At 42.5% G+C, this 70200-nt stretch overlaps 9 protein-coding genes across 12 annotated transcripts; 5 read left to right on the forward strand and 4 right to left on the reverse strand.

The window, feature by feature from the left end:
• Positions 1-1626: 1626 nt before the first annotated feature.
• On the forward strand, positions 1627-4863 carry LOC102711996 (UDP-glycosyltransferase 76C2-like). 2 transcript variants are annotated; one of them, XM_040526220.1, is made up of 3 exons: positions 1627-2226; positions 3518-4408; positions 4673-4863. In XM_040526220.1, the coding sequence occupies exons 1-2, from the start codon at positions 1716-1718 to the stop codon at positions 4405-4407; spliced, it is 1401 nt and encodes a 466-aa protein (XP_040382154.1). In that variant the 5' UTR covers positions 1627-1715; the 3' UTR covers position 4408; positions 4673-4863. The 2 variants fall into 2 exon arrangements, with proteins under 2 accessions (XP_040382154.1, XP_006658427.2); XM_006658364.3 differs by lacking the exon at positions 4673-4863 and having other exon boundaries at positions 3518-4648.
• Positions 4864-7684: 2821 nt separating this feature from the next.
• On the forward strand, positions 7685-9359 carry LOC121054959 (DIMBOA UDP-glucosyltransferase BX8-like). The gene is made up of 2 exons (XM_040526178.1): positions 7685-8235; positions 8326-9359. The coding sequence occupies exons 1-2, from the start codon at positions 7686-7688 to the stop codon at positions 9210-9212; spliced, it is 1437 nt and encodes a 478-aa protein (XP_040382112.1). The 5' UTR covers position 7685; the 3' UTR covers positions 9213-9359.
• A 3040-nt stretch (positions 9360-12399) lies between these two features.
• On the forward strand, positions 12400-14202 carry LOC102712555 (DIMBOA UDP-glucosyltransferase BX8-like). Its single transcript, XM_040526185.1, has 2 exons — positions 12400-12968; positions 13056-14202. The coding sequence occupies exons 1-2, from the start codon at positions 12491-12493 to the stop codon at positions 13919-13921; spliced, it is 1344 nt and encodes a 447-aa protein (XP_040382119.1). The 5' UTR covers positions 12400-12490; the 3' UTR covers positions 13922-14202.
• A 5755-nt stretch (positions 14203-19957) lies between these two features.
• On the forward strand, positions 19958-21612 carry LOC102712832. Its single transcript, XM_015839095.2, has one exon. It carries the CDS (start codon positions 19969-19971, stop codon positions 21427-21429), a length of 1461 nt encoding a protein of 486 aa, XP_015694581.2. The 5' UTR covers positions 19958-19968; the 3' UTR covers positions 21430-21612.
• A 926-nt stretch (positions 21613-22538) lies between these two features.
• LOC102722310 (F-box/LRR-repeat protein At2g43260-like) lies at positions 22539-24856 on the reverse strand. Its single transcript, XM_006657519.3, has 3 exons — positions 24751-24856; positions 23466-24666; positions 22539-22566 (listed from the first exon to the last, which is right to left on the reverse strand). The coding sequence occupies exon 2, from the start codon at positions 24655-24657 to the stop codon at positions 23470-23472; it is 1188 nt and encodes a 395-aa protein (XP_006657582.1). The 5' UTR covers positions 24658-24666; positions 24751-24856; the 3' UTR covers positions 22539-22566; positions 23466-23469.
• Positions 24857-42675: 17819 nt separating this feature from the next.
• On the reverse strand, positions 42676-44250 carry LOC102713382 (DIMBOA UDP-glucosyltransferase BX8-like). Its single transcript, XM_040525877.1, has 2 exons — positions 43757-44250; positions 42676-43659 (listed from the first exon to the last, which is right to left on the reverse strand). Exons 1-2 carry the CDS (start codon positions 44248-44250, stop codon positions 42771-42773), a joined length of 1383 nt encoding a protein of 460 aa, XP_040381811.1. The 3' UTR covers positions 42676-42770.
• A 5878-nt stretch (positions 44251-50128) lies between these two features.
• On the reverse strand, positions 50129-53486 carry LOC102722591 (mitochondrial import inner membrane translocase subunit TIM10-like). Its single transcript, XM_006657520.3, has 6 exons — positions 53318-53486; positions 53125-53184; positions 51832-51884; positions 51510-51548; positions 51124-51193; positions 50129-50603 (listed from the first exon to the last, which is right to left on the reverse strand). Exons 2-6 carry the CDS (start codon positions 53164-53166, stop codon positions 50556-50558), a joined length of 252 nt encoding a protein of 83 aa, XP_006657583.1. The 5' UTR covers positions 53167-53184; positions 53318-53486; the 3' UTR covers positions 50129-50555.
• A 1060-nt stretch (positions 53487-54546) lies between these two features.
• LOC102713652 lies at positions 54547-55155 on the forward strand. The gene has a single exon (XM_006658366.3). It carries the CDS (start codon positions 54631-54633, stop codon positions 54991-54993), a length of 363 nt encoding a protein of 120 aa, XP_006658429.2. The 5' UTR covers positions 54547-54630; the 3' UTR covers positions 54994-55155.
• A 163-nt stretch (positions 55156-55318) lies between these two features.
• On the reverse strand, positions 55319-61992 carry LOC102713926 (glucose-1-phosphate adenylyltransferase large subunit 4, chloroplastic/amyloplastic). 3 transcript variants are annotated; one of them, XM_040526256.1, is made up of 16 exons: positions 61770-61992; positions 61513-61662; positions 61135-61308; positions 60917-61009; positions 60744-60827; positions 60593-60648; positions 60229-60322; positions 59872-59984; positions 59494-59566; positions 59252-59332; positions 59079-59165; positions 58895-58999; positions 58168-58274; positions 58034-58094; positions 57129-57254; positions 55319-55832 (listed from the first exon to the last, which is right to left on the reverse strand). In XM_040526256.1, the coding sequence occupies exons 1-15, from the start codon at positions 61932-61934 to the stop codon at positions 57153-57155; spliced, it is 1545 nt and encodes a 514-aa protein (XP_040382190.1). In that variant the 5' UTR covers positions 61935-61992; the 3' UTR covers positions 55319-55832; positions 57129-57152. The 3 variants fall into 3 exon arrangements, with proteins under 3 accessions (XP_040382190.1, XP_040382191.1, XP_040382192.1); XM_040526257.1 differs by having other exon boundaries at positions 55319-55848; XM_040526258.1 differs by having other exon boundaries at positions 59094-59165; positions 61770-61840.
• Positions 61993-70200: the final 8208 nt, after the last annotated feature.

Genomic DNA, 70200 nt, shown 5'->3' on the forward strand with positions numbered 1-70200 from the left:
CATATGTTAATAATTTTTTTAAAAAAATAGTTGATTACTTAACTATTAGTCATATTTTGTTATTTCATAAAATCATGTTTGTAAATTGACAGCTTTACGTTATATTTTTATTCTGATATATTACTTATATTTAGGCTGGCTGAGGGCCTAGGCGGGAGGGGCGGTCACCTAGGGCCTAGCTGGAAGGGGGGGGGGCCAACCAAATGATCACTTGGTTTGATGTTTATATTATTAATCAACTTACCAAACTATGGATGACTATATCTACTAGTTAAGATTAGTAGCTCTATGATTTACTTGTTAGCTTTTTTATCATAACCAAAATTTGAATTTTGAAACTTATAATATTATATTTTATTTTAAGGTGTTCTTATTGTAGCTTTTTTCCTAGCATTGTCTTTTAATCGCTAAGGACACAAATAAAAATGTTTTAGTTATAAATTATTTTTTGGTTCACATCATTTTTTCATTCATTTTCTTTATTTTAGTTTTTAATTTAATCTCAACATCATTTACCAAAATTTAGACTGAGACTATATGAGTTAATACTTGATTTATCATGTTAGTGATGTTTATTTATATCACTTTAGAAGTTAAATAATTATAAAATATATATTACAAGTAAAAAATATTTAGCCTAAGGGGCTTATGGCACCGAGTTCTCTTGGGGCTCTCGAAACTATAGAATTGACCATGCTTATATTATTGCAAAGATTATTTCTTCATTTTCAAAGGAGATTTTTTGTTTGATTTTAGTGACTATGTTTTGTTTTTATTATGCCATTGTAATATAAGAGCAAGATCAATAGAAGAGCTAATTACTAACTCTAAAATCTTTCTATGTCATTGAGAACTAATATAGAGCCAATTTGTACAATAGTCACGTATAAACATCTAAATCATTAATGTATAATTCACCAATTATACAGATATAGATTATCTTGAAGTCTATGTTATAGCAAACTGAAAATGTGCAGCCCATTTATCTTTTATCTTTTTTCCTATGTTCTTCACATAAGTATAAATATGACCTAATAATTTTTAGAGTCCGCTTATGTCACTCATCGTACTCATTCTAAATATGATACGATTTCGGTTGTATTTTGTTGTGTTTATTAAATATTTCGGTCCTATCTTCATTTCTATTTTCTAATGGTGCGTCGGTCACTGACTTCAACTACGATCTCACAGTCGCCGATGGATTGCTACTAAGGGTCTGATTGATGAAGATTTAGATTCTAAAAAGCAACTACTTAGTAACTAGCTTCTGAGAATCTGGAAAAGTTCCTAAACACAGCTTATCCAACTTTTGGATTCTTAGTTTATTTTTTAGAATCTGTAACTATAGATTCTCACAAATTATGGACTGTTTCGGACAGTTTCTGACAGAAACAGTTTTTGAAAAAAACTGTAACTACGAAAAACTCACCGAACAGACCCTAAGCCAGTCCCGATATCAATGTTGTGGCAGAAAATCCCCTCGAAGCTTGAAGAACCAATGGCCAACCATCTAGGCGTCATTAGTAGCGAAATAGTCATTAATTCTTGGCCGCCACGGAGTTATAGCTAATGATTTCTACTCCCTTTTCTTTTGGCTTCTTTGCTTGTTGACCAAATCTCGATGCAGCAGCATAAATAGCACCCCATCTTTGCACCGAGCAATCAAAAACTCGCACACTTGTAGTAGGAAGTTTTCCCCGCCGCCGCCGGCGACGATGGCCGGAGCCGGAGACGGCGACGGGCGAGCCGTCCCCGTCCGCGGGCGCGTGGTGCTGTTCCCGCTGCCGTTCCAGGGCCACCTGAGCCCGATGCTGCAGCTCGCCGGGGCGCTCCACGCGCGCGGGGTCGCCGCCACCGTGCTGCACACCGACTACAACGCGCCCGACCCGGCGGCGCACCCGGAGTTCGCGTTCGTCGCCGTGCCGTCCGGGGCCGTCTCGGCGGCGCTCGCCGCGGCGCCCGGGGACGGGATCGCCAAGATCATGGCGCTCAACGCCGCCATCGAGGCGTCCGGGTGCGCCCGCGACGCGCTCGCGTCGGTGATCTCGGGGTCGGCGCCGCCGCGGCCGGCGTGCCTGGTCATCGACGCCGCCCTCCCCGGCGCGCAGAAGGCCGCGGCGGAGCTCGGCCTGCCGACGATCGTGCTGCACACCGGCAGCGCGGCTGCGTTCCGCCTGTTCAGGTCGTACGCCATGCTCCGCGAGAAGGGCTACTTGCCAGCGAAAGGTGAACTGAAATTCATTTGATTCTATACATAAATTAAATGATTGCGCGCCACAAATTCGTATTTTAGAAGGTTGTATGTCATGTTGGATAAATTATTTCGATTGAAATTTCAAATACATTACAGGTGGTCACTGTATTTATTTTGATTTGGATACAACTGTCGTCGTTGATCTTTTTTAGTTAATTTAATCATTCATCTTATTAAATACTACCTCCGTTTCATAATATGAGATGTTTGATTTTTTTTTCGAAACGTTTAACCATTCGTCTTATTCAAAAATTTAGTATAAATATAAAAAATAATAAGTCGTGCTTAAAGTTCATTCGATAATAAAGTATGTCACAAGTAAAACAAATGATATTTTCATAATTTATAGAATAAGACAAATGATCAAAGAAAAAAAATCAAACATCTTGCATTATGAAACTAAGGGAGTATGTAAATATTAGTATAAATATGTAAAAAAAGTTATAAGTAAAATATATTTGATAATAAATCCAATCACAATAAAATAAATAATAGCTATATAAGTTTTTTGAATAAGAGAAACGGTAAAACATATGTTAAAAGTTAACTACGTCACCTTACTAAGGTGGTACAAATAATTTTACAGATGGTTTAATTTCATTTCACCGGTATCCACTTCATACCGGTAATAACACGGATGCATTTGTTCAATTTAATTTCAGTCCGGCTAAATCCCTTCAAATGATTTTTCACTCTTATAGGTCAATGGTTTGTTTCGCATATGTAATACACTCTGTTTCACCCCTCTCTAAAAAAAAATCATGTTTTCAAATGCAAGCATGTCTGCACTAGTATTTAACCACACATCTTCACTAGTATTTAATTAAGAGCATGCTACACAAACTTTAAAAATTGTCAATAGTTTGATTCAGAAAGATGGGAGTTAAAGATTCTGGCAAGGAATACGTTATACGAGATTTTACCATTATTTAATTCAGAAAGTTTTATTGCATTTCAACAGTATCCAATATTTCAAAATAGTAGGGGTGATTGTTTGGGTTTTTCATCAGAAAAAAAACAAAGGACGGCATATTCAAAAATGAAAATATTTTGTAAATAAAACTTTTATGTACATATTCTCAGCGATCTAAAAGTTAATGCTAGAAATAGACTCCGATAAAAAAACCCTAGAATTAACTCTAAATTTAAGGTTAAAAATTTAAATTTTAATATATAATCATAAGAAAAACGAAAGACGAGGTAAATAATAAAGATGGCTTAATCAATTCCATATGAACAATTTGGATTTTTGTTTCATTTCAGAGTCTGAGCTGAACAGGCCAATAAAGGAGATGCCACCACTGCGAGTGTCGGACCTGTTTGACCCAAGCAAATACTTCAACGAGGAAATGGGGAACAAAATCTTGGCCCTCTCAACCGAAACCACAACGAACTCCTCCGGGGCCGTGGTCAACACATTCGAAGCTCTCGAGACACCTGAGCTGCAGTCAGTTCGTGACGAGCTCGGCGCCACCATTCCGGTGTTCGCCATTGGCCCTCTCCATAAGCTCTCCAACAATGGCGACAGGAGCAGCCTGCTCGAGCAGGACCGGAGCTGCATCGAGTGGCTGGACACGAAGGAGCCTGGCTCTGTGCTATATGTGAGCTTTGGGAGTGTGGTTAGGGTGAATCAGGATGATTTCACGGAGGTGGCATGGGGTTTGGCAAACAGTGGAAGGCCTTTCCTATGGGTTGTTCGACCCGGCCTCGTGGCCGGTAGCTCTGGGAAACCGGATCTACCGGATGGGTTTCGGGAGGCGGTCGAGGATAGGGGCAAGATGGTTGATTGGGCGCCGCAAGCGGAGGTGTTGGCTCACCACGCGGTTGGCGGGTTTTGGACGCATAATGGGTGGAACTCGACGTTAGAGAGTATTTTTGAAGGAGTCCTGATGTTGTCGAGACCTAGTTTTGGTGATCAGCCAGTGACCGCAAGGTATGTGCAAGAGACGTGGCGCACAGGGTTTTTGGTGGAGGGTAAGGTAGAGAGAGGGAAGATTGAGAAGGCCATTAGGAGGTTGATGGAAGGGGAGGAGGCAGCTGAGGTTAAGGAGAGAGCAGATGAACTTAAGAAGCAAATGTTGATGTGCTTGGAGGACGGTGGATCTACTCAACAAGCCGTAGATAAGTTGGTGGATCATATATTATCTCTATGAGGTTTTTTCCTCTTTCCTGAACTAATGTCTGATATATTATGTTTTAGTGTTTACGTATGTCTATGATCATAGCCTTTTGTTGATAGACCTATTATAAGTTTTGTATATCTCTTTTAAATAAAACGGAAAAAGGACTCTTTCTCAAAAGAGATAGGCAGTCATCGCATTATCTACTTGATTATGATATTGATTTTGATCCAACGGATAATGCAAATCGAGGGCTCGCCAACCTATACAAATTTTTTACTCAAATGATTCTTTTCAGGTGGGTTCTCGGCTTCAAATCGAAGTTTTTAATAAAGTGGGCTCTGAAATCTCAATATGTGTTGCCTCATCCGAGAGTCAACGTATGCAAAAATATTGTCCTTTTCTTTTCCTGCCTGTCCTAGCACTAGCTATGTGATGAAAAACAGTTCAATTCAGATGGTTGACTGATTTTTTTTCCTTTACAAAAAAATAAATATTTTCAGAGAAGGCAAAATGAATTGGCATGCCCAACATAATAGAAAATATTTTATATCTATACTCCTTTAAAAAAAGGCAATTTGTCACCCCACCATCTATCTTGTTTTCTTTATCAACTACTCTATATCCTTTAGTGTTAAAAAATAGTTTTTTTACATGTTATTAATATCGGATTCGGATCGAGTGCAGTCCCTATAGCGACTGCAAGTTTAGCAGTAGCCAATCTGAGCTGTTCCTAAGAGATCAAACAGTTGGCTCACGTCAGACCTCAACGAGCGTTTAATGTTATAATTCTTCCTTTCACCCTTTTTCTTCTTCAGGTTAAGGAAACAACTCTATTCCTTTTCTTACATCATGGCTGTTAGGGAAATTGAGGCATAACCGAGACAAATATTTAACGTGAAAACTCTTGTGGGAAAAAACTGCGTGCGTCAACTGGCAATAACCACTGTGAGAAGATGATTTGCTGGTATGATGTCGGAGTCAACTAGCCATCTCGCCACCGGCAAAGCCTTAAAACTTACGCAAATACAAAGTGTACAAAGGAGAGAATTTTTGGTGTTGCAATACTGGCATTTTTTTCTAATGTATTTCTTCTGTACTTAAAAAGAAAATTACATGTCAACATGATCATCTACTCTGTTTGCGGATCATCTACTCTGTCCGCAAACGCACTAAGTCTTATTTATAATTCCAATATATTTCGGATCTCTGTTCAAATATATATATTCCGGATCCAATTCTTACACACGGACACCACAAGTATAATGACATTTTTTTAACACACGAGTAGATATCACTCGTTTCTTATATGTTATCTAAATAATAATTAAGATATAAAAATAACAAAATTGATTAATATAGTTACGAATGTGCGTGAACAAGTTTTAGTTTAATTTGTTTTTTCTTCTTTTTTACAACTATTATTATAAATTGAGAGATATAATATTTTAATATATTTTTAATTATTATTTATGTGACACGCAAAAAATAAGTAAAGTTCACGCGTGAGCTGAAAATCTATATCCGTCCTTCTCATATGTCACCCACTGTTTCTCCGACTTTGTTTGCTCTAGCGCAATCGCTCTGTTGCCGCTGCACTATCGGAGCACAGAGACTAAGGATTGCTAGTTTTATGCACGTCCGATGCTTGGTGAATGGCCGGATCAGCTGCTACTGCCAAAGTTGCGGTAAAAATAGCAACTTCACCTGATCTGAATCCATTAATATTTTATTTCATCTCTAAAATACAAGTTTATCACTCTCAAAGAATCTATGGAACATTTGATGTACCATTACAAAGCATGGGTACTTTGCTAGTATCCCAAAAGAGACTTAAGGATCTGTTTGGAGGATCAAACTGTCTCAAACAATCCACACCTTCTAAAAATCTGTAGATATAGATTTAAAAAATAATTAAAAAACCAGAAGCTGGATTTTGGAGCTTTTTCATGCTCTAGAAGCTGACTACAAAAAGCTGAACAGGCCCTAAGATTCGGTGTGGATGTTGAATTGCTGAGGCCGAGAGTAAGGCGTTCCGTTGCAACAGATAGCAAAAGCAACTTTAAATGCCTAAGGATAATTACTTGCTCATCCCGGGCACAAGCTTAATTAGCTAAACATAGTCGATTCCTGCTTAATTTATAGGGTCAAATACGGCAATGAACTTGTGGAAGCATTGTTTAATTCTAAGCCGCCAGTATATGGATTTTATTGTTAAACTAAACTCATCATTCATCCATACACATCACCCTAACCTACCCACGTAAACAAAATATATATATATATATATATATATATATATATATATATATATATATAAATGCTGAAACCAAGTTAGCTGTATATCGCTATCTGGAGACACTTTCTTATAAGAAAATCAGAACACATTTCGTAAGCTGACGTGTCATTGTTTTATGCTAACTCTGTCCAATAATAACTGTACTTTTAGAATTCAATTTTGTTGTACAAATAGTGTATCTGTAGAGTTTTTTAGTATCCTATCGCTCACCTTATATTTAAACCTCTATCCATTTTATCCATACATACATCTTATTCCATGCAATTTTCTTATTTAACAAGAGATATTTATGTCATTTTTTCTGCAACTAATTTGCCTCTATAGCTAAATAGAAATGCACTTATATGAATTGAGAATTTGTTTTCCTTGGGCTGACGAGAGAAACAAATAGTTTATCCAAAGAAAAACATGACATAAATTACAAAGAAGTAGGAAAGTAGCATATATCTATTCCACTCAATAATAACAATTCTCTAAAAAATTAATGAAAAAGCTTTATAAAACTAGTTAAACACTATGCATTATTATATACCCTATCTTTTCGTTTCTGCTTATATTTTGGCTTTTGTATCACTGAGAATACGTATATAAATTTTTCATTTAAAAATTATTTTTCGTTTACAAATATGTCATTTAACTTTTTTCATAAAAACGTGAAACAATCACCCCTATTTAATTGTTCTTATTGTAACAATTGCTACTACCTTATTTTATATCGTGAAGATTTTATATCACACCTAGACGTTTTAGCTATACAAAGAGTTATATAATCAATTTACATTATTAGTATATATGTATTTAGCTTCGTTAGCATCTATACCAATCTGGACCACGCTAAAAGTAAGATTATTACACATGACATGACATATAACAATGACAAAGTTCTCTCTCAAATGGAATCATGCCAATTTTATGTCTGCGTGATTGTATCGTTTACCAGATGTCCAGATGGTTGGTTTTATTTAGGAAAAGAAAGGGACACATTATTTTCTCCGGGTATAATACTCACCGGATGCAATCACATGGCGCGTCGGCGCTCGCTCCTAGTGGCAAGGCCTGCGCGAGCGCGACCTCGCCGGCGGCAATGGCCGAGAAAGAAGCAGCGGTCCTCGCCGGCCGCCGCGTCGCGCTGTTCCCGCTGCCGTTCCAGGGCCACCTCAGCCCCATGCTCCAGCTCGCCGCGCTCCTCCGCGCGCGGGGCCTCGCCGTCGCCGTCCTCCACACCGACTTCAACGCGCCCGACCCGGCGCGCCACCACCCGGACCTCGCCTTCGTCCCCATCCGCGAGACGCTCCCCGAGGAGGCCACCTCCCCGGACGCCGACATCGTCGCGCAGCTCCTCGCGCTCAACGCCGCCTGCGAGGCGCCGTTCCGGGACGCGCTGGCGTCGCTGCTTCCCGACGTGGCGTGCGCGGTCGTCGACGGGCAGTGGTACGCGGCGTTGGGCGCGGCGGCGCAGCTCGGCGTCCCCGTGCTCGCGCTCCGGACGGACAGCGCCGCCACGTTCCGCAGCATGCTCGCCTACCCGCGGCTGCGCGACGCCGGATATATCCCAATCGATGGCAAGCAAAGATTGAATTAGATCTGAATCTTGCAAGAGTATGCCCATGAGTGTCACTCCCTCTTGCTGAATCTTGTGGATTCTCTTGCAGAGCAGCGGCTGGATGAGCCGGTGCCGGAGCTGGAGCCGCTCCGGGTGCGAGACCTGATCCGCGTCGACGGCTGCCAGCCCGACGCACTGTGCGGCTTCATCGCCCGCGTCGCCGACGCCATGTGCGCTTCGGCATCTGGGGTCGTGGTCAACACGTTCGCCGCCATCGAGGCGTCGGAGCTGGACAAGATACAGGCCGAGCTATCCCAGCCTGCCTTCGCCGTCGGTCCGCTGCACAAGCTAACCCCGGCGGCGGCCGCGGCGGAGCACGACTTCCGATACCAGCTATACGGCCCGGACTGCGTGGCGTGGCTCGACGCGCACCCGCCGCGCTCCGTGCTGTACGTGAGCCTGGGGAGCGTGGCCTGCATCGACCGCGGCGTGTTCGATGAGATGGCCTGGGGTCTCTCCATCAGCGGCGTGCCGTTCCTCTGGGTCGTCCGGCCAGGCTCCGTTCGCGGCGGCATGCCGGCGCTACCCTACGGGCTCGACTGGAGCATGGGCAAGATCGTGCCATGGGCGCCGCAGAGGGACGTCCTAGCGCACCGGGCGACCGGCGGGTTCTGGACGCACTGCGGGTGGAACTCGACGCTGGAGAGCGTCTGCGAAGGTGTGCCCATGCTGGCGCAGCCGTGCTTCGGCGACCAGACGGTGAACGCGAGGTACGTGACGCAGCAGTGGGGCGTCGGGCTGGAGCTCGGCGAGGTGTTCGACCGGTCGCGCGCCGCCGAGGCGGTGAGGAGGCTGATGGTTGGGGAAGAATGCGCCGCGATGAGGGAGAGAGCACACGGCCTTAAAACCCGCGCGAATCAACGCGTCGCTGCTGCTACTCGCGCCATCGACAATCTTGTCGATTACATTTGCTCGCTGTCAACTGCTCCGTGTTAGAATTCATCAACACAAGTAATCTTTGGTTTAGAGCTCCTGTCTCTTCCTCTTATCTCGAGTAAATTTGTACTCGCTCCCATTGACTTTTATACGTACATTTAATCTTCGTCTTATTAAAAAAATTATATAATTGTTGTTAATGGTTGATTTATTACTAAGGTAATTTAAGTATGATTTATAAATTTGCATATTTAGACAAAAGATATTGAATAAGATGAAGGGTTCACAAACTCTCCAACAATGGCGATAGGAGCAGCCTGCTCTAACACGACAAGAGCTGCATCGAGTGGCTATACACGAAGGAGGCTATGTGCTATGAGCAATTTTACACTCCTTGAGTATGTACTGAGAGCTACCAAAATTTTAGTATAAAATTTGGTACCTTCTAGTATCTAGGTACCAAGAGATATCAAAATTTTAGTGTAAAATTTTGATATCTCTTGATACCTTCTCAAGGACTGTAAAAGTGCTCCTATGCTATATATGAGCTTTGGAAGCTTGGTTACAGTGAATCACATGATGATTTCAAGGAGGTAGCACGGGGTTTGGCAAAATAGTGGAAGGCCCTTCCTATGGGTGGTTCGACCTGGCCTCGTGACTAGTAGTTCCGGCCTCTAAAAAACAGGATCTATCGGACGTGTTTTAGGAGGTGGTCGAGGGTAGGGGCAAGATGGTCGATTAGGCGCCACAAGTGGAGGTGCTGGCTCACTGTGCGGTGGGCAGGTATTGGAAGCATAACGGGTGGAACTCAACATTAGAGAGTATTTATGTGGGAGTCTCGATGTTACCGATATCTAGTTTTGGTGATCAGTCGATGACTGCAAGGTATCTGCAAGAGATATGGTGGATAGGGTTTTTGGTGGACAGAAAGGTTGAGAGGTGGAAGCTTCAGGAGGCTATTAGGTGGTTGATAGAAGGGGAAGAGGAGGTGAATGAGAGAGCAGATGAACTTAGGAAGCAAGTGTTGATGAGCTTGGAAGACAGTGGAATAGTGGATCTACTCAACAAGCTGTTGATAAGTTTGGTGGATCATATATTATCTCTCTTAGGCTTTTTTTTTTCTTCCCCGAAATAACGTCCAGTGTACTGATATATTGTGTTTTATTGTTTACATTACATATGTCCATGGCTGCAGCTTTTTCTTGATAAATCTATTAAAGTTTTTGGATTTCTCTTTAAATAAGATAACTGATGCAAAAGTATTGTCCTTTTCTTTTCCCGCACGTCTTAGCCCTAGCTGTGTGATGAAAACCAGTTCGATCCATATGGTTGACGAGTTTTTTTTCCTTCACGATAAATAAATATTTTTCTTTGAAAAAGAGAAGGCAAAATGAATTGGCGTGCCCAACTGAAGCCATACATAAGAGAAAAAAAATCTTTCACATATAAAAAAAGAAACTGATATTCGGTGTGGACGTTGAATCGCTGAGACCGAGAGTAAGGTGTTGCGTTGCAACAGATAGCAAAAGAAACTTTAAATGTTCAAGGATAATTACTTGCTCGTCGCACACGGTTAATTAGCTGAACATAGTTGATTCCTGCTTCATTTCTAGAATTAAATAAGGCAATGAACTTGTCGAAACATTGTTTCATTCTACGCCGCCAGTATTTTTATTTTATTGTACAAACTAAACTCATCATTCATCCCGACACATCACCCTAACCTACCCACGTAAACCAAAAAAAGTATAAAAAATGCTGAAACTAAGCTAGCTGTATATCGCTATCTGGCCACACTTTTCTTACAACAAAATCAGAACGCATGGCAGACATTTCTGCGGTGATTGTTCGGATCTTTTACGAAAAAAAGTAAAACGATGTATTTGTGAACGGAATTTAATTTATAATTAAATTTATATATATATTTGTCAAGGTTAAAAAATCAACTTTGATAAAAAATCAAAATCAACTTGGTTAAGGTTAAAAATTTAAAATTTAACTTATAAAGCAGAGACCGAAAAGATGGGTGTTCGCAAGCTGGCATGGCATTGTTTGCTGCCGTATTTGTTTTTGTTTGGTCGAGGAGAGAAACAAATCGTTTCTCCAAAGCAAAACAACTCATTGACATAAATTAATAGTAATTCTCTATAAGTTAAACTTAGAAAAAACTTCATAAATCTACTTGAACACAATATGCATTATTAATAATGTTCTTATCGTAATACTATGTTATTCCCGTGTTTCATACTCCGTATGTTTTACAATATAATATATTCTAACTTTATCTAGATTCATATGGATACGAATAAATTTAGACATATATAAATACATATTCATCAATTAATGAATTTAGGCAAATGCTAAAAAATCTTATAATATGAAACGGAGATAGTATTTTAATATTTTTATCCAATCTAAATTTATTAATGTATCAAAGATATTATAATTATGCATAGATTCATCATTTGATCTCATTCCTTGTATACATAAGTTTAGATTAAATGGGATCTATATTAATCTAAGCAAAACTAAAAATAAGGTTATTATGCAGGACAAAGTTCTCTTTGAATGGAATTGTACCATTTTTTATCTGCGTGACTGTATAGCTTACGAGACGGTTGTTTTTATTTATGAAAAGAAAGGGACACATTATTTTGTCGTTGTATAATACTCACCGGATACGATCACATGGCCACAACTAGAGATGGCAATTGCCAGCCACGACTTGAGACATATGTTATTGGTATTTACTCTATTAGAGTACGGACGTAGACTAAATGTATCATCTATGTATATCTAATTGGATAAATACATTCACCATGAGTCATACATATCTATTCACCATGAGTCACAAATACCTAGAACTCGAAATGCTCATCCTGGTCAAATATTAAATTAGTCTATCCCAATTAAGCATAACTCTAGGTATTTAAAATTATGACTCAACTTATATAATAGTTTTTCATCCATCCCTGTCTCCTAGCGGCTGGGCGTTAGTGATCACGCTGGTCATTACGGCTCCGTGTGAGACACAGGCACGCATTGACGGAATGCATGGGTATGAGACAACTACACGGCCGCGTTATATGGGTGAACTGGCAGGTGGGGTTTACCTAGGCTGGTATGAGCCTGGAAAATTTCTCCCTTGTCACAGAAATGGAGATTTTGATGGTACGAGTGGCTGATGTAAATGGATCTGGGTACCAAGAGATGGAGATTTATCCGTTGACATCTCTAGCCGCAACTGTGCAATCACTTCACCAGCCAACGAACAAAAAGCCGCGTCGGCGCTCGCCACTAGTGGCAAGGCCTGCGCGAGCGCGAAATCGCCGGCGGCGATGGCCGAGCAAGAACGAGCACTCCTGGCCGGCCGCCGCGTCGCGCTGTTCCCGCTGCCGTTCCAGGGTCACCTCAGCCCCATGCTCCAGCTCGCCGCGGTCCTCCGCGCGCGGGGCCTAGCCGTCGCCGTCCTCCACACCGACTTCAACGCGCCCGACCCGGCGCGCCACCACCGGGACCTCGCCTTCATTCCCATCCGCGAGACGCTCCCCGAGGAGGCCACCTCCCCGGACGCCGACATCGTCGCGCAGCTCCTCGCGCTCAACGCCGCCTGCGAGGCGCCGTTCCGGGACGCGCTGGCGTCGCTGCTTCCCGACGTGGCGTGCGCGGTGATCGACGGGCAGTGGTACGCGGCGCTGGGCGCGGCGGCCCAGGTCGGTGTCCCCGTGCTCGCGCTCCGAACGGGCAGCGCCGCCACGTTCCGCAGCATTCTCGCCTTCCCGCGGCTGCGCGACGCCGGATACATCCCAATCGATGGCAAGCAAAGATTGAATTCGAGCTGAATCTTGCAAGAATATGTCCATGGCATGTCCGTCTTGCTAAATCTTCTGGATTATCTTGCAGAGCAGCGGCTGGATGAGCCGGTGCCGGAGTTGGAGCCGCTCCGGGTGCGAGACCAGATCGGCGTCGACGGCTGCCATCCCGACGCGCTGTGCGGCTTCATCGCCCGCGTCGCCGATGCCATGCGCGCCTCGGCGTCTGGCGTCGTGGTCAACACGTTCGCCGCCATCGAGGCGTCGGAGCTGGACAAGATACAGGCCGAGCTATCCCAGCCTGCCTTCGCCGTCGGTCCGCTGCACAAGCTAACCCCGGCGGCGGCAGCCGCGGAGCACGACTTCCTATACAGCCCGGACCGCAGCTGCGTGGCGTGGCTCGACGCGCACCCGCCGCGCTCCGTGCTGTACGTGAGCCTGGGGAGCGTGGCCTGCATCGACCGCGGCGTGTTCGAGGAGATGGCGTGGGGTCTCTCCATCAGCGGAGTGCCGTTCCTCTGGGTCGTCCGGCCGGGCTCCGTCCGCGGCGGCACGCCGCCGCTACCCCACGGGCTCGACAGGAGCAGGGGCAAGATCGTGCCATGGGCGCCGCAGAGGGACGTCCTGGCGCACCGGGCGACCGGCGGGTTCTGGACGCACTGCGGGTGGAACTCGACGCTGGAGAGCGTCTGCGAAGGTGTGCCCATGCTGACGCAGCCGTGCTTCGCCGACCAGACGGTGAACGCGAGGTACGTGACGCATCAGTGGGGCGTCGGGCTGGAGCTCGGCGAGGTGTTCGACCGGGCGCGCGCCGCCGAGGCGGTGAGGAGGCTGATGGTTGGGGAAGAATGCGCCGCGATGAGGGAGAGGGCACACGGCCTGAAAACCCGCGCGAATCAACGCGTCGCTGCTACTCGCGCCATTGACAATCTAGTCGATTACATTTGCTCGCTGTGACAAGTAATCTTCGGTTTAGTGCTCCTGTCTCTTACTCTTAATCTGCTGCAAATTTGTAACTGGGAACTGGAGAAATCTGGCAATTGGAGATTACCTTCTGTTGATGAATTCTTGGTAAGCTTTGGTGTAAGATTTCAAATTTCGAATGGGATAATTGTTCTATGAATTGTAGGATGAAGAGTTCATTGAGGTGTTGTCTGATCTTTCGTCCTGATTTGTAGTAATCTGTTTTCTTGTTGCACAAAAACAAAAGGCTGATTCGACATTTGGTGTTTCATCTGCATCGTCTGGCCATGTTTCCGGCACGGTAACATCCTCAACTGATCATATATTAAGAAATTTGAAGCTTGCTGCGATTCTGAGGGTAACTTTGGTGTCAATTCCATTGAAAAGAAGTAACTGTAGCTCAGAAGTTTCTTTTTTTTTGAAAATCATGTATTTTTATTGATTTTAGATGAAAGGTATTCCCTTCGCTTTTCTTAGTTGATGTCAATGTTTTTAGGTCTAACTTTGGCCATTTATGTTAGTAAAAACTATATAATTTATTTTCTTATGACTTGACTTATTCCTTAAAAAATTAATCACGACTTATGATGTTGTATATTTGTATAAAAGTTATAAATAACACAAACGGTAAAAAAAAGATAATAAAATCAAATAAAAACAGAGAGAGTGTATGTGTATGACGTATCACATGAGTTATCAATAGGGTTGGCAATTCTCCCGGTGGAGACTAACCTGTGGGAACGTGGCAGGGGTGGGGATATAAAGTCTCCCGTGGAAAACCCATGGGACCCCAAAGTCTAATTTGTCTCCCTAAATATCCCAATAGCCCAAGCGTAGTAAAACCCTAAACCCCACTCGACCACTCACCCCATGTTGGCGCTGGCCCCGCCCCGTTGCCTCCCCTCATGCCCGCACAACCACCTTCTCCTTCGACATGACGGTCGTTGTTGTCTCCTTACCATTGCTAATTAAGTTACTTCCGCCCATGATGTTGTCGCCTATTCCTCCAAGTCGTCGCCTCGGACCCCTCTGTCTCTACCCCACACTGGTAGAACAGGACGCCCCCTCCTCATCCCTACCGTCAGCAGGCCACCCTTATCCAGGACACCACTGCCACCTCCTTACACCAGCAGCCTAAGACCTAGGTCAGTTTCTTGGTTTCTCCACTCCTCTCGGGTGACAAGGATCTACAGGGTCAGAGTGAGGGATGGATTTTGCCCCGGTGTTCATTCGGGGAAGGGGCCGTCCTTGCCCAACCAAGCACCGACCCGACCCATTGCCAACCTTGGTTATTCGCGTGGGGAATCAACCTCAAGTACATGCAGTTAGCAAAGAGGCTCCTTTAAGATGACAAGATTAACATAAGCTCCTAAAAATTGCTACTCGACTTCTAAATAAATAGAAAAGGCAATCCAGTTTTTCTCTCTTCTCCACAAAGTTGCAAGCTTGATCCATGGGCAGGGACGGAGCTATGTGGTGCCTGAGGGTTCCCAGGCACCTGGTTCAAAAAAAATTTAAGTAGAATTTATCCATTTTCACCATATATGCACCCTCTTAATCTAAATTTAGGTACCTGTAGTAGTTTAAGTCCGGTTCAAAGCACCGAGTGGCACCCCCTATATTTTGTTCTAGCTTCGCCCCTATTCATGGGGACAACGATAGTGACAAAGAAACCAAGAGTAGCTGCAGATGGAAACGCCAGGAAGCGTACCCAAAAAATATATGGCAAAACAATGCGTCAAGAAGAACTGCCGGCCAGCGAAGAAGGAAGCTTGCATCACCGGAGATGAACACAGCGGCCGGCAGAATCCATAGAGAACCACTTGCAGATTTCCTCTTGTAAAGGAAACCTGCCTCACTTCTAGCTCGCTCGGGGCGTCCATGGCGAAGCCAGAGACCATTCCATGCGTGGATTTCCCCAGAATCCATAGAGAACCACTTGGATAAGCTGAGAAATGTGACGCACTCCCAGATCTGGCTATTGTTTAGTTTCTTTTTGATCGATTTAGCCCTTTCATTCCTGACATGTTTTTTTCTTTCACTTCGGGATTTTTCTTTGGCGACTAGCCATTCTGTTGGATTCTAACCATTCAATTCTTCTGACCAATTTTTAATTGAGTTTCTAGATCTTTTCTTTGGCAGATAACTTGTTGACTTGTGATCCAAATTCATTGCGCTTGTATAAAGCCATTTTCTAAATGATAAAGTGTAATTTTATTAATTTTTAGTAATTTTAAATGGCCCAGAAAGAATATGACCTAATTTCTGTTATTTAAAAGGAATTAAAACTGAGTATTTTAATCTAAATAAAACGACCCATCTTAATTCCGAAGTGACCGTTAAGGGGCTGGCCCATTAAGTGGCGCACACACACAGTAGGGAGGCAGGCCCAAGAGGCCAGACCAGCCCATAAGCAGCGGCAGCCCAGGATTAAGCGAGCGGCTTGCTGGTAGCCGTCTGATCGAATCGGACGGCCGAGATCGGGCACAGCATGGACAAACCAAAATGGCGGCCGAAACCCTAAACCCCTCCTCCCCATTTTCCGCTCTCCTTGTCTTTCTTTTCTCTAGCGGCGGGGATGGTAGCGGCGCAGCAGTCCGGCGGGGAGGGCACACACAAGACGGTGGCCTGGCTGACAGTGGCGGCACGCTCGCGGCGGAGCCAGCGCAGCCGAGTAGAGCTAGGGATGGCAACGGGTCGGGTACGGGGCAGTAAAGCAATTAACCGCCTGCCAACTCAAAGGCTGCGGGTAGAAATCCCTACATGTACCCATACCCGCGAGTAAAATTTGATACCCGTAACCATCAAGTACCGGGCGGGTATCGGATACCTGTCAGGTACGCCTTTTCACATACCAAAAGCATATTAAATAAGTATTCAACGAATACAACAAACTAAACATACTTCTCATAATACAATATTCTATCACACATGAAAAGTTCAACAAATACAACATATTGCTCACAAATAAATTATGTCTAATAAAAAATGGGAGTACACCACAATTATTATTACATGAATAGCATAATAAGTAGAAATACACTTGAAGATAGCTCCTAGCAGCAGCACAACTTTCTATTTGATGGCCCATAAGATGCCAATAGAAGACTTGAAGTTGAAGTCTTGATTTGTCAACCAGTTTTCATTTTCAAACAATAACAGTTGATTCAGAATCATCCTACCAAAGTACCAAGTAGCGATAGTGACTAAAAGTAGATATTTGTGCAGAAACAACAACTAATAGCTATTATGCCACAAGTAGAAATAGTGGGATAGTGGTTATTACCATTTCTTCCTCTTCATCCTCAATACAAGTCATTAGTGCATTGATAAAACAAGATTGATCACCTAACATGTCAGCTCGAGACCAAGCTTGCATGCACATCAATCCTTCAGCTGATTTTGGAGCAAGTTTACTTCTATGTGGGATGATAATTCTTCCTCCAGTGCTAAAGACAGTCTCAGAGACCATTGTTGTAACAGGAATTGCCATAACATCTCGTGCAATCTTTCTCAAAGTTGGATATTTGATGCCTGCATATTCTCACCAATGAATGATGTTGAGCTCTTGAGTTCTTGGTAGTGTTGGCTCCTCTAAATACATATCTGTTAACGTCAAAATTTGGAAACAACCGTTGGAGGAAAAATCATGAACAATAACCAAATCAGACAGGAAGCAGGACAATCAGACTGAAGCAATTGAAAAATAACTCAGATACAACCGATAGAGATCGACTCGGATTGGAAAAGGAGTCCGATTAGGCCTAGAAAACATGTAGATTTATTCGGAAATAGATAGAGTCCGTGTAAATTTATATATAAATATTAGAGTTTGTTTTAGACAATATCTCTAAATAGAGTCCGAATGTAATAAGTTAGGTAATAGATATGATTTCGTATCCAATTTTAGTTAGTTCTAGGGTTATAAATATAGCACCCCGCAGGTTTGTAAGACATTAAAAATCTTATGATCAATACATCTTTTGGTGCATCGCCAAACTTTCGATAGGAGTGAGCTCTCGGCGTGAGGTTTGTCATCTTCGCAATGTAGTTTGTGATTGTCAACCCGTCGCATCGGGTAGATAGAACTGCTTCGATTTAGTTCGATCTCCTATCTAGTCTGTTCGATGGTTTATCTGAGGCTTGTTGTTTCTCAATCAAGATTGTATGAGTAGAAATAGGTTCTCAATCAAGATTGTATGAATGCTTTATTGAATCCATCGATATGAGTTTGGTTAACCTGATTCTGTCTCGGTTTAGTCTGATCAATCTGGTGAGTCAGATTCATATTGATAGACTAGATTGAGTGTTCGCATAAACTTATCGCTGGAGTTCTAGCCGGCATTATCTTAAATAGTCTACTAGCTTATCTATTAATCTTATAGATCGTCATGTTTTCTATAGTTATATCGTGCTAGATTACATACTGTTTTGGTTTGGTCTGATCTATGTCAATCTAGTTCTATCTGTCTAGATAAGCTTGTCTGATCTATTGAGTTTAGTATGCAAGTTCATAGATTAAGTCGGTTTATTAGTTAAGTATCAGTATGTTGCAATCTTATGCTGACTTCATGCTTGATTGTGTTTAAATCTGAACTGTTTTGGTTTAGTCCGATCTTCTAGGTTTAACGTGAGCATGCATGTAGTTATTTACTATTTTTATGCTAATGATTAGTCTAGTAATCCAGTTTTACCATGTTTAATTCACATTGCACATTATCGGCTGCTGATTACACGTGCGATAAGTACTAAATCAATCCGATCAGCTGATTAATCTTGAAACTGTCTCGGTTAAGTCCGATCTTTCAGGAGAGATTAGTTGATTGAATTATTTAGTGGTTATCTTCCCCATAATTCAGCTGATATGGTATTTGTACATTATATCATGAAATTCCTGTAAAGTCGATTACTTTAATGTATCGGCTAGGGTCCTGAAGCGATATTGGCTATCTGTCCGATAGAGTCTTTAGGTTTAATATTTTTCCATTCTTTTTTATATCTTGTAAGATACAAGATCAAACTAACTGGCACGCTTGATTTCTCTAAGAATTTAGGTCTTGTATTGAAGCGTTCTAAGAAGTGACTCCTAGGTCTTCGTATGTGACACGTCAGCAGTCAATTTTTGACGTTAACAAAATCCAGCTCAGTTCTAACATAACTTGAACTCTCATCCGGTTCCTTAGACAAAAATTTATCAAATACGCCAAACACAAGATCATCTCCTTCATTGTGGACTACACTTTTGGCTGCTGCACCTAACCCATCAGTTGTTGCTATGCCCTCCATAGAACCTTTGATATTCCACCACAAGATCATACAACAAACTTCTAACCCGTCGTCATGCTGCCCTTGGTGTAGAAGATAGGTGGCCACAGGCCCAAGCGCCGAGCAGGCGGCGGAGCGGCGTGGGGGTGGCGTGGGGACGATGCACGTGTGCCGGGTGACGGTGTCTATCAAGATCTGGAGGGGCGCAGCTCGAGGACCGCCTGGGTCATGCGGGAGCGCGACGCAGGGGTGGTGCCGGCTAGCGGGAGCAGCCTGGCGAGGGTGGCGACGCCCGGCGAGATCTGGAGCATGGAGAGAGTAGCCGAGCAGAGAGGAAGAATAGTAGATGCGATGCGATCTAGAGGAGTGGAGTCATTGACACAGAGTAAGGAAATAAGGGTTACTAGATTAATGGGCTGGGTCAAAATTTAACAGATAAGTTATATTCGGGTACCCGATAAGTTATTCGTGGGTAGAAGAAATACCCATGCCCGTAACCGTATAGATTTGGATCGGATACCTTGCTATCCCGCTCTGCTCTGGCGGCTCGCTCACGCGCTCGCTCACGCACGCATGGGCCGAAGCCCGCACGGTCGCGGAGGCTTGGGCCCGTGCGCTCGTGCACACATGGCCGAAACGCACCGGTTCTGTAGATTTTCCCGTAACAAACCGTATCTTTGTAAATTAAACAGAATATCTTAAACTAACCGATTTAATCTGATCATATATTACGTTGTCGCCGTCGCTCGCGTTCTTCTTCTCGTACCCTAATTCTAATGGCGACCGAGACGGGGAAGCGGACGCCGGAGGAGGAGGAGCGAGACTGGGCGAGGGACATGCCCGACGACCTCGTCGCCCACATCGTCGGCCGCCTCACCTCGCTCGTCGACTTCCTCAACTGCCGCAACGCCTGCCTCCCCTGGGAGCGCGCGCTGCGCGGCGAGGCGCGGCGCCTGCCGGCGACGAAGGAGCGCGTCCCCTGGCTGCTCCTCGCCGTCGAGGCCGAGCAGTCCTACCTCCGCCGCCTGACGCCGCTCCCGCCGCCCGCGTGTTGGGCGGGCGCCGGCGGCGAGGTCGCCGCGGTGCAGCTGCCCGGCCGCCACGTGCGCCGCGGCCGCCGCGAGATCTGCCTCGGGTCGTCCCGCGGGTGGCTCGTCACGGCCAACGACTTCGGCTACGCGCGCGTCATCAACCCGCTCACCGGAGCCACGGCGCCGCTCCCGCCGCTCTGGACGCTGCCCTACCTCGACGCCGTCCACAGCTATGACGCATGCGTCCAGAGCTTCCTCTACCAGGACGAACACCACCGCGGCGCCCGGGGCGTGCCGTTCTCGTTCGACGGCCTCTGCGACCTCGTCCTGCTCAAGGCCGTCGTTGTGGACATCGGCGGAGGCGGCGCCACCGTCGCCATCCTGTACAGGAAGCAGAGGGAGTTCGCCATCGCGCGAACGGGCCAGCGCTCGTGGACGCTCGTCCAGAACCACCTCGACACAATCGTGGAGATGAAAAGGCACGACGACGGCGATCTCTACACGGTGCACCTCTCCGGCAACGTCGCGCGCTGGAGGATCGACTGCGTCGTCACCAAGTCGCCGTTGATCCTGGAGTTCACGCGGGTCATCGACTCCTCATACCACTACGCCGTCAAGGACAACGGCATGATGTCCCGAGTAGAGCACGATCAACACAACACTGACCGCGCCGGCGAGTGCAGCTACCTCGCCGGAGCCCCGACCGGCGAGCTGTACCTCCTCAAACGGGTGTACAAGCACAAGCTGGTCGGCGGCCAGACGCAGCGCAGCACGGCGGCGTTCAACGCATGGTTCCTGCGGCCGGGAAGGGGCGGCGGGATGGAGTGGGTGCGCAGCCGCCGCGACGGCGCCCTCGGCGACCTGGCGGCATTCGTCAGCTACACCGGCTCGATGTGCGTCCACGCATGGGACGACACTGACGACAGCAAGAACAAGAAGGAGGTGCTCAAGAGCAACTCCGTGTACTTCACCGAGGAGTCCGTGGACTACCTCGGCGCGGCCATGGTCGACCACTTCGCCGTGAGGAGGACCGACGTTGTGGAGGTGAGGACGACGGCGGCGGCGGCGACGGCGAATCACGAGATGGATGGCGCGAGGAAGGAGGAGGAAGAGATGGAAAAGAAGAGCATTCGGGTGAAGCAGCTCGGGCGATGCATGAACTGGCCACCTCCGTTTTGGTTCGTCCCAAGCCTCGAAGGGCTTTGATCAGTTCGAGCTGCGCCGTTGGGAAGTAGCTTAGTTATCTTTTTCGTCATCGTTAAGCAAAAACCATTAGTTTTTAGGAGTTTAGTTTGGAGGATTAATTGTATAGTTTAGAAAATGTAGTCAAAATTTTCTCGATATACTGCCTTTCATTTTATAACGTAAGACTTTAGTATTCTTTATATTCATACATATACTAATCAATTTAGACATATATTTAAATCATTACATAGATTAATGGATGAATTTATGAAAAGGTAGAAAGTCTCTCTATATGAAAACAAAGGTAAATGAATATGGACAGATCGACAAAAATATTTTTTCTTTAGCAGAATTGTTGGATTTCACGGTCAACCTAGCTCTAGATTTGTTGTTTTGTGAAGAAGGTTGTTAATGAGGTTCAACACCCTCCCCTAATCCATAGGGGAACGATTGTGAGAACTCCTCTCTAATCTAGCAGCAACTCTACAATCTCAAAACAAACTTCGCCTTGGGGAGTTTCTGCATTGCTGACGGCGTACGTGTTGTGTTTAATTTAATTTTGTCAGCTTACCTTATGCTACAGTATAGATCTCAATTTTGCGCGTCTCGTCCTACTTCACACATTATCACGAATACATAGTACTAAACGACCTTACGTACCTAATACCGTGTCAGGATATCAGTCCTTTGCATTAAGTAAAGTATGAAATATGCATCAGTAGGAGCTTGCAAATTCTGATACACATTATTAACGAAGTATGAAATGTCCAGTCTTTTGAATTGCGATCAGATCACCAAGATCATTAAGATACGGCTTTGAAATAGAGCCAACATGGAACAGGAGTTCTTTGCAGACTCGACCAAAATATAAAAGCAGCATCCAGTTTTAAAGAAAAATATCATGCAATACCCACAGGTCCAAAAACTGCTCACTAATTGCACAAGGGAACCACCTGCAGAACCAAAACTCCAGGCATTACAAGACCAACCAGACTAGACGACTGGTATCACCAGGAAAAAAAAATGAAAAACATAACAGTAGCTTCCACGTCAGTATCCAAGAGCATATTAGTTCTTCAGGTCCTCAAGTTCTCCATTATGCCATCACACCAGTCCTGTGATCTGTTTTGCTCCTCTTCTTTCTGCATTCTTCCGTTTCTGCAGGAAGGAAATTATTTTGTACAACACAGTCAGCAGTGATTTGACATTCACTTCACTGAATACAATTATTTCTGGTTACCAACAATAACCAACCAACAGCTGCTAAACGAATAGGCCAAAAATTACTATGGTTCTTATTCATTTCAAATGCAAAATTTACTATGAAAACTTGATATAAATATTGTGTACCTGTCTTCAAATGCAAATTGCTTTCGGTTTCAAAAATACCATAACAAAGGCACAGAAAAGACCCTCCCGTTATTGTGATTTTTATCAGCATGTTGAGAAGAAATATGGCTCATTCAAATTAAAAAGACCATCCTTAAATACCAAATTTAGCAATAATGATAAATTGCCAGCAACACATAATTGCAAACTTACAATACATCAAATGAATATATGATCAAGTGTTTGACTAATGATTGAATTCCAATAATTCCTGAAATATGTCATCAAACTATATAGGCCAATTGGCTAATTGGAGTTGGAGATCATCTTATTTTGATGAGCTTATGGAAGTTTTGAGCATCACAAATACAACTAACAAGGCGAATTTCCAATGGAATTTGTAAAACTGCATTAGTCGCAGATAAATAAATGACAATGTCATTGTCTTGTTGCACAATAAAATTGTACTCCCTCTACATTATAATAGATGACATCATTAACTTTTTGGCACACGTTTGATGATTCGTCTTATTTTAAAATCTTGCTTAATCATCATTTACTTTGGTGTGATTGGATTTATTACTAGACGTATTTTGATTATAACACACATATGATCAAATGTATGTAAAAAAAGTCAATGGTGTTATCTATTAAAATACAAGAGTGCAAATATAACCAAATCACCGCATGAATAATACCAATTATGACGATATGAAATCCATCTTTACCTTGTCACACGCTCCCTGGACATAATTGATTTCCAGTATACACACCTATTCCATTATCGATACTTGTCTCTTTCCGAATTATCTCTGAGGAAGTGTCAGTTACTGGATTATAAACCCAGACCATCCCGTTTGATCCTGTCTGCAGCCAAAGTACCACCTTTCCATCATCCGCCACAACCAAAGGTTGCACAGCATCTCCAAAATCCTCAAAAGCAAATCCAACATTTATTCTATATTCTTTGGACCACACGCCCTTCTCAAAATCAACTAGAAACCAAATATCAACAGCGAGAATTCGATCATTCCAATGTGCTGTGGATAAAGTTCCTTTAAGCTCGCTTAACATAAGACGATCGGTAAGGTCAGCATAGCTGAGTGTGCCATTGGCTTCCTCAAGAATTCTGTTTACGGGCCCTTGGAGATGCATGCCCCACTGCTCGGTTACAAGGTCGAAGGACGGTATGCAGCCAGTAGCAAAATATGTGTTGAAGGAGGGATCCAATTGCCAGAGATCCAAGAAGAAGTAAGCAGCCCCTCTGAAGACTACTCCATTAGTGCAGCTGGGATCAAGGTAGCCTGGTGGGCTCTCCATCTTCCTCCACTGTCCATTCACGTCGCTGACCGTGAGAACCTCGCACACCGGTTCAGCCTCAATTCCATCCTCCATGTCCTCGAAAATCCGGAGTAATTTGTGCTCTCCTGTCGAAGCTGTCTGACCAAATGCAATCCAGGGTGTGCGCAGTGCGCCGCAGCGACGCGCGGTGTCCTCTGCAAGGCCGAAGGGCAAGGCAGCCATGGATCCGGTGGCGGGGTCGACCACGGTGACGCCGTGGTTCTCCCCGTGGACGAGAACACGGCCGGAGCTCGCCCTCACCACCCCGCTGGCTTCGCGCACGCCGCGAATCTCCTTGACGACGTTGCCGGACAGGTCCACGAGATCAACACGACGCGTGGGGGACCCTTCCTCGAGCACGGCGAGGAGCGGGTGGGGGTGGCGGGCGGCGTAGGCGGCGAGGAAGAGCGGGTCCGTGGTGAAGGCCAGCCACGAGCGGCAGACGGCGCGGAGGCGGCACATCGGCTTCGCGGGGAGGCGCTGCATGACCTCGAACAGGAGCTCCGGGGCCAGCGCGCCGTCCACGGCTCCGAACCCGCCCCCGGGCTCGGCGGCGGCGCATGGCTCCGGGGACGCCATCTCGGACGCCTGGATTGTGGGGAACGAGAAGGACGCCTCAAAACCGGGTGAAACTTGAATCGATCTCGATCTGTGAGAGGGAGAAAGGTTTACCTCAAGCGGAGCGCGGTGGTTAGCCGGACTCCGACACGGCGCCGGCGGCGGCGTCTCACGCCGGGAGATTGTCTGAATCGTAAATTCCGGAGTAGATACGGATAAAATCGTAAAAGCAGGGGTCGGAAGACTAAGGGGTGTTTACATGTACCATACACACTTATTATAAATATTAAACGATGATTAATTATAAAACCAATATAGAAATAATAGCTGATTTATGTGATAAATTTTTAAGCCTAATTAATCAATAACTATATCATGTTTATTGTACCATCACATAGTCTAATCATGAATTAATTAGGCTCAATAGATTCGTCTCACGAATTAGTCAGGTTTTATTAATAATATACATTTGCTATTTATAATAAGGGTTCAAACATTTGATGGGACATGTGACTAAAGTTTAACAGGTAAACATTGATCGGACATGGGTAGTAGTTACCCATACCATTACCCGTACCTATACCCATGCCCATTTACCTATCGGACATGTAGGATCGAACAAGATCAAACAAACCTATCAGAGGGGGTGAATGGTAGGGTTAAAAACAAAACCCAAAAATCTTTCGCGGAATAAAGGATTAGCTCTGTCGAAGAAATTGACGAATGCTTGCTACCTTGATCGCGTCGCTCCTGTGTCGCCGCTACCTTGATCGCGCCGCTCATGTGCCGCCGAACAGATCATCGAATCGCGCCACTCTTATGACATCGATCGGATCGTCGGAATCCAAAAAATAACCAGAAGATGAAAACCGAAAACGTAGATTGAATGATCTTGACTTTATTGCATCAACTGGTATTTACAAAGTGCACCAACAGCACTTCTATCAAAATCGTCGATCTAGAATCAACAACTAAATCTTACAAAAAACACACCAGGGATATACCCCTTGGCACCTATTTATATCAAAAAGTCCATCACCAAACAGGAGTAGGACTCCTTATACTAAAAGACTCATCTCTTAGTTTTCCTAATCAAATCCAACATGCCAAAATCAGACACAGGCGCAGAAGTCTAAACGTGCTACGGTAGTCCGACTGCTACATTACCCGCCGCGCTACAGTAATCCAGGTCCGCCACGGTAATCCGATCCGGTTGCTACAGTCCGGTGCACTACAGTAATCCGGCCCTGATTACTGTAGCGAATTTTCTTTTCTTTTCCGTTCAATTTTGATCCGATTTACTTCGTGATTTTTCCAGCGCTTACACATACAACATATGAAGTACGTTACGATTCCATCCCACACGATGTTCTTCCACCGTGTGTCACCTTGTATCCAATATCGTCATCCGACATCCTCGATCATCTGGACCTTAGCTTCTCTCTAAGCGTAGTCATGATCCCGCCGTCGTTGACCGATACTGACCTCCAAGTCACCTGCACACACAGAAATAAACCAACCGTTTTCGGGCACAGATATCGTAACTTGACCCACATTAATCACACACTCGCACCAACACCTTAATTGTTTCAAACGAAATTCAATTTATAAACCAAATCGCAAGCCAATTGTTCATCAGAAAATATTAATCATGCATATGATCTTACAATCTTCCCCTTGATGAACACATTGGCAAACACTTCAAAATTTGTTTTGTTGTTTTTGTGAAGTAACTCCAAAAAACATTCAATGCAAAAAAAAATTTAAGGAAAAATCTCTCACTTTTAAAAAGAAAGAAAATCCTTTGAGTATGACAATTATGCACAAATTTTTTTTGTTACCTTGTTCTCTCCCTTTTGACAATAAATTCATCGATGAAGGTTTTTTATTTTCATTTTTTCTCGGAGAGCTTTGCAATGTACCAATAGTAACTCAAGAACTTGTATTGCAATAACAAGGTAGAAAAAGTGACTAGCTAACTAACAAGCATGCACTAAAGTAAAACCATAAACTTGAGATATGACAATTAAGATCAAGTCAATATTAAGAATTCATAATTTCAAAGAGTTATAATGTAACATCGGTACAAGCACATAGATTGAAAAATAAATACTGTACATATATACCCATTGTATTTAGGGAAATTTGCAACCGTGCCATTATAATTTTGCAAAGTTAGAAATATGCCACTGGTATCTCAATGACATGTAAGGTCCACGTGAGTCAATGACAAGTGGGCCAGGATGGCATATCTACGATTTCGCAAAATTATAATGGCATCTTTGCAATTTTCCCTTGTATTTATCACTATTTCTCAAATTAGCTCTAGCAAAAAATTACCAAGAGAATTTTTAACATTTTTACTTGAGCCTTTTTGCTCAATTTTTTTCTCTCAATTATTCCGGGTACGTCCTTGTCGTCAAGACTGTTTCCAAGGATTCGGCACCCATTATTTTTGCTCACATCGAATACGTACTTGTCGTCAAGACTGTTCAAGGATTCGGTATTCATTTTTTTCTCTCATAGATATTTTTTATTCTCTTGAGCAATTTAAAAAGCTATTGAGGAATAACAAATCAATAAAGCATATATATAAGCATTTAAAAAACAACCCATATGCTAGTATCAATATTGCATATTTACTTAATTCAAGTATAGAATTTAAGTGTCATGCATCATCTCCCTTAAAAGCAATATCAAAAGCTCATGTATAAACTAAAAATGCAGAAAAGCTAGATTACTAATCATATTCTCTAACAAGTATTGCAAGCAAGTACTACAATATACTAAAGGCACGAAACAAAGCTCTTCCTTTTTTTTAATTTTTTTTTGGTTTTAAAACACACCATGCATTAATTAAAACATGTATGCAAAAACAAAATCAAAAGAGGAAAAAGAAAATATGAATGCAACACGGAGCCAAAAACTCTCCCTTAATTGATGCCAAAAGGATGAATAACTCCCAATTCTCCCCGAAGAAAAGCAAATCGAGAAGAATCCAAAGGTTTCGTGAAAATATCAGCCAATTGCAATGTAGTATCAACAAATTTTAATTCCACATCTCCCTTTTCAACATGATCACTCAAAAAGTGAAAACGAATATCAATGTGCTTAGTGCGTGAGTGTTAAACAGGATTCTTAGCAATATTAATAGCACTTGTATTATCACAAAAGAGAGAAACTTTCTCAAAAGTAAGACCATAATCTCTCAAGCTTGAGATAAGCCACAAAATTTGGGAGCAACAACTAGCAGCAGCAACATATTCAGATTCAGCAGTTGATTGAGTAACATTAGATTGTTTTCGAGAAGACCATGCAATCAATGAAGTACCAAGAAAATGGCATGTACCACTGGTACTCTTCCTATCAATTCTACAGCCTTTAAAATCCGCATCCGAATAACCACTCAAGCATATAGAAGATGAAGTAGAATACCAAATTCCAAATTCAAGAGTGTGTTGTACGTACCTCATGATGCGTTTAGCCGCTTGGTGATGTGAAGCTCTCGGAGAAGCTTGAAATCGAGCGCACAAACACACAACAAATTGTATATTCGGTCTTGAAGCAGTTTGATAAAGCAATGATCCTATCAAACTTCTGTATTCCTTTTGATCAACCGCTTCACCATCTTCATCAGGATCCAACACAGTAGCAGATCCTATAGGTGTAGTCATCGGCTTGCAATTGTCCATCTTGAAACGTCGTAAAAGATCCTTGGTGTATTTTGTTTGATGCACAAACGTACCTTGAGGTGTTTGTTTAATTTTCAATCCAAAAAATAAGTCAACTCGCCCATCATACTCATTTCAAATTCCCTGTGCATCGTTTCAGCAAACTTCACAACCAAAGCGTGAGATGAACAACCAAAGATGATATCATCCACATAAATCTGAACGAACAGTTGATGTCACGCCCAGAAATTCCTCACACGAATTTCTAAACTTAATTGTGTATTAAAATCCCTGTCCAGGACCAGGCAGGGTACAAAAAAGACAATGTTGATTACATAACCATCGTTCCTAGAAACAACTGAAAATAACACTTATTCTAACGAAAATGCAGCGGAAAGAAAAGTAGACTAGCTCCAGCGGGTACGGCTCCAGTCCACAGGCAAAGCTTCGATGGTAGACCAGCTCACTCCTGAGGGTAATAAATGATGCATAGGGATCATCAAGGACATGCTAGGGTTAGTTGCAATAAAGCAGTAGTTAAAGAAATAACATAGATTAACAAGAATAAAGGTAATTGAATAAATTAAAGGATAAGTAAATAACAGTCGTAAAATACCACAACACTGTCCAACGTTATACCACGTTGCAACAGGCCCAACCACTACTCAACGTTACACCACGTTGCAGTAGTCCCGAGTGAAAACCAATTTACTCAAGTTATTAAAGGTTCACTAATCACAGTGAAGCTAGGAGTTCGCCCGTAACCGTGGGCACGGCTATTCGAATAGGTTATACTCTGATCAGAGGTGCACTACTGTACCGACAAGACACGACTCCACTACACTTGAACGTGCGCCGACATACCACCATGGTATACCGGAAAGAAGACCGTGATAGGACCCGTCACATACCCCTCCCTATTTAATCGCACCGCACTTCAGGTTTCACCCCCTCCTTTACACCAAGTTGGGCAGTCCCCTCTTATGCCTTGGTAGATCCGGAAGCAGCAAAGACTTTCGTTACACCACGATTGCCCGTCCATACTCCATCACGGCTACCCTTGCCTTGGTACGTCAAATAGTTCGAAGCCATGCTTCAAGTCCCACCTTACCCATTTCGGCATGTGGTTATCACTAAATTACTTCCAGGGTTTCCTGTGAACCGGTCCTTAATTGCCATGGGTGTGACTCTCAAAACCATGCATCCATAGCCCACCATTATCAATATTTTAGTTGACATTAACCCGAACCGGGTGATGAATCATTATTACAGCTATTCAGAACTAAGCATGATTAAATGTGATCCCATGAGCTACTTGTTCTAAGCATGGCTAAGCATTAACCTAGGCCTAACTCTAATCAAGTTACCCTCGGTCAAGCATGAATAAAGTTGGATAATCAACGGCATAATAATTAGAATTACCCGAAAGAAAATAAATACAGTAAGTACCTTAATTAAAACAATGCATGTTTGAATAAGCAAAGCAGGGAATTTGCAATAATGGGATCAATATGATCAAAGATGAGTGCCACTTGCCTTGCTCTGGCCCCAGGGGAACTTCGGCGACGATCTCGAAGTAAACCGGCTCTTCGGCGGGGTCCAAATCTAAGTGACAAAGCACAAAAATAAATAAAACAGGCACAAACTCTATCGAAACAGCAAAAGAAAGCATTTAATGGATTCTTGACAATTTTATGAATTTAATGGAATTTGAATGGACCAAAACGGAGACTAGACGAATTACTTATGAATTTTAGAAGTTTTCTAGGTTTTTAAACTAAACAGAAAAGTCCTAAATCAATTATTGCGCAATTAATGGGGCTGCTGACGTCAGCGGAGGAGAGAGGGGCTGACAGCCGACAGGTGGGGGCCACCTGTCGGTGGGAGAGAGAGGAGAGGAGAGGCTGACGGCTGGGCCCCACGGGAGGAGAGAGGGAAGAGAGCTAGCTGGCCAGTGCGCCTGTCCGGCCAGAGAGAGGGAAACAAAGAGGGGAAAGGAGAGCGCGGCCGATGGCGGGAGCTTCGGGCGGCGCGGCGGCGGCCGAGGGACGGTGGCGCGACGGCGGCGCTAGCAGACGGCGGCGGTGCCACGACGGTGACGACCGCGCACGAATCGGCGGCGCAAGGGCGCAGCCGAGATGGGGAGCGGTGACCGGCCAACACGACGGCGACGAGCGCGCGACGCACGCACGGCTGCGGGAGGTGGCAAAAGGGTGCCGGCAGCGGCGGCACGGCGACCGCGCGGTGATGGCGGCGACGGGGGAAACGCGGCGACGGCGGGGAGGTGGCGCACGATGCCCGGCGACGGCGCGGGTGGCCCGGCGGTGACGACGAGGACAAGGAGAGGAGGAGAGGGAGGTGGGGACGCCCACCGGCGGAGGCGAACGCGGCAGAGGGTCGGCGAGGAGGCGGGACAGGTGGCGACGTCCGACGGCGCGGACGGCGACGACCGGGCGATGGGATCGGGGTGGCGGTGGTGAGGTCCGGCGCGGCGGCGACCGGGTGGTGAGAGGATGCGCGGGCGCTGGGGATGCCCGCCGATGACGACGAATGCGGCAATCAGTTGGCGACGGCGAGGCGGAGGTGGTGACGCGGGTGGGCGCGGTCGATCGGCGATGGCGGCGGAGATCAATCGGCGGCGGCAAGGAGCGGTGGTGGCGGGAGCTTCGGGCGGAGAGGGAAAAGTGGGCGACGGCGCGGCGGCGGTGGGGATTTATAGCGGTGGGAGGCCGGCTAGGGCGGGGCGGCAGGTGGAGACCGAGTCGGGCGCGGCGAGGACTCGGCGGCGACGGTTGCGGCGCAGCGGCGGCGGTTGTGGCGGAGCGGTGCGGGCGCAGGCGCGGTCGCTGACAGGCGGGCCCCGCCTGTTAGTGGCGCGGGGGAGGAGGGAGGCGGCGACGGACTTTGCGGGCAAAGGGCGCGGCGCTGGGCCGGCTACCAGCGGCCTAGGCCGGGAGGGAGGAGGCGCGTGTGCGGGAGAGGAGCGGGAGGTCGGCTCGGCTGGGCCGGCCTGGAGGGAGAGGTGGGCCGGCTCGGTTGGGCCGGCCCGGGAAGGAGGAGAGGAAAAAGAAAAAGGAAAAAGAAAAGGAAGGGGAGGAAAATTAGACTTCGGCCCAATTTGAGAAGGAAGGGAAAAAGAAAGAAAAAAGGAGGAAAAAATGAAAGCCCCACTTTTGCCGAGTTTTAAATTAATTTGTTTGGCCAAATTTTATACTTCTGCAATTTGAGTTTAAATCTTGATAGTCGATCTGCGAACCCCGATTTAATTAAATTAAGTTCTTTTAGAGGGATTTTTCCTGAGTTAATTAAGCCAATTGTTATTTACGGATTTCTTTTACGGACTTAGGCTTGGGACAAAACTCCGGGTGTGACAGTTAATCATCACCATGCTTAAGAACAAAGAGAGTTTTATGAATTTTTCCCATTGTAAAACCTTTAGCAAGAAAAAAGTTTTTAAGCCTATCATACCAAGCTCTAGGTGCTTGTTTCAAGCCACACAAGGCTTTAGACAAACGAAAAACATGGTTAAGAAAATCAGGATTTTCAAAAATAGGTGATTGTTTCACATAAACTTTCTCCTGTATATAGCCATTTAGAAAAGCACTTTTAACATCCATTTGAAATAATTTAAAACCTTTTGAAGCAGCAAAAGCCAACAAAAGTCTAATTGCTTCAATTCTAGCAACAGGAGCAAAAATTTCATCATAATCCAACCCTTCCATTTGAGTAAAACCCTGAGCCACAAGTCTAGCCTTGTTTCTAACAAATAAACCATCCTGATTTTGTTTATTTTTGAAAACTCATTTAGTTCCAATAATATTATGATCAACAGGAGGTTCAACTAAGTACCAAACTTTATTTCTTTCAAAATTCTCAAGTTCTTCATGCATGACATTAATCCACGATTCATCAGTTAAGGCATGAGTAACATCTTTGGGCTCAAAATTAGCAACAAAAGCAGAATTCACATGAAAATCACGAGTTATTACCTTCGACCTTGTAGTACGTTCATCCAAGTTACCTATTATTTGTTCTGGAGGATGTCGTCGTTGAATACGAAGTAGAGCAGTGGCTTCAGATGAATTTTCATGTTCTGTACCCTGTTCTGACGAACTAGAGGTTTCTGGAGGTCCACCACCATCCGCACCTAAAGCACATGAGGAAGATCCTCCAGGCCTGTTTGACCGCTCTTCTGCCTGCGGTCTGACTGACATTGTGCCATCGGTCTGACCAGCGACACTTCGTCGTCATCCTCGTCATCACTTTTCTCCATAAATATATCCTCCCCCTGAACCTATGATATTGTACCTGAAATTTTGGGTCTAGTACCTGGACTAGCCTCATCAAAAGTGACTTCACAAGTCTCAACAATTTTGTTAGTTTCTAGAACAAGTACACGGTAACCTCGAGAATAGGCAGCATATCCTAACATAAGTCCATCACGAGAGCGTGATTCAAATTTATCTAAATTTCCTGACTTTAACACAAAACACTTACACCCAAAAACACGTAAATGAGAAATCTAGGTGTATGTCCAAAACGAAGCTCATAAGAAGTCTTTCTAAGTTTTGATCTCAAGAAAACACGATTGGAAATATAGCATGCAGTATTAACAGCTTCAGCCCAAAATTTCCTAGGTGTACTCTACTCATCAAGCATAGTCCTAGCCATCTCAACCAAAGAATGATTTTTTCTCTCAACCACACCATTTTGTTGAGGAACCCGGGGAGACGAAAATTGATGTTCAAGACCTTTTTCATTGCAAAACCTCAAAAGAAGCGTTTTTAAACTCACCACCATTATCGCTTCGGATGGTTCTTAAAAATCCAGGAAATTGAATGACCAACCGAAGATACAAACTTTTAAAGTGTTCAAAAGCCTCATCTTTGGTAACCAGAAAGAAAACCCAAGAATAACGAGAGAAATCGTCAACTATAACCAACACATACTACTTTCCTCCAACAGATTGCACTCTAGCTGGACTGACAGTGTCCATGTGTAAGAGCTGTCCTGGTGCATCCGTCATCACAGAAAATGTAGGAGTATGCGAGCATGCAACCATTTTAGCATGACGACATGGCGAGCAAACCAAATCAATATCTTTTTTAAGTTTAGGCAAACCACGAACAAGATCTAAACCACTAATCCTAGTTAGATGATCAAAGCCAATATGTCCAAGTCTACGATGCCAGAACATCACATCTTTATAAAACTTTACAACAAGACATATAAATTCAGAAGAAATACTACTTTCAAAATCAGCTTTAAAAACTCTTCCATATCGAGAAATATTAAGCACAACATCTCCAGAAAAATCAAAAATTTTACTTCCACTTTTCTTAAACAGAACATCAAAATTCTCATCCACAATTTGAGAAACGGAGAGCAAATTGTACTTTAGATTTTCAACCAAAGCGACATCATTCAATGTAAATTTGTCACTTACCTTGACAGATCCAGTTGCAGTGATCGTACTTGTAGAAGCATCACCGAAGATGATTGAATCCTTCCTTGATGCCCTCACGAGCGAGGAGAACCAACTTTTATCACCGGTCATATGTCGCGAACAACCGGAGTCCACAATCCACACGTTCTCCTTCCTCGCCAAAAATGCCTATGCATAAGCAGATGCCGAAGTCTCAGTACTGGGGTTAGATAATAAACATTTAGGAATCCAGTACTGAGACACACGACCAGATCTAACAGGAACATAACCAGTAGAAAATTCAATATGTTTCCTTTTAGAAAAATGCTCCCGAGGCTGGTTTAACTGCTTAGGAACCTGCGGTCTGACCAAAGCTTTACCACCGTTCTGACAGGGGTTATAACACTGGTTTGACTGCTGGTACTGCTGCAGTCTAACCGCATGCCTCGAGGTAAAAGCCAATTTTTGCCATCTTTGTTTTGCAAAAGCAATTTCCCGTTCCTTTTTCTGCTTTCTAGCAGGTCTAAAACAGCAACCAACAATATAGCCATCTTTGCCACAAAAGGAACATGTATACTTATCACGATGAGTTGAAGCACAAGTTGATATAGCAGGTTTAGTATTAACAACCAATGTAGTACTAAAGAAAGGTTTGGCATTTACAACAGATTTAGTATTAAAAGCAGGTTTAGCATTCACAACATGTTTAACACTCACAACTTTTGATGAAGAAGCACTCAAGGAAGACATGATGCCAGCAGATTTAAATACAGTGGTCTTAGGTTCAGGTTCAGTCAAAATTTCACCATTCTGAGCAATACTTAAAACAGTAGCAGGATGTCTAGAAAAGTGAACATGAGGATCAAAACCTAAACCACGATTGTGTGTGCTAACTTTAGATTGATCAAGAATCATGTTGAGGTTCCTTTTTCCATCAAAAAATCTTTGCAAAGAACTTTTTAAATAAGAAACCTCTTGAGTTAAACTAGCACAATTTTTGCAAGAAATCACTTCATCTCTTTTAACATCTTCCTCCATTTGTTTAACACATTCCAAAGCATGTTTAAGTTTCATCTCATTAGCAGGGCATGTCAAGCAAGGTTTAGCACTAGATTGCTTGATTCTTTTAGAGCTAATCAAGTTAAACATAGAACTAGCAAACACAGCAACTCGACATTTGTTTAAAGCTCTCTTAGCCAAGAACAATTCATCAACCAATCTAGTATTTATTGTAAAGCTAAGAGCAAGACAAGATTCAAGTTTTCTAGATTTCTTAGTTACAACATCAAGTTTTTTGCAATTATTCTGATTAACTTCTCTTACAGCATTCACTTCAGCAAATAAAACATCACACGATTTGCATTCATCATCATTAGAAGCAAGAGATTTCAATTTACTATTTTCAATATTAAGAGAATCAATAATAACTTCATGTTGACTAATTTTTTTCTCAAATTTAGAAATCTTGTAACCAAGTTTAGCAATCACTTCTTGAAAATATTCAATACTAGAAGGACCAATTACCTCATTGTCATCGTCAGAATCTTCAAAACTTTTAGTCATGAGACAAACACCAGCAATGTTCATACTCTTGTCTTCTTCTTCATCATCTTCAAACTCAACGTCACTGTTTTCTTGAACAGCTGCAAAAGCTTCATCCAACGCCTTTTGATAATACTTCTTCATCTTCATATTTTTGAGTTGTTTCTTATTCTGCTTGGCATCTTTGGATGCATCTTGAGGTTTAGCTTCTTCCTGTTTACCTCTTCCAAGCTTGGGGCACTGAGAACGGATGTGATTGGGTTGACCACATCCAAAGCATCGAATTGGTCCTCCTCTTCTCCTGATCCTGATATTACTCACAGCTCGAGAAATTTTGTTAGCGGCCAAAACCAAGTCCTCCTCACTGATCTCTTCCAGTTGATCATCGGACAAGGCGGTAAAAGCAGCAAAGGCTGCCAAAGAAATAGACTTAGAAGAAGATCCAGATGAGAATATTAAAGCAGAAGATTTCAAATCAGTCCTTTTTGAAAGAATATTCATCTCATATGTTTTTAATTTAGTATAAAGAATATCCAAAGTTAAAGCATTCATATCAACAGACTCTTGAATTGAAGTAACTTTAATATCCCAAACTTTCATATCAAGGCCATTCATAAAGTGACGAGCAATCTCAGATTGAGAATAGTTAACATCATAAGAAGCATCAACAGATCTAAGATCACTCAAGATTTTATTGAAACGAGCCAAATAGTCATCCAAGGATTCTCCAAGTTTCATCTCAAATTTTTTGTACTCCTTTTTGAAAACATCCTTTCGTAACTCTTTGATATTTAAAGTTCCAGTATGAAAATCATTTAAAGCTTTTCAAATCTTATTAGCAGTTGCAAGATGCGAAACACGATCAAAATCGGAGCGAGAAATCCCATTCAGAATAATATTGCGCGCTTTGCAATTATTTTCAAATTCTAATTTTAGAGCCGAAGTATCAATGCGTTCAGGAATCTCGTAAGGTTGATTAACTTTAAGCAAAATATCATAACCCTCAGATGTAATATAAGATTCCATCTTTTTCTTCCAATAGTCAAAATCAGATCCATTAAATATGTGAGGTTTGTTTGAAAACTTTTCAGCCATGGCAAATAAATCTAAAGATCGGCGAAGATCAAATAGAAAACGAGGCTCTGATACCACTTGTAGGATCGAATAAGATCAAACAAACCTACCAGAGGGGGGTGAATGGTAGGGAAAAACAAAACCCAAAAATCTTTCGCGGAATAAAGGATTAGCTCTGTCGAAGAAATTGACGAAGGCTTGCTACCTTGATCGCATCGCTCCTGTGTCGCCGCTACCTTGATCGCGCCGCTCATGTGCCGCCGAACAGATCATCGAATCGCGCCACTCCTATGACGTCGATCGGATCGTCGGAATCCAAAAAATAACCAGTAGATGAAAGCCGAAAACGTAGATTGAATGATCTTGACTTTATTGCATCAATTGGTATTTACAAAGTGCACCAACAGCACTTCTATCAAAATCGTCGATCTAGAATCAACAACTAAATCTCACAAAAAACACACCAGGGGCATACCCCTCGGCACTTATTTATATCAAAAAGTCTATCACCAAACAGGAGTAGGACTCCTTATACTAAAAGAACTCGTCTCTTAGTTTTTCTAATCAAATCCAACATGCCAAAATCAGACACAGCCGCAGAAGTCTAAACGTGCTACAGTACTCCGACTGCTACAGTACCCGCCGCGCTACAGTAATCCGGCCCTGATTACTGTAGCGAATTTCCTTTTCTTTTCCGTCCAATTTCGATCCGATTTACTTCGCGATTTTTCCGGCGCTTACACATACAACATGTGAAGCACGTTACGATTCTATCCCACACGATGTTCTTTCACCGTGTGTCACCTTGTATCCAATGTCGTCACCCGACATCCTCGATCATCTGGACCTCAGCTTCTCTCTAAGCGTAGTCATGATCCCACCGTCATTGACCGATACTGACTTCCAAGTCACCTGCACACACAGAAATAAACCAACCGTTTTCGGGCACGGATATCGTAACTTGACCCACATTAATCACACACACTCGCACCAACACCTTAATTGTTTCCAAACCAAATTCAATTTATAAACCAAATCGCAAGCCAATTGTTCATCAGAAAATATTAATCATGCATATGATTTTACAGGACATGGGTTTTAACTCAATAGCATACTCACAGATATAAAATTAAGAACATTCTTCCTAATAGAGTTTTACCCACAGATAAACGAGTTATCGAGCATGATTGCCATCTCTATTCGCGCATCATAGCAGAAAGTCACGTTACACATTTGCCCATCAAACTAATCGGAAAAGTTCCGCCTGGTTCAAATTAAAAGAAAAGTCGTATCAGGAAAGCGAAGCTCACAAGGGCATCACGCACATTTTTGCACATAACTGATGGCCAAATCTTTAGCCTCAGCTGCTCACGTAATCATCCCAAAACCAAGATTTACTAGGGATTGGGGCGCGCCTTGGCACGCCGCCGCTTGAAGAGTTGAAGTGTACATTTTTTTTTTCCGTAACTTTGGTAGATATGTTAATTAAGATATCTTTACATTGCGTAAGCAGATATGGCCCCAGCGTATGAGCAAAGGCTATGTAATAATGTACTGTAGTATTACGTTCTATATAGAATTAGAGAGAACAGGTTAAGGCATAGAACAAGTACAGATAAAACAATAATCAGAATGGTCATATAACATATATACATTATGTAAAATAAATCCATTACACAAAATCAACAGCACTAATAATACAATTCTGCACTCTCTTGAATTGCTGAGGAAAACATAAACCGTGAATACGAGACCGATCGGCAGCATTCGTTCTATGCGTTGAGCGAAGAGGACAGCAAGATTGGTATGTTGAGGCGAACAGGCTGAATTGAGGAAGATCCACTGCACACCCTCCCATGAGCTGCAAATTGGGCCGTAAGAGAAAACCCATGAGTAATGGAGGCCGAAAAGTGAACATAATTAACGTGCACCGGTCGTAAAATGTACGATCAGAACGACCAAAAAAGGAACAACAAGGGGAGGATAACGTAGGACCGTAACAACTACAGAGGGGTGAATGGTAGGTAGATCAAAAAACGGAATTTTTTCGCGAAAATAAAAGATTACCTTCACAAAAGCCTTACCAAAGCCTCCGGTCGCACTGCGAATGTACCACCGGTCAAACCGCCGTTATGTGGCCAGTCAGACCGACGTTGAGTGGCCGGTCAGACCGCCAGCCTACCTGCAGTTAGACTGTCGAGATCCTGAAAAAACGCCGATCGACAAAGCTTCAAGATGTAGATTGATGTAGATTGAATCTCTCAACTTTTATTGATCAACCAATGTTTACAAAGTGCATAGAAAGCACTCCTAACCAAAACTTTTGATCTAATATCAAAATAGAGTCGAAACCCTAACTTTTTCTCTCAAACGGCACCAAAAAGCTCTCCGGGGCCATACCCCCTCGGTACCTATTTATAAACTCGACGTGGGTATGTAAGACCCATGTATCTAGCACGAATTAAGACTGCTAATCTCGTGGGAAACCAATCCTTATCCGTAACTAACCATATCTCTACCTCTAATACAACAAATCTTCTCAAATCCGGACTCTATCTGAACTCAACTTCCATATCCCATACGACACAAATCTCCATCGTATGCTATATGGAATCTTCACCACCACGCGCATTGAACTCTAGCCTAAGTATCCCGCATGATATCTCGACCGTCGAACGTCACCTTATCTCCTAGTTGACTCCCGATCCATCACCGGCAATACTCTCCTGAGGTATCAAGTCACCTACACATGAATTAAAATAGTTCTACATTGGTTGTGGAGAGGCAATTGACCTAGGATATAAGTGGGGGAGCCCCTCACCTTAATGGCTAGCTTTTGAGGTGGGAAAGGCTTTTTACGATCCTACAAGTGGTATCAGAGCCTGGCTAGTTTGACATCTCTGGCCCGATGGACGCAGTGTGTTTCGGCCTGATAGACCGTACGGTGCCTGTGGGGATGCGAGACCTGTATACTTGATGGATCGTGGGCTGGTGATAGCCCAGATACGGCAAAGGAGCAGTGAAGGGCTGAGGGACACCAATGTGTAAAGGGGGAGATTGTTGAATTATCTCACATTGGTTGTTGAGGGGCAATGGACGTAGGATATAAGTGTGGAAGCCCCTCACCTCAATGGCTAGCTTCTGAGGTAGGAAGACCTTTTACGATCCTACGTATAAATAGGGTCAACCAGGAATATTAATAGGGTCAACCAGGAATATTAATAAATATATGTTTTCGTTAAATATCTTTTAAGATTAGTCTGTGCGTATAGGCTGTACTGTCGACCGCAAGAACTGTCTATGTTAAAAGCTATAAAAATGGTGTAAAAAATGTGTTCATGGGAAGCTGTATGTTGCGGAATCAAATGGAGTATAGTTTCTAGGTACGTACAAAGGAGATAAAGTAGTAATGTGGTGTTTGCTATTCTGTTGAGAAAATGGGCCATAAAAATAATGTTAATTAACACATTTCAATAAATCAATATGGCAATGAAATTCTTGAATATTACAAATTGGGTTTGCAGAATAGCTGTAAGTACAAACCTTTTACTCCTTTGGATCAAGAATCTCTTCTCGAACAGAGTTGTCACCCTGGAAAACGCAGGCAAAAGATTAGTCGACAGGGTTGGTTTATATTACCAATATACAACAGGAAACATGAAATTGCAGACCTCTGGTTTAACTTCATCAGGATCTTCAATATATTCCCTGTCATCTCAGTCATGCGGCTGCAAGAAAAGACAATTATAAGAGAAGCTTTTGTTAAAATTTCTCAGGATACCATTTCTTTCAATTATGCAGTTCAAACCCAGAACTTTTTTTGCATTAGCTTTTTTTAGGAGGGAGAATGTGTCAGTAAATAAGGCAAAAATCATATGGCAAACATATTATTGAAATTCTCGCCTTAACGAAATTACTTAAAAAGGTTATTTTAATACGAATGTATCCTAAAGGAACTAACGAGTTCGGTAGGTACATCTAAAGTATAAATTGAGAACTTCTGGCTTAGTTTTTGGCAAAAAGAAGAATATCCTCATCTACATTCATATAGAATATGTTTGCATGAAGAGAACAAGAAATCTCAAATACAGTTAACTAACTTTCCTTTTTTTTGTTTTGAGATGGCGTGCTACAACGGTCATGGTTTTTCAATATTGATAATTCGATCATTAGGAAGACTCTTGCAATAAATAAAGAACACACATGTAAGTAACAGAACTCTCAAACATTTAGTACTATCAGTAAACTAAAGAAAGATGCTTACTCATTAACAGATAAATGAAGCGGGAGGTTAGACATACATAGCTACTTTGTAAACATGATTCCTTTCTGAGCCAAACATACGCACATACTATGTGAGCAGCAAAAACACGAGCATACAGACAGGGAAGTAGCAGCAAGACAATTTGCTGCTCTTTTACCTGATGAGGCTGATCACCTGGGAACATCTTACTATCCATAATATCTGAATAGACATCATCAAACTCAGTAATAAATCCACCGGCCACCGCCGCGCTGCAGCAGACCACCAGAACATCACAGCAGTAAGAAAGAATAAACTCAAAAATAAAAGCAGCGCAAAATAATAAAGAAATACTTCAGGCTAAGAAGGGTAAAGAAGTGAAAAGGAATAGTTAATCTCACCCGTGATGAAACGCACATACTATGTTAGCAGCAAAAACACGAGCATATAGATAGGGAAGCAGCAGCAAGACAATTTGTTGCTCTTTTACCTGATAAGGCTGGTCACCTGGTAACATCTTATTATCAATAATATCTGAATGAACATCATCAAACTCAGAAAGAATAAACTCGAAAATAAAGCTGCGCAAAATAATAAACAGATACTTCAGGCTAAGAAGGGTAAAGAAGTGCAAAGGAATAGTTAATCTCACCAGTGATGAAAAGCATACAAATGTTTTATCCACTGCCTTTAGGCAACCTGCAATGTACAAGAGATCAACTGTTTACGTAAGACAATCCAATAAAGACAGGGAAAACGAATGTTTAATCTTTACTGCAACCGTGCGGGGCCAACCATGGCGACGTCCGGCGAGGCAACATCCGCCGTGGAACCGAGCAAGATGACCTGCGAAACCCGGTGGCAACATCAAATGAACCAGAGTATAACGAGAGGAGAACGAAGAAGATAAGCAAGGAAAAAACCTTGCCCGTAGAAAGCAAAGGACACCGCACGATCAGCCTCCCGGATCCATCGCAGAACACAGAAGAACAGGGAGGGCGAAGCAAAAAAACGAACGCAAGGAGCAAGCGGGCGGAAGAAGCGAGCAGAACAGCGTAGAGAGCAAGGAGCGACGCAGCAGCCCGGCGAAGAAGAAAACGAACGGACCAGCAGCGGCAAATTAATCAGACGACGCAGCAGCCTCTGACCAGAACGCACCCACCCAACCGAGCGAGCAAAAAAATCCAAACGCGACACTATTCACGGCTGACGTGGCTCCCGCTTTACTATCTCTAATGAGGAAGAACTATGACAGACACAAAAGGTTTAGCAAAGACATTGATCTTAGACACATGCACATATCATTTACGGAGTATGAAATTAATGGACACGCCATATACATGTTCAGAGAAAGATCAGATAAGAATCAATTAACATTTTTGCAGACTCAAAGCTCACCCGTTTAGAAGGAAGATAAAAATCACCATCATTTTGGTTGTTTCAAAACAGGTAAACCTCTAATTAAGCCAGCACCATGGCAGAGAACAGTACCAAATATATACTATCAAGTAACAAAGCCTTCAACATAACCAAGGCCACCAGCTTTTGTGAGCACGCTGGTAAATGCATTAGCCACCATGGTCAAAAAAAGGAAATATAACTGAATTTCCCTCGTACCAGAAATAATTTCCCATGCATCACATCGTCCACCTGAGGAGCATCTTATTTTCCCAATGAAAATTTTAATCTCTCCATTCTTTTCAGTTATGTTTAATCAATATTAATGTCGTTACTACCACCCACTTTGCTAGCCGAGAGAACAATGAGTCATCTTTTTGCTTTTTGATGAAAAAACAAACTACATATTTACAAATAAAAAATAATTTACGAATAAAATTTTATATATATGTTTTTTAGTGATCTAAAAGACAAGTCTACAAAATAAACTACGATGAAAAACTTCAAAATCAACTTTAAATTTAAGACTGAAAATTTAAATATTTGCTTATAAATATAAATAAAAGTGAAAAACGAGGGTGCAACATTTGTACTGACGCTAACACTGACTGACTTTTGACACGAGTCAAAACAAAATTTGAGAACATTGCAGGGACTATTGACATGATCGATCACTGCCCATTAAGATCAACTGAAACAGGATTACCAGCAACCAACAAAAGCTTTATTCATGGCATTTTTTCATAGCCCTATCATAGCATCAAGCCATCAAGTTCAGAATTCAGAATGACACCATGTATCGCACAAGCCTATCGATGGCAGCAGCAGAAGCTCCATCATCCTCCACGCTCTGCCTTGCCTTCGCCTTGAGGTCGCGTGCCCTCTCCCTCACGGCGGCGCCCTCTTCCCCAACCATCAGCTTTCTCACGGCCTCGGCGACGCGCGCCCGGTCGAACACCTCGCCGAGCTCCAGCCCGACGCCCCACTGCTGCGTCACGTACCTCGCGTTCACCGTCTGGTCGCCGAAGCATGGCTGCACCAGCATGGGCACCCCTTCGCAGATGCTCTCCAGAGTCGAGTTCCACCCGCAGTGCGTCCAGAACCCGCCGATCGCCGGGTGCGCCAGGACGTCTCTCTGTGGCGCCCATGTCACCACCTTGCCCTTGCCGTCGGCCACCACGGGGGCGAGTGGTTCAGGAAGAGGCGGGGCGTCGCCGTCGGCGGTGCCGGTGACGAAGGCTGGGCGGATGACCCAGAGGAAGGGTACGCCGCTGCCGGCGAGCCCCATGGCCATCTCGTCGAACACCTCGCGGTCGATGCGCGCCACGCTGCCGAGGCTCACGTAGAGCACGGAGCGCGGCGCCTGCGCGTGCAACCACGCGACGCAGCCGCGGTCCGGCGCGTGCAGGCCGTGCTCCTCCGGCGCGCCGAGCAGCCTGTGCATCGGCCCGATGGCGAACGTCGCGCGGGTCAGCAGCTGGCGGCGGATCTTGTGCAGCACCGGCGCCTCGATGGCGTGGAAGGTGTTGAAGACGACGCCCATCGCGGCGGCCCGCATGGCGTTGTCAACACGGGCGATGAACTCGCGCACCCTCTCCGCGTCGCTGCCGTCGACACGGATCAGGTCGCGCCCGCGGAGCGGCTCGACCGGCGGCAGCACCTCGTCGCGGCTCTCCTCTGCGTGATCGATCACCATATCGAAAAGCAAAATAAGATGGGCGCTGCTGCTGCTGCAAGAATCGCCATGAATTCGATCTCGTCGGAAACCACTTGCCTTTGATCGGGAGGTAGCCGGCGGAGCAGAGGCGCGAGTAGCTGAGCATGCAGTGGAGCGTCGCAGCGCTGTCGGTGCGGAGCGCGAGCGCGGCGACGCCGACCTCGGCCGCGGCCGTGATCGCCGCGTACCACTGCCCGTCGACCACCGCGCAGGCCACCTCGCCGCCCGACCGCCCGGCCTGGCCGCGCCGCACCTCCGCCCGGAGCGCCTCGCGGAACGGCGCCTCGCAGGCGGCGTTGAGCGCCAGCATCTGCCCGACCAGGTCCGCGCCGGGGTCGGTGGCGGCGTCGGGGAGGCGCTCGTGCATGGGCACGAAGGTGAGCTCCGGGTGTCCCGCGGAGTCGGGGGCGTTGAAGGAGGTGTGGACGACGGTGACGGCGAGCCCGCGCGCGCGGAGGAGCTCGGCGAGCTGGAGCATCGGCGCGATGTGGCTCGGGAACGGGAAGGGGAACATCACGACGCGGCGGGTGGTGGCTCCGGCCATGGACGGCGGCGAGGTGGCGGTGGCGCGGCAAGCGAAAGGAGCAAGTCGAACGTGTGAAACGGCACCGGGAAATGCTCGCTACGTTGTATAATAATACGGACAATACTAGCCTAATTGCTTACTTTATATATGCGCTTGTGAGTCAGGCTAATCTGTATTTACTAAAGTAGTTATCCTTTGGCAAAATTGGTAGCTATCTTTGGAAAACAGAAAGTCTAGCCTACGGGATACCGTAGGAACGGGAAGGTTAATGCTCGCGCATCTCCGTGCGCGTCTAACTGCTTTCGTAGGCTTCCTTGATTCTTGCCGCAACCGACCGAGACGGACCAACAGAATCCATACACCCGGTACATCCAAAGTATGTATGCACACGTACAGAATCTAACCTCGTTACAGTACGCACTACTCAGAGCTACTGTTTGCGTGCACTGTAGCACTTCTTCTTTTTCTTTTTCCTTTATTGCTTCATCCATTAGTCTCGCGCTCGCACACACAACATGTGAAGCCCGTAATGATTTCATCCCACACGGTACTCATGTGTCACCTCGTTTTCAACATCATTACTCGGTATCCTCGATCGTCCGGATCTCAGCTCCTCCCTGAGCCTATTCACGATCCTACCGCCGTTGACCGATATTGACCTCAGAGAATCACGACTCTAGTCCAATCATATCACATAGCATCCCGACAATCCTTCCTCCCTGAACCTAGTCATGGTCCTTGCCATCTGATACATGCTGATATCTTCTGATATCATCTGATACACGTTGATACCTTCTGATACCATGTGATACCACTTAGAACCTAGTGGATTGATACATGTTGATACCTTCTAGCATCTTTTTGGTATCATCTGACACATGTTGATACTAATCGGTATCATCCAGGTTTCCATATGAGAACCAAACGATACCTATCAATACTTATTGATACCCGTTGATACATGCTGACATCATATGATACCACTAAGAACCATATGATACCACTTGGTACCACCTGATACTATGTGATACCTGCATCTTTTTGAGCTTCCCTAGTCACGCGACGCTATAATACCAGATGATACTAACTGGTATCAGACCAGTGGCATCATCTGGTACTAGCTACGCACTGGTACGTGAGGCGCATTTGAGCACGAAGGCGGTGGAGGTGTGCGACACACGGCAGCAAGAGCGCGACGTCGGCGGAGGCGGGCGGACGATGGTGGAGGAGGGCGGACATGGGCGACGGTGGAAACAGGCAGACGCACGGAGGCGGGCGGCATGCAAGGACGTACGGAGGCGGGGCGGATGCGGGTTTGCTTCTCTGTTTCATTTTAAGTATCCTGTCCGACGGAATACCATCGTGTAATAGTTCTTATCTGATACTAGATGATAGCATCTAATACCTATTAATACTAATAGGTATCATCCAAGTTTCTAGGATCAAGTGATACATATTGATACTAATATAATACATGTTGATATCTGCTGGTATCATATAATACCATTTAGAACCAAAATATGATATATGTAGTCTTACGATAGTACGCACGACGATATAACATGGTTGGACGACAACGCAAGGCGCGCAGAGGAGGGCCGTCGTCGCGCGTGGCACAGTAGCGCGGAGACGCACACGGCGCGGTGACGTGAACACACATGGTGCGTAGGAGTCATACATTAACTATACCGTCAATACGGAATGCTGTACGCCAGCCGTCCTCTTGGAAAGTTATTAATTGACGCAATAGAATCTGCTTTGTGATTTATATATTTATGTTTTTACAATAATAATTTTAGTTGATTTGTATATATGTCATTTTTCACGTCCGATTTGTTACATATTAGGAGTACCTACTCCCTTCGTTTCATATTATAAGACTTTCTGAGTTTGTTTATATTCATCCATGTATCAATGTTTATGTTTTATATGTGTCTAGATTCATTAGCATGTATATGAATCTAGACAATGTTAGAAAGTCTTATAATATGAAACAGAGAGAATATTGAGGAAGAGAAAAGAACTTGGAATTCTTACAGCGTTTTCTTACAATATAATCGCTAGACTTTTGTCCGTTTTTGTTTTTTTTGAAAATAGAGTTTATTTTTACTTTATAAACATTTCTAATAGTGCTGGTTGGTGACAGTGAATCTGTCGCCCTCGCTAACTTCCTATTTCTTAAAAAATAAGTGACTGTACATTGTCAACCACCACCACTAAATCTCTATTTTATTGTAGAAAATAACTTTTGCAATGAATAAACTCACATGTCAATAACAAATATATACAGTAATTAGACATTGGAAATAACATTAAAAGCATGTTAATGATATTTTTTAATAAAATCTCATTGCAACACATATGCAATCCGCTAGTTCACACATAAACAAATTGTTAACGGTAAATTTTAACTTGTCGTTAGTCCGCCTAGTCCATAAAGCTAATGGAGAGCCTAGCATTCTGATGAGGTTTCCATAAGAAGATAAGATAAGTTTGGCAAGGTCGTATTACATCTATTCTAGACTTAGAGCACGTGCAAAGGTGGTTATTAGCTAACTCTCAATAACCACTAAGCAAAAGAAAAAAGTTGTTGTCATACATGGCAACGGTTTAGAATCGACTCTTACTGGTTATTAAAGGAAACTTTCTTAAAAATATTTTATTGTATTAATGAAGAAATCATACCTGATATCTTTGTACGTATTATTATAATAGGTTCTTGTTGTGGACATAGATTAGATAAAAATCGATATTGGGCTCTACCTTTGAACATGCCATTTACATTGTGCAAATAGGTAATTTAGATATATTTTCTTCTTCTTTTAGAAAAAGAATCTCGATGGGATACCTATAAATGTGTCTGACTCAGACATATCACAAGGTATAAATATGTGTACTCGGGGACATTGTAAAATAACAGTTCGATACACATAATTTCGCGCATCACCACCCTTTGGAGTAGTTTTGGCAAGGACTTGCTCTCAAGCGGGGATGCATCGGTTCAATTTGATCTTCAGCGAAAGAATGAGTCTCGTCACCTATAATCACATCATCTTTATTAATAATTTCTTGATTTTTCTAATCAAATATGTGTGATTGCTAGTTATCTTATCAGTTTGGTTTAAGCTACGTATGTTTCCTAGATTGATCTGATTTTATCTACCACTTTACACAAGATTTGTCAACTTACTAGTTTCTGTTTATTATTTCCAATCTCATATTGTCTCAGCTATGTTAGATCTAGTAGATTGTCTTTAAATAGAAAGATTTTGTTAAGTTGATAAGCTTGGTTCAATGTTTCTAAATATTAACATCGGCTACCAAATTTATAGGCCTGCATTAATCTAGTATTGCTTGGCTTATTCCTATTATCTATAACCTTATATGAGAGACCATGTCAAAGAATGAATCTCCTTTAGCAGGAAGCCGCGAGACCCTCCCCTTTGTTAGTTCGACCGGGGGAGCGAGCGAGAGCGAGGATCCGCCTAGATGAGAGGGGTCAAGCCCCTCGAGATGCGTGCAGACACAGCGATGTATATAGGTTCGGGCCACCGGGAGACATAATACCCTACTCCTATGGTGAGTTGCTCGGGGCGCAAGAGGTTACACCCCAGTCAAGCTTAGGAACCAAGCGCATGCACTAAGTCCCTTCTTATTTCTCTTCGGTCCCCCCTTTTCTAAGGAAAATGCCTCCTTTTATACCACAAGGGCCATGGGTCCCTGAAGTTGAGAACTAGGGTCTAGGTAAGGCATGTAACCTGGGGCATTTAATACATGTCTTAATATGAGGCGCATGGCAATAGCACGTGCCTTTTCACACGTGGGCCACATCCCAGCGTGATGTAGACGTAGCGACCGGCGTCCTCCATGCATTAAATGTTGCAGCCCCTAAGTTCCTTTTTATCCAAGGTGCGGCGGAAGCAATGATGGACTTCGTCAAGGGATCAAGTGCGCTCTCTCTCTCCCACGGGATGGAGAGGCAGAGAGAGACTGCCCTTATTAATGGCTGACGGGATGGGGCTGACACGAGTCCTATCCCCTACTGGGGTAAACACATCCTTCTGACATGCTTTTGGCCTGCCGTCGCGTCTCTGTCTGTCCAAGGACAACTTACTGTGCCCCTCGCATGCCACATTAAATAAGGCACCATGCAGATGGCAGGGCACATTAAAACTAGGCGGTAGGGCGCCGTGCACTGGACCCCTTTGTCCGTACACCTCCTGGTGCACGAAACGAGCGCCCGAGGGGTCAAGGTAGCCCGACCCGTTCATGTGAGGGTGGCTGCCACTCTCACCTGCTAGTGGGCCACGCGTTTTCAGGGCGACCATCCTTGTGCGGGGAGGCCCAAAGGTTAGAGCTGGTTTCCGTTGTGACCTTGTCCTTCGAAAAGAACATGGTAATGTGTTGATCGACATGTTCCCCTTGTCTAGCATACCCCCGGGCCCATTGCACTGACAGACTGCATGAACCGTATCCCATCCCACACATGCGGAGTGGGCATGCCCCTTCTATGTTTTCCTTGTGTGTCGCACACGTGGACCACTCACCTCTCCCATGTGCCCCCACCAATCCTATAAGTAAAGCTTGATCCTCCCTCATGAGGTCGTGCCTTAGAAGTACATATGATAGTGATCCTGCTAGCCAGACTATATGTGCCCCTATGCATCCTGGAAGTAGAGTGCGCTCGTCTGTCGTGCCCCAAACTCACGATGGCGACCAAGCCATATCAAGCTTTAAGCGGTCTATATTAATAGCTTGTAAATTTAGGTAAACCTGAACTCAATACAACTCATACAGAATTATCTATTGAAAGAGAAAAACTTGTAATTGGAACTCTCAGCGCGCGCAACGTTTACCAAAATATAGTAGATAGAGTTTTGTTGGTTGAAAAAACTTATCTTCGGTAACTTTTTAGTGCTCATAAAGTAGCTATTGGGTTACTGAAAAAACACAAATAAGAGAGACTATATGGACAATATTGCTATTGTGTTCCATGCAATCATGCCCTCTCATGCCTCCCATATGTCTCAAACGTGTTTCCTCAAATGTACCACTCACACTCTTGAAAATAGAGCTCATTTCTATCTCATGACCCACATATTCGTGTGATGGCGACCATGTAACTTGGCGCACACTGCATGGGCAACAGTGACCATGCGAACTTGGCCTCAAGCTGCACTATTGGGAATAGAGTGTCCTCCTTCGTAGTCCCCACCCACACGCACGATAGTGATTATGCTAGTTTGGCCTCGTGATGTACCCCCAACTCAACACTATAAAGAGAGTGTGATCCTCTTTTGCTCATGTCCCCTATGTATTCACTTATCTTGTCCTATTTTGCATCCCACATATTCCTAGAAGTTGGGCACACTCCACCGCATCCTTTTGAACACACAACAGCCTGTTAGATTGGTCTCAAACAGTCCACTCCAGGATCACGTAGCCCTGTTAAAATACTTATATTTTAAATATATTATTCAAACATCATAAATGACTATTTTAAAATAAGAGAAAGTGTGTGTGAATATCTGTGTATTGTATGTATCTTAGGAGAGGATTTAGGGGTTGCTCAGGAGGCACAGTCTAACAAATTATCACTAAGCCTATTTTATGATGGTTGATTTTAAACAATTAGAATTATCTCATCTTAAGAGTGTAAGTCTAGATAACCCCTTATCTTCTGCGCATCACACTACTTTCAGTCTCGTGCAACCCCTATATATTATTTCTGAGGTAAAATATCGATAGCATTGATTTATTCAGGGATGATTGATTTGCTGGTTTCTTCTCTTTCCCTCATTTGTCGCTTTCCTTTAGGACTACAGCCATAATAAAAAACCACACTGGCTAAACCGCCTAAGATGTAATGTAAACTGATACTTTTGTGACCAACAAATCGTAAAATGGGTTTTCTATATAGAGAACAAATATCTTTTGTCTTTTAGCTTGACACTGATTTTTTTGTTTTTAATTTCTGCATTTAAAAGATTACCAACACCATGCACAGACACTTTGCGTTTACGGTGGCACCTGTTAAACACTAGAAGGAGAACATATATGCCTTGTACTCCTTTTTTATCATTGTTAAAAAGAAAAAAAAAATGAGTATTCTTTGGATCTCTAGAACCTTCCTAGAGGCTGAAAGTAATGATACAGGTCGGAATGTACCCCAAACATTATGTATTAGTCCAGCAGACCCATGTCATAGATAAAATGGGAGGAACTGAGAGTTTTATCCTCTCATTGTGTTCAATAATTGACCGAACTACTACGCCAGAAAAGAAGCCAATGATGTTCTACTACCAATCAGAGCAATTTCATCGCTAAGCTTGAGGCTGATTTCCAAGCATCTGTCCAACTAAATTAGTCACCTGAAAAGGTATTTCAGCAAGAACAATAAGAAATTAATCATACTGGATTGAAAGCGAAACTAAGCACCATATTTTTAATCTGTAGGACGATAAGGATTATCAAACTTATTTTACTGTTAAAAAGAAACTGAAGTAATTTAAACACGAAGAACCACGAGAATATTACTTAGAATTAAATTATGGACGTGTTTATTAATATGAAAGTAAACAAGTGCATATCAATATAACAAAATGGAGTAGAATCATGCAATTACAAAGCTACTATTGGGGTGAGAAGCAGCCTTCCTTGCAACATAGAAACATGAGGCAACAGTCAGAGTAGAATTTTAAATAGATGCAAGAACCAGCGATCAAGTATTTCCTATTGAAAGAACATTAGCTAGTCCTTAAAAGTAAACAGTAGCTTCTTTGAACAATGAGAACTAGTCTTCCAATGCTCTTCACTACAATGGCCTGAATGTACTTCAGGAAGATAAATGAGAAGTAAAAATGAATGGCCCAGGAAACAAAACAAACTTGCCTGCCAATACTTCGATACACATCGATCAATGCAACTATTCTCACCCATATTTAGTTCAGCTTCCTTATGCCTAGAGATGACAGAAATTTGTAAGTCCCAAATAACCACATTTAGCTTATCAGTTCATGCGCTAAAAGCATGGGAAAATGAACCACAAAATTTATATGTAAAGAGATGTTGTAAGCCATTTTTTATTTTGAGCCTTGACCATTTGCAGATTATTTTTCATTGCAAAAAGGTTTACAAAACAGAAAAACACAACATTCCTAAGCAAATTTAATTCAATGTTTGTAAATTACAGTGCCACGGGTGAAAAGAATTGAAGGTGAATCCACTAGGTGTTAAAATAGAGGATCCTGAAAAACAAAGGTAAACTCCATGTGTACCTTTTCTCAATGCACTTGCTAAAACATGTCTGTGTAAGCCTGCATAGCGTGAGACATGGGTAGATAATCAGGAGACTGCCAGGTTTAGACTGATTGCTTTAGTGTACTACTGCATTAAACTTGAAGGAAGCAAAAATAAAGTGCGAACATTTTTTTATTTAAGATTAAAGGACAGTCAAACTAAATTATCTGCCATATGACATATCAGTATACATTTAGATATTACTCCATGCTGCAGGAAAACCTGAACTCTCTTGATAGTCAGATAGTAAAAGGTAGAACCAACCAAATAAAAAGGACTTAACGCCACATAGTCACTGACCGGTTGAAAAGATCCACCCTATATTCCATCTCTTTCTCTGCCAATCCAAACATCTATTAAGACAAAGAGGAATAATATTACCAGGAAATCTTTGGTTAAAGAAGTTGTAATTATCAGGATTGCTTTAGTCAAAAACCAACAATAACAAATGCTGAAGAATAAACTGAATGGCATTATATACAACAACTACCAAAGAAAATAATACGACAAATGACCATCTGACAAACAAACAGTTCATACATATAGTAACAACGGTAGAGTGGTCCTCTTTCTTAGCCATGGCTACATAGAAATCTGTAAACTATTTTCAAACAATAAAAATAGTAACATACATCATCAGCACCAACAGTTTGAAAAATAATATTTGAGCTTTCTATAACTAGTACAATATTAAGTACCACTAGGACTGAAGAATTTTCAGCTTCAGTGCACGCTACTCCAAGGAAAAACAAACATAAAAAGGGACAAAAAGGAAAGAAAGACATGTACTAATATTTCATGTTGGTATAAGTACATTTCAAGACTCGTTTGAGATACCATGCTCTTATAACGTTTTTACTGTGGGTCAGTGGATCAGTGAATTATCTAATGCTTTACAAACAATATTTTGCTCAATTTCCTACCTTCCTATTTCCAAATCACACTCTAGCAACAAAATGTGCCTTATAATATTCTATTCTCCTAGATAAACTTCTTAATTTCACCTTCCCTAGTTTTCCTAGAACTATTCGTACTAACCAGAAACTTCCCCCAACTTTTCATTTATGCTTATGCTTATAAGACAAATTTTGAATTTGAAAACTTAAATTTGGATGTGATTTTGAGGTTTTCTTCATATAGTTTATTTTTCAGCCTTTGTTTTTAGATCGCTAAGAACACATATATAAAAGTCCTACCCAAAAATCTTTTTAATCATTAATGCGCCATTTTTTTATGGTTAAATTAAGCTAAACAATGAGACTTTTATTTCTTTTCAAGTCTGTAACTCTATTTTGTTCGTTTATCACTGTTAAAGAGAGGACGTTCAAGCTGCCATTGCCTGCCTGATAACCTGAGTACGGAAACACAACACCAACAAACAAGCAGACCAGATGGATGCAAAGATATTGATTAATCGGCAGATCTAATCTAACACACCCAATTCTCAGAAGGAGAATGTGCGGCCATAACAATCTATATTGTTGGATCACAAGCAAATCAACAAAGTTCAGTCTCTATATGATAGTGTCAACGATCAGGGGAAATTTTCACTCGGCGTAATTCAAAATATATTGCTGGTATCTACGAACTCACCTGCTCCTTCTGCATATTGACCGGTTGACCTTTTGGGGCCATCACTACAGCTCAATTCAACTAAAAAAAACAAACAGCACTCAGTGAGGCAGCACTGCACGGACCAAGCCAGCAACCATGAAAACGTCGTAGAAAAGGGGGAAAAATAACACAAGATCCCCGGGGTACCAAATAAGGAGGGAATCGAACTCACCTCAGCAGCAGACGAACGAATCGGGGGTAGGCGGACGGAGGAAAGGTCGGACGCGGCCGGGTTGCGGGTGGGGCGCCCACGGCCACGGCCACGGCGATCGCAGCAGGACAAGGGCTAGGGTTTCCGTGGCCGGATCGGAGGAGGGGCGTGAGAGGGTTTTGCAGCTTTGGGAGCTTGAGGAGGTGGTTTGGTCGATCTGCAAGTGGGCCCGGCCCGCGAACGTGGTTTGGAAGCCCAGTTTGGCCTTGTTTGAAACAATTTTATTATGTCTTGTTTACCGCTCTCTTATTTTTCTTGGTACCACTAACTTAATTATATCCGGTCTTGCTATTTATCAGCCAGCTAATGTTTTCTAGTCATCTGTCATAAGAAAGAAAAACGGTAACTAGCTCAAGTAATTAGCCTTATTTTGATTGAATCTGTCTACCTAGATTTGAGTTTTAGGTTTTTTTTTTGACTCAAAAAGGTAGAGAGACTCTACCTTCTTGCCATTGTATTAATTAGTGTGTCAAGTTTTGCAGGTAAAATGGCAGAAACCCAGGAGAAGGGAACAGATGAAAGGAAAGGAAGAGGGAGAAAGGAGAGCTGAACCAGTGCATGCGCTGAAACGCTTAGAAAGGGCTGCACAAAGAATAAGATAAAAGGAAAAAGGAAAAAGAAATAAATATAAAACTGCAAAAGCACAAACCATTTTGAGAGCCAGGTTCTATCATATGAACGCTTGTGTTTCTAAATAATTATCTTTTTAGTGATAAACGATGGATAAACAAAATCTTTACATCGACTTTTTAATATATATTGACTCGTTCATTAGAGTTGCTCATAGTATGCGCTCGTATATATATTAGAGAGTACTGGCATATTGGTTATGTGTTGTAATGAAATTTTATAAAAATAATATCAATAGTATATTATTAAAATAAAGTTAATAAAAATAATTTGATATATAAATCTTACTTATTTTTTTTAAAAAAAATAGGAGAGAGTTATTGGTGATCAAGCGGACAGATTCCCTTATAAGAGTTAAAGAGTACGTAGTACATATATATATGTGAGCGTATATGTTCTCGCGTGTTTCGGAAAGGAAAAGCGACAATTACTACGTGGCAATAATCATCATTTTGTGCCGATGTGCTCACGTACGTAACCAACTAACCATGTCATGTGGATAAGCCGCTTGTGGACGCCTCAACCCTCGCGACCCACACAGACACCACGAGAGATCAAAATGCACCACAAAAAGAAGTGACCGTACTGCACACACACGCACACTTCACAGGCACAAACCCATACCACGTACACACACAGAGGCCATGGCGGCGTCGGTTGGCTTAGGCACCACGGTCGCGGCGCCGGCGGTGGCCGGCGGCGGGAGGCGCCTGGGCCTGCGCCGCCGGGTGGCGCTGCCGCCGCCGTCCGCACGCGTGGCGCGGCCGTCGGCGACGAAGAGCGTCACGGCGGTGACGGAGAAGGGGCTGTTCGACACCATCTTCGGCGCGCTGTACAAGGAGGAGCAGCTGCTGGAGACCGACCCCATCCTCAACAAGGTCGACGGGAAAGCCGCCGCCGCTCCCGCCGCCGCGTCGAGGAACACCAAGGCCGGCCGCGCGGCGGCCAAGAAGGCAGCCGGCGACGGCGGGTTCAGCTTCGGGACGTTCTTCTCCAAGAAAGAGTAGACGTACGTGCAGCATCGTCATTTACTCTTTGTCTCTATGTAATCGTAAGCTAGCCCCCTGACTTGATTCTGATCTAAGGGCTCGCAAGTCGCAAATATCTGATTCTGGATTTCTGATCCATGACGCGATTAATCCTACTTGCATCCAGTGATGTTTCTTCAACCCAATTTTTTTAACTAAACTCGATAATTGTATTTTAAAGAACTGTGGTAAAAATAGTAAAAACCTAAGCGGGTTATAAGAAAAAGAACAAAACTCTAGACCATCGAGGAACCCAACGCAAAGAAGCGATGCCGTGCTTGACATATAAGTGCCACAACAGCTCTATATCAACATATCAACTTTGATCTCTTGATGATTCACAGATATGATTATACATCATAGGAGGTTCTTTGATCACAAGAATTTGCGATACACAGGATAAACCTATATAACAGACAAATGTACTTCTACTACTTATTATTATCAGTTCCTCAAAAAGAATGTACGACATTTAACTCACAACAAAATTATACCCCTCTAGCTTCTACATCCATGTACAATTACTGACATGAACGATTTCTAAGTATCATATATATCATGTATTCCTGTGCATGGCAGTACATTAACCACCTTAAATTTCTTGATATATTGCTTTGATGCCTACGGAAGAACCGAAACGTTCTGGCCATACCGGTGCCAACGTTGCAGGTGCTGTATCCCTCAGCTTCATATTCATGAGCTGGCAACCTTTGCACTGTATAAGTTTATTTGCTGCATCTACATCCAAGGTCGAACTCTATCCCCTTATGAGCATCAAATATGTACTTCACATGCAACAAGCCAGGAGGGATTGGTATCTGCAAGTAGCAACATCTGTATTTAATTATTTAAAAGCAATAGATGCTACATTCCTACGCATTCAGTAAGCTGGTAATGGATCCTGACAGGTATGTCGTGTACATACTGTAATAATATAAACTATTTGGTAACTTTACGCACTCGATAGGCAACAAAATGTAATGCCAATTTCTTTTTTCATGCACAGCCTAAAAAGGAAAAGGGTAACTCAAAAAGTCCAAAACTCTAGTCAGGACTGAAGTTGAAAATCCATGTAAATAACCATAACCTGAGCCACTGATCATTGACCAGCTAATTTTATGAGATGATGTTTGGACACTCTACATCCAAGAGCTACAAATAAACTTACGCTCATGTCATATCTCAAGATACTTGACAAATCCAGATATGATTTGACATACATGATAATCTAAGTTTATAGCGCAACAGACAACAGTACATCCAAGTCATAATATACTGCTTTCACAGTTTTGCTCCTAAATTCCATGTCACCAAATACCATGCAAATTTGGGAATTTAGTATAGTGTGGGAGGATATGGTGAATATCGTAACTGTACTCTACAATACGTATGCTAAACTTAGTGGCAGGACTTTTCTGTTATAAGCAGAGTAACAGGTTGTATCTAGGTTGTATCTGTAGCAGTTGGACATCTGTAGTTTCCTTCCAGCTATCAATACCAAAAGGATTATGTACCTTGGTTGTTTGCACAAGAAAGTACCATAGCATATTGGCAGTTCAGGTGTTGTAAACAATACACAGCTTTCGATGCTCTTTCTTTTTTTGTTTATTGATACCAACATTTACCAGCAGCAATGCAGCATTTCTTTTCTAAAAAACTTCAGAATGGTGTGTTCTAGTTATTATCAGATGCAATGAAATTAAGTGCTCGAGGTTTATAGCATCTCTAGTCATCAGCAATTCAACACCAAATGTTACGTGTGCACATTTGGTCCAAGGAACTTATTGAATAAGAGAAATTTTAAGGCCTTGAGAAAGTATGGTATGAAACAAATTTTGAGAAATTTTGCAGCCCTTGAGAAAGTACCTAGATGTTTTTTTATAGTATAAAAACTTGGTACATTCGGGTACTATAAAATGTGGTATCTCTGTGTATCTTCTCAAAGATGGTAAAACACTTACCAAATTTTTACTGGAAAAAAACTTACCAATTTTTACACTAAAAAATTTAGTACCTCGAGGTACCAAAAAAAGTTTGCACTAAAAAATGTGATAACTCCCAGCACCATCACAACTATAAAAAAACCCAATGAGTAAGCATTTGGAGAGGCTCACCTGAAAAATATTCGTTGGGATTCTCTAGATAACTGTACCATCTGGAATCACCGCGTTTTTAAGAATTACAGTTATCCCAGAACGAATGTAAAACCCCTCTAATGGTCTCTCAGCTTCTTGAACATTCTGCATTCACAAGGGAAAACTGTAGGTCTCAGCATTCAACTATAAACTTAATGACTGAACAAAAACTGCACATATATTTAAATATTTAATAGTATAGACAAGCAAGTCACAATGAAAGCCAAATATACTAGTTTCTGCCACTATTTTACCTTTATTCCATGTGCAGTGAAAGCCAAATATACTAGTTGGTGCCATTATTTTACCTAGACATAATTTTAACTGAGTGCTTGAGCAATTGAATGAATTTTCCTAGCACAATTCATTTCGAATGAGATATGAGGCTTTTTTTTTTCTAGGTAGACATTAATACTAATACATACATTGCTACCTTTGCAGAAAGTGTTTTCATATTTCCACTCAAAATCCACAATTCATACTGAGCACAACTTATTACAATTTTTTCTTGCTCCTATGATGAGTACTTGTTACTTCCTCCGTTTTACAATGTAAGACTTTCTAGCCTTGCCTAAATTCATATGGATGCTAATTAATTTAGACATATATATAAATTATATACATTCATCAATTGATGAATTTAAGCAAGGCTAGAAAGTCTTACAATATGAAACGGAGGTAGTACAATTTTTTATTTCCATAAAATCTAAAATGCTCTTAATTTTCATTGTGCAAATAAATCTCAAGTTCAATCATTTTTTATGACTGCCTATACTCCTAATCTAGTAAGTCTTACCTTCACTAAACGGTTGTGATGAGCTTGCAAGGTGTAAAGATTTAAACAATGATAACTAAGAAATAATTCTATGTGCAGGGAGCCCCACCTCTGAGTTTGTAATGAGTACATTCTTTCCAATTCGAGCATTCTTGTCAATGATACAGTTCCTGCATGTCAAAACTTAGCATTATGCGACAGGCACGTCAACAAAGATATATATGCATCATTGCACATACTAACCTTATTTTGGTGTTTTCTCCAAGGCCAATTGGTACTTTTCCATCAGACAGTTCAGAAAATCTCTCAGCTTCAGTCTGATAGTAATCTGCCCCCATCATCATGGTGTCCTATACCAAGTTTGTTTCTTTTTGTTAAGGATCTTGAAGAATTAGACATCATATAGTTCAACAAAAATTCCATTAGACCATTACCAACATGTAGAGAACTTAGTGATTGCTTCAGCATAAGTTGGCAAAACTAAATGTACCTATTGGTTTAAAAATACTATATGAAAATGTTTCATGGTTAAGGGTAGACAAGCCAACAAAAATAGAAAAAGAAATTCATATGGCATCAACAGTCCTTGGTGAGACTGCAATAAATGATGTTATTGAAGAAAATTAGATAAATAACGTAATCAAAAGAAACACATTGACACTGTAGGCCACTAACTCGAAACTATGAAGTTCCAATCTGTTTCCTGTGGTGCAGCTAATATAAATGGATTGTATGGTCAAAAAATTAGGGGGAAAAGGCTATTTGTTTTTGCTTTTTCAAGCATTGAAACAGTACCTCTGTCTAAATACAAGTTCTGATGATTAGTCATGCAGGCTTAGTGCTATACTAAGATTATGCATTGGTATGGTTTCATCCATCTCTGAATTAGTTATTTGAACGAAAGGCTTCTGAAATCGGAATTTCAACTACCCCTGTGAGTACATTAAATTATGAGTATTCAAGAATTTACCTTCAGCTGCACCCCTGGTTCTAATCTTGAACGGACACCAATAACTGAGTGTTCAACACTGCATTCTGTTAGAAAGCACCCATGGGAAACTATAGAGTTCACAACCTGCACGTAAATGGTTAACATAAAGAAAAGCCAGCATGGAAAGTATTATAAAGAAACCATCTCCTAGGAGAACCTAGACCTTGCAGTTTTCCACCTTCGTTGGAGGCAAAAATTTAGGAGATGTGAAAATGGGCTTTACAGGATCATAAAAATAGAAGTTTGGAGACTGCAAAGATAATACCGAATTCATTAGAAAAATTGTCCATGCAAATAAAGATTATGGATGGAGACAGTGTTAATTGAAAAGCAAACCTGATCGGTAAGAGCAAGATTTGCCTCAAAGAATGACTTTATTGTCCCAATATCTTCCCAGTAACCATCAAATAGATAAGCCTGTCATCACAGAAGAAGGAATGCTGCATTCATAATCAGGGTTTTGTGGAAAGTAAGGTTGCATGCTCATTTTAGAAATATGCAGAATTTGTAACGGTTGATTTATGACAATGCAATTCCTTATGCAAATGCAATTTGGAGGATTATGAAGTTGTACGTACCTGCACATTGTAGTCTTTTGCAGCCATTGGAATAACTTCTGAGCCAAAATCATTTGCTGTAGGATAATGTCCTCTAAAATAGATACAGAACAAAGTATCAGTATAGCTCAAACTGGCAAGAAAATAAGAACGAGCGAGCGGAGTCAATCCCAGGAATGCTATTTTAGTAAATAAAATCAGAAGTACGTCTAGTATATAATAGATCATTTCATATTGTTGAACATTTGACTCTTGTTATACATCGCAAAAGAAAGTTACCGAACCAGTTAAATGCTTGAAATAGAAAATCAAACTGCAGCGCAATTGGAACATTTATTTATCATGCAAACATAGTTCGCAAGATTAAGGAAATCATTGTTCATAAGATATTAGCATTACCTTAGAAGTCTTAATAAGATATCAGTCCTGAATACATATATTCCCATTGAAGCCATGTATTTGTGTGTATCTGCAATTTCTGGGCTCAAACCAAAAATCCCCATATCTAGTTGCTGCATTAACAAATAATAGATTATTTTCAAAATTATTCATTAAAGCTAATAAATCAAGGCAATTGACTTAATGATGAAGAAATATGTAATAATCTAGATAATATTGAAAAAGGAAAAAAACATTGTGAATAAAACGATTAACATATGGAATAAAAGGTGATGAAGCGCATTCAGTTCACATTTGTCTAAAGAAATCATTAAGTATTCATTTAATTTGTCTTTGATTCAGTGGAGACGCATATACCATTGATTTCAAGCTTTCACCCTTGGGCTTTTCAAGAAAATCAGTAATGCGCCCGTTCCTGTCAGTCTTCAGCAATCCAAAATCAGAAGCTCGACTGCAAGTAGACGTCATAATTTTTTATAAGAGTTATATGTCATCATCTGACCCATCAATTATATACAGAAATCCATGTATATTGACTACAGGGCAAGTTGTTATATAATTGAACTGAGATTCTCTAACTCTGTCCAATATTGATGATTAGCATGACACAAGTAAACCTCTAGAACTCTGAAGAATTGACAGCATACATTCCTGCTAACAAACTAGAATAAAAACAGATTAAAACGAATAAAGCAATCCAAACAGGGTAAAGATGAAGGACCTCTCATCCACAGGAACACAAGCAACTGAAATATCAGCACCTTTGTCAACATGCTTCTGCAAAAGAACTCATTATTCAGATTTTTTTCTTATGCTACTCAGATAAAGTGAAAAAAAAAATCTTGACTCTTTAACATTATCATCGAGTTCACCTGGACAAAGTCCATGTAATCCATCCTATACAGATGATCACCAGATAGAATTAGTATGTTCTCTATGCGTTTGAGCCTTGCATCCTTGAAAAAAATAGCAGGCGAGTTAAAACTGGGGAGGCGATAGCATTCTGTGATAAACAACAAAGATTATGACGTGGCACTAGAGAAACCTCAAATAGCCACAGGAATTGTCTGACTGCATCAGCTGTTCCCTGGAACCATCGCTTTCCTGACTCCCCTACTGTCTGGGTAGCTGCCAGCACCTACCCAACAAGCAAAACAAGCCACCATAGAACATTATCAATCGGAGATAACCAACACTCGGCCACGACTGCATGTTTTGCTCGTTTGCACTCATAACTGACACAAATCAGACCCAACATCTTACCTCCACAAACCCATCACCAAATCCAACTCCCTCACCAATGTTATAGGTGCGTGCAATGTGGTGGTTGAGAGATTGGGAGTTGAACTGCGTGAGAACGTAGATCTTGTTTATCTTGCTGTTTATGCAGTTGCTCATCGGGATATCGATCAGCCTGTAACATCCCCCAACAGGCACCTAACACCAAGAGCAGACGACAACGCAATCACTACCTAGTTCTGTAATCATCTCACGGTTAAATAAATCAATCAATAATGGTAGTCAAATGCAACCGAAATCACAATTGTTTGAACACCACTAATGAAATGCATACCAAATGCATGACGAAATGTGTGTGTAAACTGCAAAGAGAGGATTAATTATATGATATGGTTTGGTTACCGCGGGCTTGGCCCTGGTTCGCGTGAGGGGGAAAAGGCGCGTGCCGGCGCCGCCACCGAGGATGATGGACGCCACCGTGTCCGGGCCCACGTCCCTCCGCGCCGCCGCAGCCGCCGCCGCGCCCGGTGCGGCCGCATCCGCCTGCTCCATCTGTCACCACCACCACCCCGAAAGCACAAGCGCCCGCCCATGAATGATGAATCCACCCCCCACGACGGAGATCACCCTCGCCCGACCCAGCACGCACGCAGACCTACCTTGATCCCCTGGGGCGCTTCGGCGAGGACGCAGCTGGCGGCTGCGGCGGACGCCGCGCGGCGCGTCGCGGCGACGCGCGAGCGGCGGCACCTCGCGGCCGCAGCAGGGCGAAGGCGGGGGCGGGGGGACGCCGGCGCCGTGGCGGCCCAGGAGCAGGTCGCCATTGCCGCGCGGGAAGGTTCTAGAAGGTAGAGAGGGAGTCAGTCACGCGGTGGAGAGGGGAGGGGAGGAGAGGAGGGGAGGAGAGGGAGGGGGTTTTGGAGGGAGAGGAAGAAGGGGGAGGGCGGATCGAGAGGAGAGTGGGGGGAGGCGCGCGAGTTACGAGGGCAGGGGGGCGGTGGGGGCTACTTTGACCCGGCTTCGGAGCACATCCACCGTCCGTTTGTGCATCCCGACATGCAGGCCACATGTTCCCCCCCGACCTGCGAGGTTTGTCCAGTTTGCCAACTCATTTTCATCTCATGCAGAAGCTCTAAATTACGTTTGTGGAAAAAGAAGCTACTCCTTTCGATTTAGCATGGGGTAAGGCTTTTAGATATATTTAGATTATTTATTGATTAATGTATATTGTTTTACATACATGTCTCAATTTATTATGATTTATATGAATACAGACGATTGCTACAAAGTCCTCGCACGATATCTTCTCTTGTTTGTGTACTCTTACGTTCCAACAATATTTTATTGATTAGTTGCTACGTGGATAGATGAAAAAGTGCTCAAATCATACTAAGCAATCATGTAAACACATGGAGGATCAAGTAAGCGCTCGTTTAGTTCACGAAAACTTTTGGGTTGGGTGTCACATCGGATGTTTGACCGGATGTGAGAAGACTATATCGGCGATTAATTAAAAAACTAATTACACAGGGTTTAATAAAACTACGAGACAAATTTTAAACCTAATTAATTTGTCATTAGTATATGTGAGTTAATGTAGCACTTATGACGAATCATTAACTAATTAGGCTCAAAAGATCCGTCTCGCAAATTCCTTCAAACTATCTAACTAGTTATTTTTAACTAATTAATGCTCTATATATGTGTCTAAAGATTCAATTGCTTTTGATTTGTGTGAACGTGAAAATTTTTACAAACTAAACTGGGCCTAACCAAATTGGCTGTCGCTACGCAACTATCGTATTAACCATCGTTGTCACACAATCATGCCACATATATATGATTCATTTGCTTTTGATTATTTGGGTTGCCTTTTTTCCTCTGTTTTTTTGGATACTAGTTTGATAAAGCTATTAGCGTCATAATTTTAGTTCATTTGCTATTATTATTATAACAATATTCATGCGATGTTCTTTTCGTGAGGTTTGGGCTAGTTTTGGTTTTTTTTTATTTTCTTTTTACTCTTTTTATTTTATTTATATTGTCGAAGGCTAAGCTCCTCGAGCGGGAGTTTGATGAACCCCTTTTAATTCAGTCTAGGGTGCAGAGTTGGGTCCGTTAAAAGTCTCCCATTTCAAGAAAAGATGCAAAGGGAGTTATACAGGTTTGGGTCGCCCGGAGATGTAACACCCTATGCTTGTACACTATATGGGTGAAACGCATACAAGTGGTTATGGGGAGTTCAGAAAAAGCCTCTCTTCTCAAAGGGGCATGTCCTCCTTTTATAGTATCAAGGGGTTCACCACATTGCCCGTCTTTTTACCAACTCCTAGTCGTAGGCTATCATCATGCTTCTGCTGGGAGCCCCATGGCGCGCCAGCTAGTCGCCTTAGTGCCGTGCTAGCGCCATGCCACGCTTGCTCAATCCCGTCTATGAGAGGGTAGGTGCGGTGGGCAGCTGTGCTGCTCCTGCTTGGTCCCATCAGTCAGCGGGTTGGCGGAAGGGACGACCATGCTTCCTCCTACCCGGTCCCATCAGTTAGTGCCTCGACCTTAGGACCGGTGACCTTTTTTGGATAACATGGCGGCCGCCTTTCTCTCTCCGCAGCTGTCCATCGCATTAAATGCGACAGCGACAGAGTGGGAGCAGGCACTCTGAAGTGACAAGGACGTCGCTGCTCTCTTAGGGATACATGCCCCCTCCCAATCCTTTTCTCCACATAGGCAGAAAGATTTGCATGCGTGCCTGTACCGTATTTATTGTGGCGCAGTCGCACGCCTCTGCCCCTCGTGAGGGCCACGCGTGCCCCCGACCCTCTCCCATCACAATAAATGCAGTGGTTGAGTTTCAGGGCTATGCTCTCTTGTCATATGGGTCGCACAGCACCTTAGTGGTGAGCTGCGGGGGTCAGGGGCGCCCCAACCCTCTACCCTGGTTGGCTACCCGTGGTCCGTGGATCCCGATCCTCGGGGGCCCGTGTTCTCTGGGGCCCGATCCCCTACCCCTTTGGGTCTGAGAGTTTCTAGGCCCACAGTTTCCATGTGCCAACCTTATAGGGGATATCCCCGGGCCTATATCTCTGACATATATATTTTTAGGGGTGGTAGGTGTTGACGTTGAAAATTAATTGATTGTTGATGTGTCACACACGAAGGCCTAGGAGTCATTTATTATGACGCTCTAGTCTAGGACCTAAATTTTTAGATAAATCAAGCGTGCCAGTCAGTTTGATCCTGTAACTAACACTATATGAAAAAGACAGGAAAAATTTGTTAAACCTAAAGCTTCTATCGGCTAGAAAGTCAATATCGCTTCAGGACCCTAGCTGATACGTTAAAACAATCGACTTTACAGGAATTTCATGATATAACGTAAAAATACCTTATCGGCTAAAGTATGAGTAGGATAACTGCTAAATAGTTCAACCAACTAATCTTCCCTGAAAGATTGGACTTAACCAAAACAGTTTCAAGATTAATCAATTGATCTGACCAATTTAGCACTTATCGCACATGCAATCAGCAGCCGGTAGGGTGCGAAGTGAATTAAACATGTAACAACAGGATTACCATATCAATTGTCAGCATAAAACAATAGTAAACAACCATATGTATGCTCACACCAAACCTAAAAGATTGGACTAAACCAATGCAGTTCAGTTTTAAATGTAAACAAACATGAAGTCAGCGATAAACAAGCTGATCTATGAGCTTAAACCTAGAAAACATGACGATCTATGAGCATAATAAACAAGCCGATAGACTACTTAAGATAATGCTAGCTATAACTCTAGCAATAAGATCATGCGAGTACTTAATCTAATATGTAAATATGAATTTGACTAACCGGATTGATCGGACTAAACTGAAGCAGAATCAAGTTAACCAAACCCATATCGATAGATTCAACAAAGCATTCATACAATCTTGATCGAGAACCTATTGCTACTTTAAACCAATAAACAGATCGAATTAATAACAAGCCTCAGATAAACTATCAAATAGACTAAATAGAAGATTGAACTGAATCGAGACAGTTCTATCTAGCCGATTCGACAGTTGATAACCATAAACTATATTGCGAAGCTGACAAACCTCTCACCGAGAGCTCGCACCTGTCGAAAGTTAGGCGATGCGCTGAAAGATGTACTGATCATAAGATTATTGATGTCCTTTACAAACTGTGGGGTGATGTATTTATACCCTAAAAACTAACCAAAATTGGATACGGACTCATATTGCCTAACTTATTACACATGGACACTATTTAGAGATATTGCCTAAAACAACTCTAATATTTACATATAAAAGTTTATATGGACTCTATCTGCTCCCGAATCTATCTGCATGCTTTTCATGCCTAATCAAACTCTTTTTCCAATCCGAGTCAAACTCTATCAGCTATATCTGAGTCGTTTTCCACCTTCTTCAGTCCGATTGCCCTTCTTTCTTGTCTAATTTGGTTGTTGTTCCCGATTTTTTCTCCAACGGTTATTTCCAAACTCTGGTGTTAATGGTAGGTTGTTTGGCTGCTCTTTTACAAAGCATGTATCTCTTTATGTGTTAATTATTTTTTGTTGTTTAAGTGGGTTTATTCATATGGGGTTCAAAACTAGATTTTCTTCTACTTTATCTTACTTTGTTGGGGTTGTTTTGTTTTCTCCATACCGTCCATCCTCTTTGTCGAAGTCCATTTGCTCATGTTTTTTCTAATTTGTTGATGTATTTGTTAGTCTTGTCATTGTTTCATGGGCAAGAGTAATATATGTTAGCTCTTACTCCCTCTATCCTATATTGTAAGTGTCGATTCTAGATATAAGCAATAAAACTTATGGGGTGCTCTAGATCCCAGAAAAGGTAGTTACACATGGGAGTTTATACTGTTTCACACCGTCGGCGTGAGGTAATACCCTACTCTAGTGTGTAAATTAGATTGTATCAATGAATGCACAATACGGCATATAAAACAACACATATCCTTCCCTTACTAGGGTCAGCCGGTTTTCTTTTATAAGTTGAAGGGGTTAGCAACAAACATATCGGTTTCCATAACAATCGAGCAAAGTCGCATTGATTCTCGGGTAAGCGATAACTTTCCTTATCCCCTAAATTGGTTTGCAAGGTACTTAACCAGGCTAGGTCTACTTGGCCTTCCCCATAACACGAATCTCTAAGTCCAATGTTTGGCACCCGGGGCATTATGTACTCAATAAGATTTTTTAGGCTCTGTCTAGATCTATGAATCAATATATATGTTTCATATATGTGCCTAGATTTATTACTATTCATATGAATTTTTTGTAGGTCTATAAAGTCTTATAATGTGGAACATGTCGAGTATTACCTTATATTGTTTGCATGCACTTGTTGCTTGGACTTGGTGCAATTTGTAATTCTTTGTGTGCCTTCACTTGTTCATTATTTAATGATGATTCTTATGATTCAGGTTTCTCATGTTCCTTATTAGCTTGATTTAATTGTTCTTTTTTCTAGTTACTTTTATGACATGTTATAGGTTGTTATATATATCATCAATTGTATTTTTAAAGTCTTCTATATGTGAATGGCGCGGGTGTTACCTTATTTTCTAGGTTACATCATTTGTACTCTTCCCTAGTGGAGTGTGATTTGATGTCAATGTGTAGCATCTACTTGCATGTGTTGTTGCTCAGTCACATTAGTTTTGAACCTTGATGTGATTAGATGTCAACTATATTTTTGAAGTCTCCTATACGTGTCATGTAGTACTATTATATTTTCCTTTACAAACCTTATTTTGTTTCTTGTGCTCATTTTAAGCGTGTGATCTATTTGTTTTATTATTCTATCGTCATACTAATTGTTTCGTGCCCTTTGTTTATTTAGTTACATAGGGCATGTTTGGTTGATTACTTCAGTGTCACACCTGGAGTTTTGTCCCAAGCCTAAAATCGTAAAAAGGAAATTGTAAATAATAATTGGCTTAATTAACTCAGGAAAAATCCCTCTGAAAGAAATTAATTTAATTAAATCGAGGTTCGCAAATCAATTAACATGATTTAAACTCAAATATTGATTTTCCGGGTAAACCTTATTATTAAGCCGTTGATTATCCAACTTTGTTCATGCTAGACCAGGGGTAACTTGATTAGAGTTAGGCCTAGGTTAATGCTTAGCCGTGCTTAGAACAAATAGCTCATGGGATCACATTTAATCATGCTTAGTTCTGAATAGCTGTAATATTGATTCATTACCCAGTTCAGGTTAATGTCAACTAAAATATTGATAATGGTGGGTTGTGGGTGCATGGTTTTCAGAGTCGCACCCATGGCAATTAAGGACCGGTTCACGGGAAACCCTAGAAGTAATTAAGTGCTAACCACATGCCGAAATGGGTAAGGTGGGATTTGAAGCATGGCTTCGAACTATTTGACGTACCAAGGCAAGGGTAGACGTGATGGAGTATGGACGGGCAATCGTGGTGTAACGAAAGCCTCTGCTGCTTCCGGATCTACCAAGGCACAAGAGGGGACTGCCCGACTTGGTGTAAAGGAGGGGGTAAAACCTGAAGTGCGGTGCAATTAAATAGGGAGGGTTATGTGACGGGTCCTATCACGGTCTCTTCCGGTATACCATGGTGGTATGTCGGCGCACGTTCAAGTGTAGTGGAATCGTGTCTTGTGGGTACAGTAGTACACCTCTGATCAGAGTATAATCTATTCGAATAGCCGTGCCCACGGTTACGGACGGACTCCCAGCTTCACTGTGATTAGTGAACCTTTAATAACTTGAGTAAACTGGTTTTCACTCGGGAATACTGCAACGTGGTGTAACGTTGAGTAGGAGTTGGGCCTGTCGCAACGTGGTGTAACGTTGAACATTGTTGTGGTATTTTACAATTATTATTTACTTATCCTTTAATGTATTCAATCACCTTTATTCACTTTAATCTCTGTTATTTGTTTAACTGCTGCTTTATTGCAACTAACCCTATCCTGTCCTTGATGATCCCTATGCATCATTTATTGCCATCTTTTCCGTGTTACTTGTTGAGTACGGTGATTTGTACTCAGCCTTGCCTAATTTTCCCCCTCCAGAGTTAGAAGTGGAGTCCGATGGAGGTGACTCTCAGGAGTGAGCTGGTCTGCCGTTGAAGCTTTGCCTATGGACTGGAGCCGTACCCGCTGGAGCTAGTCTACCTTTCTTTGCGCTGCATTTTCGTTAGAATAAGTGTTATTTTTAGTTGTTTCTAAGAACGATGGTTATGTAATAAACATTATCTTTTTGTGTACCCTGGCTGGTCCTGGACAGGGATTTTAATACACAATTAAGTTCAGAAATTTGGGTAAGGAATTGCTGGGCGTGACATTCAGCTTGCCAAAACATAGTTTAGGCATGTGCCAACAATGTGGCATGGCTAACTTGTGGTGAAAGTAGGGTGGTTTGCTTAAAGTTGTGGCAAATTGAAGAAGACAACTATTCAGATTGTGTAGCAAAACATGCCACAAGTTTGGCAAAAATGTATGGAAACTATTTAGGTTGTAGCCAAACTTGAATATAATCACCTAATTATAATGAAATGTGACCTTATTACCTACGCAACCCATATATATTGATAAAATGTTAATCAATATAAAAAATAAAATATAGTTTAGTAGGTATTAAGTTACTTGTGGATTAATACCACTAATAAATATGTATATAATATATTACTGTAGAATAAGCTAACACATATATCAGATATATAGTACTACCTCCTTTTTATATTGTAAGACTTTCTAGTCTTGCTTAAATTCATCAATTGATGAATGTATATAATTTATATATATATGTCTAAATTCATTAGCATCCATATGAATCTAGACAAGTCTATAAAGTCTTATATTGTGAAACGGAGGGAGTACTACATTATTAGAAGAATGCTTACAAGTGGGACCACAAAACTACATATTATTCATCTTATCCTTCTTATCTATCCATTCTCTATACATTTGTATTCAACACGTCCCATAGCAAATATGCTAATGCACAATATATGAAAAAAACAAATGCATACTAGGGTTATTTGCAAAAGCAACCTTTAGCAAAATTTTGAGAGTTGTAAAATAGTAGAGTAATTACATAACAACATCAGCCAACTATGAACAACACATTAATGTTGATGCCCCAGCACAACTATGAACAACCAAGATCAGTTGCAAAGATCCAATATCCCCACGCAAGGAGCTAACCAGATATCCTTTATTATCTGGAATGAGTACTGTGAAACTATTCACGAAGAATATTGTCAAGCTCGCCCATACCCACGACATGACTATTTTGACTATTTGAACAATTTTACTTTGGCCAAAGGTGCACAAATTACCTACAAGACACGATTCCCCGCATGCTTCCATGCCCCGAAATACGACCATGGTACTGCAATGAGGAAAGCCATTACAAAACCCTTTACATAACACACCCAAAAGAATGGACACCGGCCAAGTCCCCAGTAGAGGTAGCCCAACCTCTACGATAGAGAATCTCTTGGCTCCCATATAGACTTAGTGATACGGCCAGGGTGGATTTATTGACACTACCACTCATAAAAAAACACATAATACAAGTCCAGCCATGGCTCATGTTGACATGTGGTTTGTAAGCTAAAAGCTTCACAACGGTTTCTCGTGAACTTGTGTTTAATTGTCATGGGCACAACCAACAAAACTATGTGCTCATAACCCACCATTAGTCAAGCTTTAGTTAAATAATATTAGTTAACAAAACACGACTAACTGTCATGAGCTATGATTAATTAACTAGGACTAATCATGAATGAAGCATTAATTATCCCACATAATTAAATTGACACTAGTGTTCTAAGCATGGATAAGTAATTATACTATATCTAGTTAGATCATATATAAAGTCCAAGGTAGTCAAATTGTAACCCAAGGTAACAAAATATAACATAATTAATGTAAATTGGCCCAAACAAGGGGTATAGGTTCACATCACCCAATGACATTAAAAAATAAATGAATAGTTGAAGTAAAGTGAGAATTTAGATATAGGATGAATACCCTCAAAGGGATTTTGGATCTACATGACTTGTCTTGCAATTGAAAATCT

Source organism: Oryza brachyantha, chromosome 7, assembly GCF_000231095.2.
Source record: "Oryza brachyantha chromosome 7, ObraRS2, whole genome shotgun sequence".
Taxonomy (NCBI): Eukaryota; Viridiplantae; Streptophyta; class Magnoliopsida; order Poales; family Poaceae; genus Oryza; species Oryza brachyantha.

Bases quoted from the DNA above. Each gene is read 5' to 3' on its own strand.
- LOC102711996 (XM_040526220.1), top strand. From the start codon at position 1,716: ATGGCCGGAGCCGGAGACGGCGACGGGCGAGCCGTCCCCGTCCGCGGG. The intron at 2,227-3,517 runs GTGAACTGAAAT...GTTTCATTTCAG, and splicing joins GGGCTACTTGCCAGCGAAAG to AGTCTGAGCTGAACAGGCCA.
- LOC121054959 (XM_040526178.1), top strand. From the start codon at position 7,686: ATGCAATCACATGGCGCGTCGGCGCTCGCTCCTAGTGGCAAGGCCTGC. The intron at 8,236-8,325 runs GCAAGCAAAGAT...ATTCTCTTGCAG, and splicing joins CGGATATATCCCAATCGATG to AGCAGCGGCTGGATGAGCCG.
- LOC102712555 (XM_040526185.1), top strand. From the start codon at position 12,491: ATGGCCGAGCAAGAACGAGCACTCCTGGCCGGCCGCCGCGTCGCGCTG. The intron at 12,969-13,055 runs GCAAGCAAAGAT...ATTATCTTGCAG, and splicing joins CGGATACATCCCAATCGATG to AGCAGCGGCTGGATGAGCCG.
- LOC102712832 (XM_015839095.2), top strand. From the start codon at position 19,969: ATGGCGACCGAGACGGGGAAGCGGACGCCGGAGGAGGAGGAGCGAGAC.
- LOC102722310 (XM_006657519.3), bottom strand. From the start codon at position 24,657: ATGGCGTCCCCGGAGCCATGCGCCGCCGCCGAGCCCGGGGGCGGGTTC.
- LOC102713382 (XM_040525877.1), bottom strand. From the start codon at position 44,250: ATGGCCGGAGCCACCACCCGCCGCGTCGTGATGTTCCCCTTCCCGTTC. The intron at 43,660-43,756 runs GTTTCCGACGAG...CGCAGAGGAGAG, and splicing joins CTCCCGATCAAAGGCAAGTG to CCGCGACGAGGTGCTGCCGC.
- LOC102722591 (XM_006657520.3), bottom strand. From the start codon at position 53,166: ATGGCCCCAAAAGGTCAACCGGTCAATATGCAGAAGGAGCAG. The intron at 51,885-53,124 runs GTGAGTTCGTAG...TTGTCTTAATAG, and splicing joins TCAATATGCAGAAGGAGCAG to ATGTTTGGATTGGCAGAGAA. The intron at 50,604-51,123 runs GCAAGTTTGTTT...ATACCTTTTCAG, and splicing joins GTGTATCGAAGTATTGGCAG to GTGACTAATTTAGTTGGACA.
- LOC102713652 (XM_006658366.3), top strand. From the start codon at position 54,631: ATGGCGGCGTCGGTTGGCTTAGGCACCACGGTCGCGGCGCCGGCGGTG.
- LOC102713926 (XM_040526256.1), bottom strand. From the start codon at position 61,934: ATGGCGACCTGCTCCTGGGCCGCCACGGCGCCGGCGTCCCCCCGCCCC. The intron at 59,166-59,251 runs GTTTGCTTTTCA...TTATCTTTGCAG, and splicing joins ATCTTGCTCTTACCGATCAG to TCTCCAAACTTCTATTTTTA. The intron at 57,255-58,033 runs GTGGGGCTCCCT...TTGTGAATGCAG, and splicing joins TACTCATTACAAACTCAGAG to AATGTTCAAGAAGCTGAGAG.